Source organism: Papaver somniferum, chromosome 8 (genome assembly GCF_003573695.1).
Source record: "Papaver somniferum cultivar HN1 chromosome 8, ASM357369v1, whole genome shotgun sequence".
NCBI lineage: Eukaryota > Viridiplantae > Streptophyta > Magnoliopsida > Ranunculales > Papaveraceae > Papaver > Papaver somniferum.
This window is the reverse complement of record NC_039365.1, coordinates 168,322,526-168,394,138: the sequence shown is the minus strand read 5'-3', so window position 1 is coordinate 168,394,138 and position 71,613 is coordinate 168,322,526. Positions and strand designations below refer to the sequence as shown.

The following is a 71,613-nucleotide window of genomic DNA, read 5'->3' as shown; positions in this document are numbered from 1 at the left end:
GAACCTAGGAATTACTTATAGGAACGATGAAATCTACAAAGAAAAATGTTAGATGTTTTTACGAAGAAGGAAAAGATTGTGTGTGTGCTAGTGCCATGGTTTCTTGTATATGATACCTGTGTGTTTGGTTGGCGAGTATTGACATGAATGGAATAGTTTCACATTGTTGGATTTTGGAACAATCTCTTTACATTGCCTGAAATAGAATCGAGGGAAAGATCTTTGGTATAGCCTTATAATGTCTGACTCTGAGAACTCACCGGCATATCCAGCTGCGCCAGGTTCAGATCTGTGAGATCCAACATGCCAATAATTTCATCGTAGTCATTTCTTAAATAAGCTCATGAGAATTCAATTAATTTTTTCTGCTAGCTGTCTTGGTCTCTATTTTAGAAGTTCACTTGCATATTATTCCTAGTATGCTAAATGATATTTCTTGTCCTATTTACATCATGTAAAAACAAGTCTTGTTTTTATATGACCAATACTATGATATCCATGTTTGTTTATAGTAAATTTTTGTCAAGTTGACCAATATATGGTTGTAGCCCATATAGGTGGTTCATGTAATCAATAATGTAAATCAGTGCAAGAGCATGCATAAAATGTAAGTCTGTGTTATAATGTTTAATCCTCCCAGGTCTCTTTCTATACTTATTTCTCAGTGAGGGTGATTCAAGTCGATTTCCAATTGAGGTGGTAATCGGTGTCTTTTGTTTGTTTCTGACCATTGATGGAGGTATAGAACAGGAACCAACTTTGTTTGTTTGTATATGTTACCTTGAGTTGTACTTAATGAACATACCGAGTTTTGGGTAAAAATATTTTTCTGTCGGTGAATAATGTATTCCTAGCACAAAAAAAAAGTATATCACTTATATTATTGCTGCTAGTGGAATTGTTTTTTCAGTCAAAGACAATATAATCACCACTAACTATGTAAATTTATTAACATGTTTTTGTGTTTGTAATTTACTTGTTGCAGGTCTTCCAGAAATGCCTGTAAGGAATATAATTAATATATAACATCAAGCAACTATGAGGGTTTATCAAGAACATTTTGCTTGAAATCTATAGGCTGAAGGTACCTTATAATATGCCCGAAAGTGTTGTTGTCAATGTTAGAGTAAGTTGCTTACTATATAACATGAGTCTTGTTCTTTTTTGTGCTAGCCAGACACTTAAACTTATTATATAACCACTCATGCTATATATTCAACATAATTCACAAAGCTAGCTTAGTGTTTCAAAGTGGATATATATGCCAAGCTAGTGCAACTGGTTTTACTTAAATCTGAGATGATGATGACTATGTTTATATAAATATGACATGCCTTTGCGGATGTACATGATATCATTGAGAAGATTGACTTGGCATCATATGTAATATAACTTTTTTTTAGAAGACAAAAATAGAGATTTTATCGTCATTCAATGACAGGTTATAAAACCTATCTTTTATATAAGTAAATCATCCTTTTAAATCAAGAGGCTCAACAAGAACATATATGAATGTTATTGTTGTCTTCCTTGTTAATTCAATAAACAACATAGATATTTTTACATATCAATTCAAACTTTGAGGTTATAAGTTATACAATCATCCCCTTCCCTTATTAATGTAAATCTCACTCCAAGGGAAAAAGTAAAAAATTGCAACTAGGGTTATTCGGGTAGATTATACCATCCCACACAAGGGATGGTACGGAGGACGCTTAGGAACAAAGAAGTTCTTGAAATACCCCTTTTCCTTGAGATGATTTGTATTGGATGTATGATGCGATGGAAACTACAGTCATAATTCATAACTGAACAGTTTGTTTGTTTCTTCATATTCTGAATCTGGTCCTTCAAATTTGGAGTAAGAGTTTCGTTATCATTTAAAATTGTATTCATATTTATCAAGTGACGATTTTTCCTTTTGATATGAATTTTCAATTTTGAATCTTTCTTTTCTCTTTTTACCCATTTCCAATTAGCCTTTTTATGAGCAGTTGGAGAAAATTTCTTATATGGATGTTTAGAGTTTCGAAAAAAGTTTTCAGATGATTTTAAATATCAAACACAATGACCTTCAATATGACCCTATTAATTACATAATGAGAATCGAGAGGGAATATCTAGGTCATTAGAATTATTAGGTTTGATATTTATTTCTTTAAATTGAATTAATAATTCTTTCAATGTATGTGAATATGAGTTTTTTGCTAATCTTTATGAGATTTTCTCAACTTATGCAGGTTATTTTTAAGTTGATTTTTCTTTTTAAATTTGGAATTAAGATCATTAATACGTTCGTCGCTACTTAAATAAGTGAAGATTATATATTTTTGTTGTTGTTGGTGCCATATTTACAATTAATGTTTTCGAAATCTACTTTCGGAAATAGAGTCCAAAAAAGAGCTATAATTGTTAAGAATCATTATATGAACCAATTGAATTTGATTGATAGTGAAATCCTGAATCCCAGTTTCTCTCCATATTATTATCACCTTGTATACATTTGATACTTAAATGTAAAATTAGGTATTAAATCAAACCTTCACAAGTTCGAGAATCGAACATCTTATTTACCACTTCTACAACACATCAATTTTCTTGGCGCCGCCGACGCGGACTTGTTTTTAGATTAGGTTTTAGATTTTATTTAGGTTTATTTTATTTTTGTTTCTTTTGTTAGATTTCTTACTCTGGGTAAATTTGTTTCTGGTGTGCAGGTTTTGCTTGAAGCTAAAGGTGAAAAGTTCGACTTGGCTATAAAAGTACAAAGAATCCAAGGTTTTTTTTTGTTAGTTTTTTTTTATTTCTTTTTTGGCTTGTATCTATTGTATTTTATTTATTATAGAAAAAAAATACGTGCATACACCAATTGCATCGTCATACTACCGAGTTTAGGAAAACTCGTGGAATAGTAAGTTGAACCTGTACCGTGGGCCTGATGGGAGTCACCAGCTGAAATTCCACAAGCCTCAACCTTGCACCTTTGACCATTATTTGAATATAGGTATATTTTTCTGTGGTAACCTGAGCTTACCTATTTTAGTCAACCTTGCATTTTCACGCGCACAATAGAATGTCAAACTGGTACTATGATAGCCAATATAATGAATATTCGACTGAGCAACATGGAATTATTCTTTTTATGAGTGGTTGGAAACGCCAACCTTTTGAAGGTTATGGTTCCTATTATGGTGATCCCAATTACTACCCACACGCACACCGGTCATACAAGAAATTTTTTTATACCTTTGATACACTCTAGTCGACACGTAAGTCATGTGAGAGGATACATAAGTTATTAGAGTCGACACGTAAGTCAACTGAAATAAATAACTTAATTATGGACGAAAGAACTGCCACCATGAGTGAAACTTCTATACATGATACTATCAGGAAGTCATGTGAGTCGACTCAGAGGCTTTTGTTAGAAGCGCAGAAAGGAATTGCTCGAAATAGTGTTTCCAATAGTACCCTTGAAAATGAAGATAATTATTCACATAATTAAGATGACGAGGTTAGAATTGGTAACACTACTTTTTTAGATGAGGTTCAATCATTTTCATGTTATTATAATGATGATTATGATGAGGATAGTGTTGATGAAGAATATTAAATATTTAGGCAAAGTGATCAAGAATCTGTTACTCCAATTGAGTTTTATAATGATAATGTTATATCTAGTTCAAATCCAAATAATTTTAATGATTATTCACCTATTCATAAGGACGATGATTTGACTAGAGACGTCACCTTTTTAGACGAAATAGTATTTCCTTTTGATTACGAAGCCAATGATGGTTTAGAGAAATAAGTTTATTCTGAGAAGACTGTTTTAGAGTCTAACGATTTAGAAACAATGGTCTTAGAAAAAGAAGATAGACTCGTAGAGATGAGTGAGGAAGTTGACTAGTGTTTCTGATGATCATTTTTAGGAATCTGATGACCTAGAAATTAGAGAAGTTGCGTCTAGTCTTTCCAGAGACACTGAAAACTCTAAGTTTGGGGGTGATTATCATTCTACGTGTGATTTAACTCTTAGAAAGATCTCTCACTTGGGACTTGACATATGTGCCTCAACCATTTTAAAAGATTATCTTCATACACGTTTTCCTGAACCTAGTGATGTCCATAAAGAAGTTCAGTTGTTGAAAACCCATCCTCTGGTTGATGTGGTTTATCTGGGCTATGATACCCAGGTTGACTTTGTTTTCCCACCAAAAAATTTCTTCCAGATGTGTTTACCTAGGTTATGATACCTATGGTTTCAATTATATCTGTCTGCAAAAGAGGCACACACAGGTATGCATGGTCATTGATTTACATTCTTAATTCTCATGTATGTCTCATGTGAATTTGAATTCTATTCAATTTTATCAATCGTGCTTATTACTAAAAGATTTGAATCTTGTGGGGAATAGAGAATCACATCACCTAAAATCAAATCATGCTCATAAGCAAATGACTCTTGCAATACAAGAAAAAGATGAAATCCTAAACACCTAAAATGAAAAACAAAGAGACAAAGAAAAAAAAAAGGTTTGATGGTATGACAGATGAAATCCTAACTCCTAAAAAAAAAGAAAAAAAAATAAAAGGTTTGGGAGTCTGTCAGATCGCCGCACGACCACCACAGCAGGCCAAAGTCAAGCTGAGAAACGATCATCTATAGTCACCACAAGGCCCATATCATAGGCATGTACACCAGTAATCACGCTCTGGTCGTGCGCTCATGGTTCATCAAAACACCATTAATTACGCTCTGGTCGTGCGGTCGCGGTTCATCAAATCAAATCAACCAGACGGGGGTTCTTGTCTCCTGTCTCCTTAGAACTTCTCCCAAGTCCTTAGAACTCAATAAAGGTGTAGCGCCCCCTAAGCTAGCAGCTGACTAATCCAAGAGATTAACAAAATAAAGAGGCACTAAGAATCTAAATCATTTACTCAATCATCATTAAATTAAGAAATCTGCTACAAAACTTAACCCAAAACTAGCCCCGCTCAGAAATATAAATATACAAGAACTCCTCTCAAATGATACATATACAATAGTCATTTGCTTTACAAATATAATATTCAATATAATAAACATAGCTGAAGTTAACCAACTAACGAAATCAACCCTGGAAGATTTCGCTGCGCAACTCTGATCTGACTCGAAACTGAAAGTGGGAATGGGTCAGCACATCATCCCTAAAAGGGATGCCCCGTAGAAATAACATTTAACTTTTAAGTAATCATATCAAGATTTAGAAAATAATAATGTTTTCCCAAACATTAAAAAGTGACCAAGTCACTGAAATAAACAAACATGAATAGGGACAAGATCTTTCTTCAAACAATGTATAATATTCGTGCTAACCACACTCATTAGCTATTGATATCACCAAGACCATGATGACCCACTCTAAGCAATAAAAGCTGAATTCATGTAGGTATAAATGTGAAAGAGCCTATCCTCACTGAAATAAAAAAAAACATGTATATAGAAAAACTCCTTCTTCAAACAATGTATAATATTCGTGCTAACCACACTCAATAGCTATTGATATCACCAAGACCATGATGACCCACTCTAAGCAATAAAAGCTGAATTCATATACGTATAAATGTGAAGGAGCGTATCCTATATACCACACATGGAAATTATCATTTCCCATGACAATTCATATTGACAACAAAACATTACAGGTCCTTTCCAAACCATGGAAAGATTAACAGAATCAACAGAGTAATCATAATGCAAGTTAAATAAAGCATGGAATGCATAAACTAACAATGCATGAGTTTATTAAACAAAGACTTTTGTAAAAGAAAAAACAATGGTTACAAAAGAGTCAGATGTATTCCCACCTCTTTTGATGACAAGCCACGCCTACCTCGAGATCCACGATCCACTGGTTCATCCTTTGAATCGATCGTTGTTAATATAGACTAACTATTAATCATACAAGAACTCTAAGAAACTAGCCAAAATGGCTCATACAAGAATCATACGACTCTATCTAATGGTTCTAAGCCCATTCATGACTTTACACCTTTTCATTCTCTAACTTTAGAATAGTTAAGGTTTACTAATTCAATTAGGATGGTTCTATAGTCTATTAGCTAAGTCCTATGAGTATCTACAACTTGTAGAAGAAACCAAAGCCTAATTCAGACCATAAGGGTCCAAAGTATCAAATTAAGAATACAAGATACTAAGCCCAAGTTCTCTAAACAGGCCCATTAACTAAGGTCCAGTCCACTTGAGTCAACTAACGGTCACTAACAATCATCGTCTGTTCAGAGGGAGTTGACTAACAGTCATCGTAAGTCTACAGTCAAGTCCATGGTCAAAGTCTTAACTCTGTCAAGTCAGATCAACTGGTCAATGACTCAGTGAGTCAAACTAATTCGACTCAGGTAAAAGGGTTAACTCCACTTATTCAGATGCCAGAGTCAGCTAAGAACACAATCAGTCAGATAATCTGACTGGGATGACTAACATGCTTAAAACTCAAGAAATAGAAATATAATCATTAAACATTTCATTTATTCAAAACAACTTCAGTTTTACTACCAACCTGAATCCAGGCTTGCACCAGTTCAATCATTCCCTTTGTAGTTTCATCAAGAATCTACTTACAAATACAACCCTATCCTACACTCACCAAGACTACCTCAACCATAGTCCATTCAGTTTCTTCCCAAAATATCATTTAACTATAACTGCAATTCCATTTTCATTACACTTCACTCTCATTGCAACACCAATACCAGTTCAAACATGTATAATCCAGTCCAATAGTACTACACTAACTTACCACCATTAACATTCTTTTCGATCTTAGCTCAACAAACACAATCCTAGAACCATTATGAGCTCTTCCCTGGATTGCACAATCGAACCAAAACACCGCAACACTATCACCATAACATATATTCAATAAACTCAACTCATGCGATACCTTCATCCAGTCATACACATCCTGCTCTAACATTTCTACTTTCATTCACAATTCCAGACTCCAGTCCCGATTCCACACACATATACCCTGTCCAACTCTAACCTAACCATGTTTTCAAATCAACTCATATGCATACACCACACTATAACTTACATCAATAACAATACCACCACCAACAACATTCACCAATGCAGATTTATGGCTCATATTCTTCACAGACTACACCATGTCCACCCTATCCATTCAACTGCCACCGCAGACCACCAGCACAACCATTCCATCACCACCTCCATGCCATACACTCAATTCCCATACACAGACATCATCTCAGCTTTTCAACTAAAGAATCATGTAGAACCACACTAATTCTCTAACAATCAAATTAACTTCAGTTATATCTCAACACAAACCCTTCAACAAGTCGAATCAAATCAATTTCTCAGCAATTCAAAGTTAAATTCAGAATTCTAATTCAACTTACCATTTTCACTTGAGTCTTGAATCAACACCAATAATAGCTCCAGCACCCTCTTACTAACAGAATCGATACCTAGCCTTCATACCAAAATCCTCATCTCTATCAGTTATTCCCAGAAGAACCTCAAATACTTCCCAAATCAGAACTTCTGTGATTCAAACACAAAATAACATCTTAATTCTTGAAACCAACAAAACCCACCATTAATTCGATCCCCTAAATCGACAACTTCATCTTCTGATTTCTTCTTTGAATTTCTTCCAGAACCTTATTTTCTTCAATTTAACATTAAAATAACTCCATAACATCGATTAGCCAGAACCCTTTCTTCCATAAGTTAATCCTAATCTTTAATTCCTCTTATACATCACTAATTCGTACTTTGATTCAATTCTCTCAGAAACCCTAAGTTCTGTTTCTCTTTCACCTTTTCTGTGAAGCCTGAATTCGATAACTGAATCAACACCATCACTCTCAAACAAGCCTTGATGTTTACCTAACCCTAACGATATCATAACTTAAATTCAACTCTCAAATTTCCCAGAATCGCCAGAGGCGAAGAACATAAGAGAAAGAAGAAACGGAGAGAAGATAGAAGAAGAAAAGAAAGAAGGTGAACTTATCTTCTCGGTTTGGTCTTGGTAAGGCCGACCCAAATTGCTAGATGGACCCTACTAGAAGATAAGGGAAGCCAGGTGTCGATCAATGAAATGACTATTTTACCCTTCATGTTAATCTGATGATTTCTTCTTCGCCCAAATATCCAAACGACACGTTTCGAGTAGCCCATTACGCATAACTTTTCGAGACCCATCCAACGGTACTAGTTTCGTATCTAAATCGTTGTTATATTAATTTCTATTGATTAACGTTCGTGTTAAACTAATCGTGTTATTGTCTGCTAAAACGTCACTCGACCGGTCTAATAGTGTTGACGATCTTGAGGGTCCTTACATTCACCCCACCTTATACATTTTCGTCTTCGAAAATAAAATCATCCTTCTAGTCTTCAAACTCCCCACCTTATAGAATAATTCCATTTCTTGTCTAAGCACAGATAACATAAAACAAAGAACAAATCTATATGGCTTTCTACAACTAAAAATTTGTGGCTCTAGGTTCAGATGACTAGTTTCTATTTTAATGAGTCACTGGTTCTAATTACGAGAGAAAATATTTTATAAGCTTCTAATTAAATTTTGGGATCTATTAGTTCACTAATAGAAGCAAGCCTCCCTTCAATGCCCAGTGATACAAGAATGCAGTTGCCCTGTCCAGGTTCGCGATGCCTGACAATGCCTACCTACGTAACAAGTATCACCCGAACACATCAGAATTACCAACCTCACTATTCCCCAGTGCTGGATTAATTTATTAAGATTAATTCATTTCTAATTTATTATGACTGATTAATCTCTAAATTTAATTGTAACTGATTTAACTTAATATAAGTAAATAACTACTAACAAATTTTCATAGTTGTTTGGTATTAATATTTTATTATTACATTTATTTTTTATTTCTTAAACGAATAAAACTTAAATCTTAGTTAATCATAATGTCAAGTTTAAGTTTATTATCAATATTAAATTTGATTTGATCTAGCTTTATTTCCTTAAACTACATTATTGCTAAGTAATTCCTAAGTTCTATTATTAATGAAAACTAAATTTTTCTAGTACAATACTAACCAAATGATATTTACAATAACTTCAAATTTTATAATAATTAGCATTAGATAGTATTATTATTTGTTTATCTTATCAGAAATTATGGTCTAAGTTATATTATCATTTTCATTATTATTTTATCAATTTTCACATTTGATTACTAGCGTAACTAAAATACGGTCAGGATAGTTATTTAGTAATGATACTTGGTTTAATTTTATTAAGCCATAATCTTGTAAATATAATTTTACATCCACGGAAGGATTGATATAATAAATTTTACATATTCAGATTGAATCTATATACTATATCTTGTTAAATATTTGCGTTGGTAATTTAATATGATTTAAATTTTGCGTCTGCATAAAAATTATAATATATCCTAATGGTCTTTAGATTTTGCTATTATCAATAAGTATCTTTTTCATAGGCAAATTTCTTCTTATTTAAGTCTACTTTTGTACTAAACATTCAAGTACTGTAAATATTTCTTCGTGCGTATAATTTAGCGATTTAGTAAATCATTTATTGGACTAAAGATAATCTAGGTATAAGATAGTTAACAAGTTTGATCTTTATTTTATGCCTTACATGACCTCACGTTCTTAATCTTACCAAATTAGTCTTATATTAACTATATGGTTTAAACATCATTTTAATTTTTTATTAGTTAACTTTGCAAACTTAACCGTACATAAGCACTAATAATTTTTCATAGTTGTTTAATCCTAATCATTATTTTATCGCTATATATTTGTTAATGAGATTTTAATTTAAGTTATGCTCAATATAATAGTAATTTAAATGCTAACAGTTTAAGTTCGTCACACAAAAATTTTCATTTCAAAAGATGATTGAATCTATTTACGAAGAAGGATCCTAACTATATACGAAATTATTTTCTTTTAAATTCTAATATTACACTAAGTATCTGAATACTAATACTACTACTTCATGAATACTGATTTCATTTTAAAGATTTACTGGACTGAAGATAATTTCGACACAAGATAACTAACAAATTGAGTCTTTTTTTATTTTATCTACTATATCCTCGCTTTCTTAAGTCTAATGTCTAATAAGTATTAGGTTAATTGTCTAGTTTAAACAGGAAACATATATCTCTAATTTGTAATTAGTTTTAATTAGAAAACTTAATTGTAAATAAGCTTTATCAATTTCCCATAATTACTTAATCATAATTATTATTTTATCGTTATATATCCTAATTAAAATTTTAGTTAAGTTTAATATGGTACTAATCCACAAACGCTAACGTTATGTTATTAATATTATTATCATTTATAATCACTATGATAATATTTTGTTATTAACTTTGATGGTCGAACTATTACTCTAACTACTCTTACAAATATTATTGAGTCCTAAAAATATTGTTAACATTTATGTAATTATAATTTGTTTACTTTGCATCAGTCAATATGTTCAGTAAATTCCATGTGACTTACAAGTCCTATCAATAATACTAATATCACTATTATTATAGTATTAGATTGTTTACGTGTTCATACTTTTTAGATTAATTATTCTCAAATGCTTATTAGATAAAGTTGTTGGTGTATCCTACAAGTTTTACTTCAATACATAAATAAACAACCAAACAAACAAATCAATCAATCAAATAATTCATTTAATTATTGATGGTTTTTAGTGAATTAAGATTTATCTCACAAACCGAACCCAGTTCTAAACTAATCTAGTTCACTAACTGGCATTGGGTATCTCTATCATTTCTCATGTAAGATCTAATAGTGAGCTTTGATACCAACTTTGTAGCGCCCCCTAAGATAGCAGTTGACTAATCCAAGAGATTAACTAAATAAAGACGCACTAAGAATCTAAATCATTTACTCAATCATCATTTAATTAAGAATTCTGCTACAAAACTTAACCAAAAACTAGCCCCACTCAGAAATATAAATATACAAGAACTCCTCTCAAATGATACATATACAATAGTCATTTGGTTTACAAATATAATATGCAACATAATAAACATAACTGAAGTTAACCAACTAACGAAATCAACCCTCGAAGCTTTCGCTGCGCAACTCTGATCTGACTCTGAAACTGAAAGTGGAAATGGGTGAGCACATAATCCCTAAAAGGGATGCCCCGCAGGAATAACATTTAACTTTTAAGTAATCATGAAAAGATTTAGAAAACAATAATGTTTTCCAAAACATTAAAAAGTAACCAAGTCACTGAAATAAACAAACATGAATATGGACAAGCTCTTTCTTCAAACAATATATAATATCCGTGCTAACCACACTCATTAGCTATTGATATCACCAAGACCATGATGACCCACTCTAAGCAATAAAAGATGAATTCATGTAGGTATAAATGTGAAAGAGCCTATCCTCACTGAAATAAACAAACATGTATATGGACAAACTCCTTCTTCAAACAATGTATAATATTCGTGCTAACCACACTCAATAGCTATTGATATCACCAAGACCATGATGACCCACTCTAAGCAATAAAAGCTGAATTCATATAGGTATAAATGTGAAGGAGCGTATCCTATATACCACACATGGAAATTATCATTTCCCATGACAATTCATATTGACAAAAAAACATTACAGGTCCTTTCCAAACCATGGAAAGATTAACAGAATCAACAGAGTAATCATAATGCAAGTTAAATAAAGCATGGAATGCATAAACTAACAATGCATGAGTTTATTAAACAAAGACTTTTGTAAAAGAAAAAACAATGGTTACAAAAGAGTCAGATGTATTCCCACCTCTTTTGATGACAAGCCACGCCTACCTCGAGATCCACGATCCACTGGTTCATCCTTTGAATCGATCGTTGTTAATATAGACTAACTATTAATCATACAAGAACTCTAAGAAACTAGCCAAAATGGCTCATACAAGAATCATACGAGTCTATCTAATGGTTCTAAGCCCATTCATGACTTTACACCTTTTCATTCTCTAACTTTAGAATAGTTAAGGTTTACTAATTCAATTAGGATGGTTCTATAGTCTATTAGCTAAGTCCTATGAGTATCTACAACTTGTAGAAGAAACCAAAGCCTAATTCAGACCATAGGGGTCCAAAGTATCAAATTAAGAATACAAGATACTAAGCCCAAGTTCTCTAAACAGGCCCATTAACTAAGGTCCAGTCCACCTGAGTCAACTAACGGTCACCAACAGTCATCGTCTGTTCAGAGGGAGTCGACTAACAATCAACGTAAGTCTACAGTCAAGTCCATGGTCAAAGTCTTAACTCTGTCAAGTCAGGTCAACTGGTCAATGACTCAGTGAGTCAATCTAATTCGACTCAGGTAAAAGGGTTAAATCCACTTATTCAGATACCAGAGTCAGCTAAGAACACAATCAGTCAGATAATCTGACTGGGATGACTAACATGCTTAAAACTCAAGAAATAGAAATATAATCATTAAACATTTCATTTATTCAAAACAACTTCAGTTTTACTACCAACCTGAATCCAGGCTTGCACCAGTTCAATCATTCCCTTTGTAGTTTCATCAAGAATCTACTTACAAATACAACCCCATCCTATACTCACCAAGACTACCTCAACCACAGTCCATTCAGTTTCTTCCCACAATATCATTTAACCATAACTGCAATTCCATTTTCATTACACTTCACTCTCATTGCAACACCAATACCAGTTCAAACATATACAATCCAGTCAAACAGTACTACATTAACTTACCACCAATAACATTCTTTTCGATCTTAGCTCAACACAAACAATCCTAGAACCATTATGAGCTCTTCCCTGGATTGCACAATCGAACCAAAACACAGCAACACCATCACCATAACATATATTCAATAAACTCAACTCAAGCAATACCTTCATCCAGTCATACACAGCCTGCTGTAACATTTCTACTTTCATTCACAATTCCAGACTCCAGTCCCGATTCCACACACATATACCCTGTCCAACTCTAACCTAACCATGTTTTCAAATCAACTCATATGCATACACCACACTATAACTTACATCAATAACAATACCACCACCAACAACATTCACCAATGCAGATTTATGGCTCATATTCTTCACAGACTACACCATGTCCACCCTATCCATTCAACTGCCACCGCAGACCACCAGCACAACCATTCCATCACCACCTCCATGCCATACACTCAATTCCCATACACAGACATCATCTCAGCTTTTCAACTAAAGAATCATGTAGAACCACACTAATTCTCTAACAATCAAATTAACTTCAGTTATATCTCAACACAAACCCTTCAACAAGTCGAATCAAATCAATTTCTCAGCAATTCAAAGTTAAATTCAGAATTCTAATTCAACTTTCCATTTTCACTCGAGTCTTGAATCAACACCAATAATAGCTGCAGCACCCTCTTACTAACAGAGTCGATACCTAGCCTTCATACCAAAATCCCAGAAGAACCTTAAATACTTCCCAGCATCTCTATCAGTTATTCCCAGAAGAACCTTAAATACTTCCCAAATCAGAACTTGTGTGATTCAAACACAAAATAACATCTTAATTCTTTAAACCAACAAAACCCACTATTAATTCGATCCCCTAAATCGACAGCTTCATGTTCTGATTTCTTCTATGAATTTCTTCCAGAACCTTATTTTCTTCAATTTAAAATTAAAACAATAAATTATATAATTTCTTGAAACTACTAAGAATTGGAAACTCCACAATATGGGACTAATAAGTTTCATTCACAAAAGAAAACAATAAATTATAATTTTTATTAAAACTTTAAAAAATCATTTTTTATCAACCGTTTTCCAACAATCCCCCACATGAATGAAAACTCAATAAAACATGAAAACACAGATAGATCTTGGTAAATCAACTTCCCAATCTCACGACCCAAATAGACTGATCGTGCAAGTATTGAAATCATGCTAGTCATTTCTACGTCCTCTCCCTCACACAAAAGTGTGTTGACCCCAGGGTCATACTATATATGGATTGCACAAATCATAATAGCATAGAGAGCTTTCATCTTTAGTTCGCACATGGTGAGACTAAAGATATCTTTCACCAAAGTGAAAACGCATGAACTAGTGAACCCTTAGGTCCTAAGTTCTAATAATACCAAAACCATAAAAAACGAAAATCATATAAAAAAACGTAGGAAATACCATTTTAGGCAGAGGTGTCCATTAGGTCTTGAACCTTTGCTTAGTGAGATATTACCGGAATTACTTGATAGAGACAGTGAACTATATCTTGAACTGCTAGCGTTTGATGTAATTCGCGATAACAACCACGGATGATATCTTCAAGGGTGCTGCCAAGCTCGTGCCGTTTTGTCCAATTTGGCCCTGGACATATCCTGTTTCTCAGAATACTCTAGAGAATCAAAGCTCATATTCTCATAGGAAGCGACCCCACTTCCTCATTCAGATAGATGAGTTTCCATAAAGAGTGTTACTGCTACACCCCACTTCAATCTTAAATTGAAACTATAGAACTCATTAAGACTTCTTAAAAGTCATCTTTCACATGCAATCACACTATCACGTCTACACCATAGGGAAGGAACAGAGAATGAAATTCTCTGATAGTGTTTACCTTTACCCACCACAAATTAGTTGTCTCATTCGAAACCTTGATCTTGGGATCTCCAGTCAGCAAGGTTGAGTATACTTCATGGAAAGTTTAATTTATGAGCTTAAGCCCCTTCCCCCTCGATGCATTTCCAACTATCTCTTTGGATAAACCTTTCGCCAAAGGTTGCGCGATATTCTCCTTAGACTTTATCCAATCAATGGAAATAACGCCGATTGAGATTAGTTATTTTTAGTTTTAGCTATTATAGCTTGGCTAGCACAATGTATAGATATAGCTGGCACATGCCCGTGCCAGAGAGGAATGTCTTCTAAAAAGCATCTTAGGCACTCTCCCCCCTCTCGTGCTTTATCTAACTCAATACTTTCAGATTCCATAATGAATTGAGCAATATATGTTTGTTTGGAAATCTTCCAAAAACAAACCCTCATGCTAGAGTGAAAATATATCTACTCGTAGACTTAGACTCATCTGAGTCAATTATCCAGTTTGCATCACAAAGTCCTTCAAGGACAACAAGATGCCTTTCATAAATCAAATAAAAGGTAATATAGTATTTTAGGTACCATAATACTCTACTCAATGCATCTGAATGCTATTTCTATGGACTACAATTATATCTACTTAAGTTACTCACAATATAGGCAATTTCTGGACTCTTACAGTTCATTAAATTCATCAGACATCCTATAACTCTTGAGTATTCAAGATAAGATACTCCATTACCCTTATTTTTCTCGAGTCTACAAGAAGAATCGTATGGAGTACATGCAGGCTCACAATCAGACTGATTGTATCTCATAAGCACAAATTCAACATAATGAGAATGACTAAGACTATAAATGTTTGATTATCTTCTACTCCTCATCCCTAAGATTACATCAAAAGGGTCTAAGTCTTTCAAGTCAACGTTCTCATTCAGTACATGTTTTTAGTGGAATTAATCACATCTATGTTTGTATCAAGTATAAGCACATCATCAACATACAAGCATACAATCACACGGGCATCCTTAACAAGTTACTTGTAAATATACTTGTCATATTTATTAACTTAAATCCACTACACATTATCACATGATCAAATTTTCCATGTCACTGTTTACGTGCTTATTTTATAAACCATACAAATATTTGTTCAACTTACAAACTTTGTCTTCATAACCTTTCACTACAAAGTCCTCAGGTTGGTCTACGTAAATTTCTTTATCTAATTCACGGTTTTAGAAAAGCTGTCTTAACATCCATGTGATGTATCTCTAATTTGTTTATGACAGCAATAACAATTAGCATCTCAACAGAAGTAAATATCGTCACAGGTGAATAAGAATCAAGGAAATATACATCTTCTTTTAGTTTATAGTCTTTAGCTACCAAATTAGTCTAATATTTTTCCACAATTCCATATACCTAACGTTTCCTCTTAAAGACTCATTTACATCTCATGGTCTTACTCCTTGAAGGTAAACTAGCAAGCTCCCAAGTCAGGTTCCGACGGACTGAGTCCATTTCACTAAATGAAGCTTCTTACCAGAGTGGAGTTTCAGTAGATATCAAGGCTTCTTTATAATTCCGGGGCTTAGACTAAGCTAGGCATGTTATGAAGTCAGCTTCATCAGAAGTCTCAAGTCTAATTGTTTTACTTCTCTTAGGCTCAACCTTAACTTCATCTTCCTTTAAGATAAGTTCTGACTATTTGAAAATAAATCTAGGGGATCAACAACACATCTCTAATGAGGTACATGTTTAAGAATAAACATGTTCAAAGAACTCAGCATCCCTAGATTATGTAATAGTATTCACAACAAAGTCATAAAAATCACACCAAAGTATGAAAAATCAGGACACACAACCAAAAATCTATATGTAGAAGTATATTCAGCATACCCTATATGAAGACACAATCAACATTTTTGGTTTCTATCTAGTTCTTTTAGGAAGAGGAATGACAATCTTAGTCAAACACCCCCACACTTTGACGCATTCATAAGAAGGTCATCTACCTTTCCATAAATCATATATATGGAGTTTCATCTGATCCTTAAAAGGTTACTCTATTCAGAATATACTAGTTAAGAACTGCCTCCTCCCACAAGACCGCAGGTAATCCTGAACTAATCAACATGGAATTATTATCTCCTTAAGGATATATTATTATGTTCAAGGCTTCTAATTGGTTTTCAACTTCAAGTTTATACATCTTAAGGCTTCTAAGGCATCATCCTTATCCCTAAGAAAGTATACAAGATAGTACCTCGTACAATCATCACGGAAGTTATAAACCATCTTTTACCATAGTGGTTTTGGGTTGAACTCATGTCAACTAGGCCTAACTGAATTAATTCTAAGGTCTTAGAATTACTCTGAACATTGTGCTAAAAGATTTTATAGCATAATTTCACTTTTGTGTTCAAATCCAAACTAAATTTGGGTACGAACCTATGCTAGGAGTTTATGCATTGACTTATAATTTTACGGTTCCAAGTCTACCATGCAAAACATTCAAAGACACAAAAAGAAAGCACAAGAATCAACTATGTTCACTTCATCAGATTTTCCTTCAAACTTATATAGACCCTAAGTCCTATAACTGTTGCCTAAAAAATCACTGCCTTAGTTATAACAAGTTTTCCACATTTAATTAAGATCTTAATCTTTTACCATCTTCAAGAGAACAAGATACAATTCTTTCATATGCTCGGAACATGAAAACTTCATTCAGTGTGAGAATATTACAGATATGAGCTTATGCTCGACCTTTCCCTTTTATGCAACCTCTGTCGCAGATAGTTACTCATATAGAGTTTCTCGACATCCCTTATCCTCTGATAAGAGGTGAACAGGTCTCTGTTTCAACAAACATACTTAGTGGCTCCAGAGTCCACCCACTAGTCTCTCACATTGGTTATTAAAATTCTTCCGACATCATGTCAATGAACTCGTTCTAATTTGTTTCAACTAAATTAGCATTAACTCTACTTATTAAGGTTTTATGTTGTCTACACTTTACTGCCGTATGGCCAGGAATTTTACAAACATAACAATCACCCTTAATTAAAGTAATGCCGGATTCAGTTTTACGAAACATACCTTTCTTATGAAGACTACGCTTAGAGTTGTGTTTGATGTTGTCGCCTTTGTCAGCTTTGGAAGACTTGTGTTCATCCATGCGCTGGTAGCCATGTTCCTTTTCAATTTCATGTCACAAACTTCGTTTATACTCTGACCACGGACACGGTAATTTCCCAATCACCTAATACACCACATCTCACAAACCTTAGTTCCGAATCGAAATAAAATATGAGTTTTGAAGATAATTCTATATTACAAACTTCGTTTGAACACCATATCAAAAAACTCATGGTTACCCCATAAAAACTACTTTAGTTAACAACAAATTTCTGCCGTCAGAATTTTTCAAACGTTTCTCTGTTTTGTAAAATATCAAAAAAATACTTTTACAATCCAAATTTCCGAAATTTTATGTGGGTAACTATAAAGATGTCTACTGCATTTGGTCAAAAGGGTTATCGAAATTCCTTCTAGTTAGAGATAAATTTGAAACTCTACAGCTGACCAAAAATTCGTTTTTTTTTTTTCACTCACAATTAACATCCATGATTATTACAAATTATAATGTCTTAAGATTGTTGAGTGCAATAATCAAAAACAAGGAAAAATCAAATAAGCAAAAGTTATATTATAAAGTTATTTGATGAAACGGACGAGCTCCCCATATCTCCGCAACAGCAATAAGGCAAAACTTTGGAAAAACAGAGTGAGTCACATGTTCAACACGTTGCCCTTAAGACATTAGCGTCCGGCTACACTCAAGAGTGATGCTATAGCCCTCACAGGACGGATATCTCCAGGATAAAACACTCTAATACACTACTACTAGCATATGAGTAGATGATCAACTTGAGCTTGACAACTCCGAAAAACCATAAAGGAAAATCTCGAACGCTTAAGAAAACAATATAAAATATTTTTTCTTTCGGGGGTCCCTCTAAATATAAGCAACCCTTTCCCATAGATTTTACAAAAGTAATGAATTTATTTATATAATTGACAAATAACTTAAAAAAAAACTCCCCGATGTGGGACTAAAAGGTTTATATAATTTCTTAAACTACTAAAATTGGAAACTCCACAATGTGGGACTAATAAATTTCATTCACAAAAAAAAACAATAAATTATAATTTTTATTAAAACTTTAAAAAATCATTTTTTATTAACCGTTTTCCAACATGGTGTATCGGAGGACACTTCCCGGTTTTCAGAGGAGGTGCCCGGTCTGCAATACGCGTAGCACGAGTTTTGCTGGAAACTGTGAATATAAACCATTCAAACGTGCGATGGTTTGTCTCCGGTGACGATGGTATTGTGTTCTTCCCGGAGAATATAGTGAAAACACTGTCTAAGTATGACCACAAGCTGCGGTATTATACCGGGTCTATATCGGAAAGGTTCGTACAAAACGACAATGACTTATCTTCATACGAAATGTCTTATGGGGGAGGTGGTTTTGCTGTATAGTTATTCCCTTGCAAAAGTTTTAGCTAAGGTTTTGGATTCGTGCCTGGATCGCTATCCTCATCATCTTTATGGAAGTGATGCAAGAATTTACTCCTGTTTAGCCGAGCTCGGCATTGCTCTGACTTATGAATTTGGATTTCATCAGGTATACAAGCATAGCTAGCACAATTACTTGGACTTTTGCAAAAATGCAGAAAACTGACTGTTCAATTTGCAACTATCTTAATAACTCTCCCTCAAGAATTTTTTATCTCACCAAAAAACACAACTGCCTGAAACTTATTTGTTCAGATCAGCTCCTTTGGAGCGGATCTGAGCAGAACAAATAATACCAATCGCTATAACTTATCTTGATCTCTTTTTGTGCTTTGTTAATCTAGATTCAGTAACCTTTTCGATTTTTTTTTCCATCCTGAGTTTTGTGTTTGTTTTCATGATTTTTCTGCTTGGATCTATGCCTGCTAGAGCAACTATGGATGGTGATCTATCACAGAGAACTCAGACCATGTCGCCTTCTTCTTCAGTGCAAATCTGCAAGCAAAACGAAGCAGCAACAACTACAGTGGTTTCTTCGGCATCTCCTCCTTCCAAGTTCTGTAATTTGGGGTTTTTCTCTCCTGTGTTCTTTTATCTAGTTTCTGATTTGAACAACTCATGTTTAGTTTTAGTTCATATTTTAGGTTACAATTTCATGGGGTTACCGTTTGTTATGGATTTTTCATATTTGGGTATTCGAATTGTGTATGTAATGGTGTTCTTCAATTTGGGTTTAGATTTAATCATTGTTTGCTATAAGATCTGTGATATCCATTTCCGGCCGTTACGAGAGCTCTGACGGCCGTTCCGGCGAGTTTTTTACGTTCCTGATGAATGTGATCACTTTTGGTCTTTTAGCATTACCTTAATCATGTATCTCTCTGGAGGAATATCACCCAAACAGGCGACAAGAACACCAACATCAACGACCCCAGCTGCGGCGACAAAGTTAGAAACAAGAACAACACTAACCCTTGAAATGGAAACAAAGACAGACACAATTACATTCAGATCATCTTCTACAATTGGTACCGTAACTTCAGTGCCGAGACAGCCCGATTCATTCCGTTTCAGACACTTAAAGATCGATTCAAATTACCGCTGTTATTGTTATGTGAGACACTTTGCTACTTTTACTGATAGTGGGGTCATTGCTACCTTGATTACTTTAGGTAATCTAAATTTAAAAAACTCCAGTTCATGTCAATTACATGTTTTGATGAACATTGGGTTGGATTCGATCCAATCATTGGCTTGTGCTTTGATACATACCGGTTTATTTTCAAAATTAGTTTGGTCTCTCGTTTACGAGAGAGAAAGTCTTTTGAAGCTGTTTTTACTTTTAGTGATGAAGGGATAGAATTGATAGGCAAGAATTGGTGGAGCTACTACAACTTGTATGATCTTGAAAAATCTCTGTAAGGTTTCCGGAATCGGTTTTAACTTTTAAGAGAACTGTGGCAAAATGAAAAACAAAAAATCTCTGTAAGGTTTCCGGAATCGGTTTTAACTTTTAAGAGAACTGTGGCAAAATGAAAAACAAAAAAATTTGGACCATTTCTCGATTTGTGCGTGTCATCCTTGCGCAGGGGCCATGCTAATCTTCTCTGTATCGTTCCAATTTTATCGGATGTCCCCGAAGGGACAAGCTTATGGTGCGCCTGACAGTATATATACGTACCTACTATCTCTAAAGTGAAAGATGTGGGACTAAATGAGAGACCAATCTCATAAGTCCCTAATTATGGGACATACGTCAAGTTCGAGCCTCCCCTCAGTAATCATAACTTAGATTTCTTTTATATTTAGGAAATTTGCTAGTCCAACTGATCTTCACTCGGACCATCTGAAAAATGTACTAGTTTAAAGTAATCTACAAACAAATCCATATCTACTCAATGCAAGGCCAAAAAGCGGAAATTGTTGGTCCTGCACTGCCAATTCTCTTCGCTACTGGCGAGATCGCGAAGTTGCTAATCCTTGTCTTCTACTTACTGAAATGCAGTCTGGCCGGAAACATTGTGCTTCTGAACATACCTGCTAATATCCAAGTTTTCCCATACAATTAGAGTCTTAATGGATCCCATTTCAAACTTTCAATACCATAGACATACTTCCTTGTGCAGGATTGATTAAAGGAATGAAAGACTAGAAAAGTTAAGAAAAATCATTTCAACAATTAAAAAAATTACACTGCACACTGAAATCAGTAAATCTACAGACATTTTTGACATAAACAATTCGAAGAATTAAAATTAAATCCAAACTCCGTGCAGATAGGTATAAAATCTAAAGATTAATGTTCCTCAAAATCCCTATGAACTTGCTGTGTCATTAAAATGTGTAAAGTTGAGTTTCTAACGCCTGACACGGAATCGTCATCTCCTGGCGTAGAATTTCCAAATTCTGTACTATCACCTTCTGATGTAGGTGTAAAATATCCAATATCTATATCGTAATCAGCACTCAATGTTGTAGAGTTTTTCTTGCTGTATTAAAGTTGCCATTCTGTGGGGTGACGTCTCCGTAACCCATTATTGATGGAGAATTCTCAACCAGTGGAGGTGAATCACCAAATCTACGTTTCTGCTGCATGCTGATCTCCATTGACGGCGGCTTTATTTCGCTCACTGCACGCAGGATTGCATTCAAAATATGTGATCATGCGATTCTCGTCATATTCGTAGAACTTTGTAAGCAGATGGATGATTTTTTCCCAGGTTGTAGAATTTGGCTCGTTCAGGATTTGTTTGTTTTCGCATAAGAAAACAATTACTGCGAATGCTGCACAGAGTCCTGTTATCTGGAAAAGGACCCAAAGCTACTGAGAGTAAGACTATTTGATGAAGCGAAGGGGTCCCTGTCTGAACAAGATCTTTCAGTCTTGAACGAAGCTCGTTTAAGCTTTTTCGTTTTACCTGCCTCTCTTATGCTCAAGATTTTTCTTGAAATATCAGGAGCCAAGGGAGAACCTTTTGGGAAAACCTTTGAACAAAAGAGTATTCATGCAAGTTCGAGGCCACTAGTGCCAAACCAAGATCAATGACAATAGATGCATGCTGACGAGTTTCCAACACTTCACCACCGTACTACAGCGACATCTGCGACATATCAAATCTATAGGAATTGTTGAAAGAGAAGAAGAGACTTACAAAACCAAGTCCATCATTTTGATGGATTTCCCCGACCATCATGTATTTACCGCAATATTCAGCAAGGAGGAGTTCAATGTACGGGAGCTCCTCGAAAGCAGCAACAATTGTACCATTCGAGAAAGCATCGTCAAATTCTTTAGGAGACTTGAAGATTATAAGATTGGACTCATGAAAATCCATCTGTTTTAGCATTCCAAACACAAACGAACCTTCCTGATAACCAACATTGTACCGACCATCCTTAAGTTCATTAACATCAGTGTAGGTTGGATCAGATCGTTGAATCGTTAACATGGATGTCAAATTTGCTGTATAACTTTGTGTGATAATTAGCACAACAAAAAGCCAAATTGCAATTACAAATCTACCCAAAGAGCTTAGCACTCTTTCCTCTGCAAGATGATTGAAAAACAAGCTTTTAGAAACTATTAGAACTATACCTATATACAAAGCCATGTAGCTAGGAAAAGTGAAGTAATATTACTCTGTGCAAAGACAAGTGCTGAGAAGGAGAAAGAGAGCATGGTGCCCCACTGATACAAAGGATGAGGCCCTCCTCTGAACTCCCTATTTACTCTGTGTTCGAGAATCCAAACGACAGCACCAATGATAAAAAAGAAGGTCCCTGTTGTTACCCAGAGCTTCCACTCCAATGGCTTGAGGTATATCCATGTATCCTTGCTCATATCTTTTTTCACTAGCACCACCATTGATACCCCTCCTTCCGCATAGGGCAACGTAAAATCAACCAACTCTGATCGACTGGCTGTAGTCATATCTCCAACTGCGGCATCATAATTCTGTTAAGAATACAAGAATAATTGTAAAGAAAAAAACGATATTAATCGTTAACTAAGATAACTTTACTACAATATTAGGAAAAGATAGGTCTATGTTGGATTCTGCATTACAGTACTAACCTGAGCATTCACTTGGTACACAAGATCATCGTAACTTCCAGCTTTGCCTGTGCTATCCTGAAAAGGAATGAGATCATAGGGAACATCGTATGGCAGCTCATCTAATGCAGCTTTAAACACATCTATGCAGTAACCAGTGACTTTATATCCCGAGTGACTACCAGAATTATTTTCTACCTTGACAAATTCATTAAAACCTTCTTTTACTGAAACTCCTATTCTTAACTTATTCTCATTAGTTGAAACTACCCGACCTTCAATTTCTTGTCATAATCTTCGTTATACTCTGACCACGGATACGGTAATTTCCCAATCACCTAATACACCACATCTCACAAACCTTAGTTCCGAATCGGAAAATAAAATATGAGTTTTGAAGATAACTTCTATATCTTCATCTTCGTTTGAATCACCATATCAAAAACTCATGGTTACCCCCCATAAAAACTACTTTGTTAACACAATTTCTCTCGTCGTATTTTTTCAAAAACGTTTCTCTTTTTTGTAAAATATCAAAAAAAATACTTTTACAATTCCAAATTTCCTTTCCGAAATTTTATGTGGGTAACTATAAGATGTCTACTGCATTTGGTCAAAGGGTTCATCGAAATTCCCTTCTAGTTTAGGAGATAAATTTGAAACTCTACAGCTGACCAAAAATTCTTTTTTTTTATTTTTCACTCCACTTAACATCCATGATTATTACAATTATAATGTCTTAGATTGTTGAGTCAATAATCAAAAACAAGGAAAAATCAAATAAGCAAAAGTTTTAACTATAAAGTTATTTGATGAAACGGACGAGCTCCCCCATATCTCCGCACAACAATAAGGCAAAACTTTGGAAAACAGAGTGAGTCACATGTTCAACACGTTGCCCTTAGACATTAGCGTCCGGCTACACTCAAGAGTGATGCTATAGCCCTCACAGGACGGATATCTCCCAGGATAAAACACTCTAATACATCTACTACTACCATATGAAGTAGATGATCAACTTGAGCTTGACAACTCCGAAAACCATAAGGAAAATATCGAACGCTTAAGAAAACAATATAAAATATTTTTTCTTTCGGGGTCCCTCTAATATAGCAACCCTTTTTCCCATAGATTTTACAAAAAAGTAATGAATTTATATATTAATTGACAAATATAACTTAAAAAGAAAAACTCCCCGATGTGGGACTAAAAGTTTTATATAATTTCTTGAACAACTAAGATTGGAAACTCCACAATGTGGGACTAATAATTTCATTCACAAAAAAAAAAAAACAATATAATTTTTATTAAACTTTAAAAAATCATTTTTTATTAACCGTTTTCCAACATGGTGTATCGGAGGACACTTCCCGGTTTTCAGAGGAGGTGCCCGGCCGTCTGCAATACGCGTCGCACGAGTTTGTGCTGGAAACTGTGAATATAAAACCATTCAAACGTGCGATGGTTTGTCTCCGGTGACGATGGTATTGTGTTCTTCCCGGAGAGAGTGAAAACACTGTCTAAGTATGACCACAAGCTGCGGTATTATACCGGGTCTATATCGGAAAGGTTCGTACAAAACGACAATGACTTATCTTCATACGAATGTCTTATGGGGGAGGTGGTTTTTGCTGTAAGTTATTCCCTTGCAAAAGTTTTAGCTAAGGTTTTGGATTCGTGCCTGGATCGCTATCCTCACATCTTTATGGAAGTGATGCAAGAATTACTCCTGTTTAGCCGAGCTCGGCATTGCTCTGACTTATGAATTTGGATTTCATCAGGTATACAAGCATAGCTAGCACAATTACTTGGACTTTTGCAAAAATGCAGAAAACTGACTGTTCAATTTGCAACTATCTTAATAACTCTCCCTCAAGAATTTTTTATCTCACTCACCAAAAACACAACTGCCTGAAACTTATTTGTTCAGATCAGCTCCTTTGGAGCGGATCTGAGCAGAACAAATAATACCAATCGCTATAACTTCTCTTGATCTCTCTTTTGTGCTTTGTTAATCTAGATTCAGTAACCTTTTCGATTTTTTTTTCCATCCTGAGTTTTGTGTTTGTTTTCATGATTTTTCTGCTTGGATCTATGCCTGCTAGAGCAACTATGGATGGTGATCTATCACAGAGAACTCAGACCATGTCGCCTTCTTCTTCAGTGCAAATCTGCAAGCAAAACGAAGCAGCAACAACTACAGTGGTTTCTTCGGCATCTCCTCCTTCCAAGTTCTGTAATTTGGGGTTTTTCTCTCCTGTGTTCTTTTATCTAGTTTCTGATTTGAACAACTCATGTTTAGTTTTAGTTCATATTTTAGGTTACAATTTCATGGGGTTACCGTTTGTTATGGATTTTTCATATTTGGGTATTCGAATTGTGTATGTAATGGTGTTCTTCAATTTGGGTTTAGATTTAATCATTGTTTGCTATAAGATCTGTGATATCCATTTCCGGCCGTTACGAGAGCTCTGACGGCCGTTCCGGCGAGTTTTTTACGTTCCTGATGAATGTGATCACTTTTGGTCTTTTAGCATTACCTTAATCATGTATCTCTCTGGAGGAATATCACCCAAACAGGCGACAAGAACACCAACATCAACGACCCCAGCTGCGGCGACAAAGTTAGAAACAAGAACAACACTAACCCTTGAAATGGAAACAAAGACAGACACAATTACATTCAGATCATCTTCTACAATTGGTACCGTAACTTCAGTGCCGAGACAGCCCGATTCATTCCGTTTCAGACACTTAAAGATCGATTCAAATTACCGCTGTTATTTAAGACATTTTGGATACTATTGTTATGTGAGACACTTTGCTACTTTTACTGATAGTGGGGTCATTGCTACCTTGATTACTTTAGGTAATCTAAATTTAAAAAACTCCAGTTCATGTCAATTACATGTTTTGATGAACATTGGGTTGGATTCGATCCAATCATTGGCTTGTGCTTTGATACATACCGGTTTTATTTTCAAAATTAGTTTGGTCCTCTCGTTTACGAGAGAGAAAGTCTTTTGAAGCTGTTTTTACTTTTAGTGATGAAGGGATAGAATTGATAGGCAAGAATTGGTGGAGCTACTACAACTTGTATGATCTTGAAAAATCTCTGTAAGGTTTCCGGAATCGGTTTTAACTTTTAAGAGAACTGTGGCAAAATGAAAAACAAAAAATCTCTGTAAGGTTTCCGGAATCGGTTTTAACTTTTAAGAGAACTGTGGCAAAATGAAAAACAAAAAAATTTGGACCATTTCTCGATTTGTGCGTGTCATCCTTGCGCAGGGGCCATGCTAATCTTCTCTGTATCGTTCCAATTTTATCGGATGTCCCCGAAGGGACAAGCTTATGGTGCGCCTGACAGTATATATACGTACCTACTATCTCTAAAGTGAAAGATGTGGGACTAAATGAGAGACCAATCTCATAAGTCCCTAATTATGGGACATACGTCAAAGGTTCGAGCCTCACCCTCAGTAATCATAACTTATATTTCTTTTATATTTAGGAAATTTGCTAGTCACAACTGATCTTCACTCGGACCATCTGAAAAAATGTACTAGTTTAAAGTAATCTACAAACAAATCCATATCTACTCAGATGCAAGGCCAAAAAGCGGAAATTGTTGGTCCTGCACTGCCAATTCTTCGCTACTGGCGAGATCGCGGAAGTTGCTAAGATCCTTGTCTTCTACTTACTGAAATGCAGTCTGGCCGGAAACATTGTGCTTCTGAACATACCTGCTAATATCCAAGTTTTCCCATACAATTAGAGTCTTAATGGATCCCATTTCAAATACTTTCAATACCATAGACATACTTCCTTGTGCAGGATTGATTAAAGGAATGAAGAGACTAGAAAAGTTAAGATAATAATCATTTCAACAATTAAAAAAATTACACTGCACAACTGAAATCAGTAAATCTACAGACATTTTTGACATAAACAATTTCGAAGAATTAAAATTAAATCCAAACTCCGTGCAGATAGGTATAAAATCTAAAGATTAATGTTCCTCAAAATCCCTATGAACTTGCTGTGTCATTAAAATGTGTAAAGTTGAGTTTCTAACGCCTGACACGGAATCGTCATCTCCTGGCGTAGAATTTCCAAATTCTGTACTATCACCTTCTGATGTAGGTGTAAAATATCCAATATCTATATCGTAATCAGCACTCAATGTTGTAGAGTTTCTTCTTGCTGTATTAAAGTTGCCATTCTGTGGGGTGACGTCTCCGTAACCCATTATTGATGGAGAATTCTCAACCAGTGGAGGTGAATCACCAAAATCTACAGTTTCTGCTGCATGCTGATCTCCATTGACGGCGGCTTTATTTCGCTCACTGCACGCAGGATTGCATTCAAAATATGTGATCATGCGATTCTCGTCATATTCGTAGAACTTTGTAAGCAGATGGATGATTTTTTCCCAGGTTGTAGAATTTGGCTCGTTCAGGATTTGTTTGTTTTCGCATAAGAAAACAATTACTGCGAATGCTGCACAGAGTCCTGTTATCTGGAAAAGGACCCAAAAGCTACTGAGAGTAAGACTATTTGATGAAGCGAAGGGGTCCCTGTCTGAACAAGATCTTTCAGTCTTGAACGAAGCTCGTTTAAGCTTTTTCGTTTTACCTGCCTCTCTTATGCTCAAGATTTTTCTTGAAATATCAGGAGCCAAGGGAGAACCTTTTGGGAAAACCTTTGAACAAAAGAGTATTCATGCAAGTTCGAGGCCACTAGTGCCAAACCAAGATCAATGACAATAGATGCATGCTGACGAGTTTCCAACACTTCACCACCGTACTACAGCGACATCTGCGACATATCAAATCTATAGGAATTGTTGAAAAGAGAAGAAGAGACTTACAAAACCAAGTCCATCATTTTGATGGATTTCCCCGACCATCATGTATTTACCGCAATATTCAGCAAGGAGGAGTTCAATGTACGGGAGCTCCTCGAAAGCAGCAACAATTGTACCATTCGAGAAAGCATCGTCAAATTCTTTAGGAGACTTGAAGATTATAAGATTGGACTCATGAAAATCCATCTGTTTTAGCATTCCAAACACAAACGAACCTTCCTGATAACCAACATTGTACCGACCATCCTTAAGTTCATTAACATCAGTGTAGGTTGGATCAGATCGTTGAATCGTTAACATGGATGTCAAATTTGCTGTATAACTTTGTGTGATAATTAGCACAACAAAAAGCCAAATTGCAATTACAAATCTACCCAAAGAGCTTAGCACTCTTTCCTCTGCAAGATGATTGAAAAACAAGCTTTTAGAAACTATTAGAACTATACCTATATACAAAGCCATGTAGCTAGGAAAAGTGAAGTAATATTACTCTGTGCAAAGACAAGTGCTGAGAAGGAGAAAGAGAGCATGGTGCCCCACTGATACAAAGGATGAGGCCCTCCTCTGAACTCCCTATTTACTCTGTGTTCGAGAATCCAAACGACAGCACCAATGATAAAAAAGAAGGTCCCTGTTGTTACCCAGAGCTTCCACTCCAATGGCTTGAGGTATATCCATGTATCCTTGCTCATATCTTTTTTCACTAGCACCACCATTGATACCCCTCCTTCCGCATAGGGCAACGTAAAATCAACCAACTCTGATCGACTGGCTGTAATAGTCATATCTCCAACTGCGGCATCATAATTCTGTTAAGAATACAAGAATAATTGTAAAGAAAAAACGATATTAATCGTTAACTAAGATAACTTTACTACAATATTAGGAAAAGATAGGTCTATGTTGGATTCTGCATTACAGTACTAACCTGAGCATTCACTTGGTACACAAGATCATCGTAACTTCCAGCTTTGCCTGTGCTATCCTGAAAAGGAATGAGATCATAGGGAACATCGTATGGCAGCTCATCTAATGCAGCTTTAAACACATCTATGCAGTAACCAGTGACTTTATATCCCGAGTGACTACCAGAATTATTTTCTACCTTGACAAATTCATTAAAACCTTCTTTTACTGAAACTCCTATTCTTAACTTATTCTCATTAGTTGAAACTACCCGACCTTCAATTTCTTGTCATAATCTTCGTTTATACTCTGACCACGGATACGGTAATTTCCCAATCACCTAATACACCACATCTCACAAACCTTAGTTCCGAATCGGAAAATAAAATATGAGTTTTGAAGATAACTTCTATATCTTCATCTTCGTTTGAATCACCATATCAAAAAACTCATGGTTACCCCATAAAAACTACTTTAGTTAACAACAAATTTCTGCTCGTCAGAGTTTTTCAAAAACGTTTCTCTGTTTTGTAAAATATCAAAAAAATACTTTTACAATTCCAAAATTTCCGAAATTTTATGTGGGTAACTATAAAGATGTCTACTGCATTTGGTCAAAAGGGTTCATCGAAATTCCTTCTAGTTAGGAGATAAATTTGAAACTCTACAGCTGACCAAAAATTCGTTTTTTTTATTTTTCACTCCACAATTAACATCCATGATTATTACAAATTATAATGTCTTAAGATTGTTGAGTGCAATAATCAAAAACAAGGAAAAATCAAATAAGCAAAAGTTATTAACTATAAAGTTATTTGATGAAACGGACGAGCTCCCCATATCTCCGCAACAACAATAAGGCAAAACTTTGGAAAAACAGAGTGAGTCACATGTTCAACACGTTGCCCTTAAGACATTAGCGTCCGGCTACACTCAAGAGTGATGCTATAGCCCTCATAGGACGGATATCTCCAGGATAAAACACTCTAATACATCTACTACTACCATATGAAGTAGATGATCAACTTGAGCTTGACAACTCCGAAAAACCATAAAGGAAAATATCGAACGCTTAAGAAAACAATATAAAATATTTTTTCTTTCGGGGGTCCCTCTAAATATAGAGCAACCCTTTTCCCATAGATTTTACAAAAGTAATGAATTTATTTATATAATTGACAAATATAACTTAAAAAGAAAAACTCTCCGATGTGGGACTAAAAGTTTTATATAATTTCTTGAAACTACTAAGAATTGGAAACTCCACAATGTGGGACTAATAAATTTCATTCACAAAAAAAAAAAAACAATAAATTATAATTTTTATTAAAACTTTAAAAAATCATTTTTTATTAACCGTTTTCCAACATGGTGTATCGGAGGACACTTCCCGGTTTTCAGAGGAGGTGCCCGGTCTGCAATACGCGTAGCACGAGTTTTGCTGGAAACTGTGAATATAAACCATTCAAACGTGCGATGGTTTGTCTCCGGTGACGATGGTATTGTGTTCTTCCCGGAGAATATAGTGAAAACACTGTCTAAGTATGACCACAAGCTGCGGTATTATACCGGGTCTATATCGGAAAGGTTCGTACAAAACGACAATGACTTATCTTCATACGAAATGTCTTATGGGGGAGGTGGTTTTGCTGTAAGTTATTCCCTTGCAAAAGTTTTAGCTAAGGTTTTGGATTCGTGCCTGGATCGCTATCCTCATCATCTTTATGGAAGTGATGCAAGAATTTACTCCTGTTTAGCCGAGCTCGGCATTGCTCTGACTTATGAATTTGGATTTCATCAGGTATACAAGCATAGCTAGCACAATTACTTGGACTTTTGCAAAAATGCAGAAAACTGACTGTTCAATTTGCAACTATCTTAATAACTCTCCCTCAAGAATTTTTTATCTCACCAAAAAACACAACTGCCTGAAACTTATTTGTTCAGATCAGCTCCTTTGGAGCGGATCTGAGCAGAACAAATAATACCAATCGCTATAACTTCTCTTGATCTCTCTTTTGTGCTTTGTTAATCTAGATTCAGTAACCTTTTCGATTTTTTTTTCCATCCTGAGTTTTGTGTTTGTTTTCATGATTTTTCTGCTTGGATCTATGCCTGCTAGAGCAACTATGGATGGTGATCTATCACAGAGAACTCAGACCATGTCGCCTTCTTCTTCAGTGCAAATCTGCAAGCAAAACGAAGCAGCAACAACTACAGTGGTTTCTTCGGCATCTCCTCCTTCCAAGTTCTGTAATTTGGGGTTTTTCTCTCCTGTGTTCTTTTATCTAGTTTCTGATTTGAACAACTCATGTTTAGTTTTAGTTCATATTTTAGGTTACAATTTCATGGGGTTACCGTTTGTTATGGATTTTTCATATTTGGGTATTCGAATTGTGTATGTAATGGTGTTCTTCAATTTGGGTTTAGATTTAATCATTGTTTGCTATAAGATCTGTGATATCCATTTCCGGCCGTTACGAGAGCTCTGACGGCCGTTCCGGCGAGTTTTTTACGTTCCTGATGAATGTGATCACTTTTGGTCTTTTAGCATTACCTTAATCATGTATCTCTCTGGAGGAATATCACCCAAACAGGCGACAAGAACACCAACATCAACGACCCCAGTTGCGGCGACAAAGTTAGAAACAAGAACAACACTAACCCTTGAAATGGAAACAAAGACAGACACAATTACATTCAGATCATCTTCTACAATTGGTACCGTAACTTCAGTGCCGAGACAGCCCGATTCATTCCGTTTCAGACACTTAAAGATCGATTCAAATTACCGCTGTTATTTAAGACATTTTGGATACTATTGTTATGTGAGACACTTTGCTACTTTTACTGATAGTGGGGTCATTGCTACCTTGATTACTTTAGGTAATCTAAATTTAAAAAACTCCAGTTCATGTCAATTACATGTTTTGATGAACATTGGGTTGGATTCGATCCAATCATTGGCTTGTGCTTTGATACATACCGGTTTTATTTTCAAAATTAGTTTGGTCCTCTCGTTTACGAGAGAGAAAGTCTTTTGAAGCTGTTTTTACTTTTAGTGATGAAGGGATAGAATTGATAGGCAAGAATTGGTGGAGCTACTACAACTTGTATGATCTTGAAAAATCTCTGTAAGGTTTCCGGAATCGGTTTTAACTTTTAAGAGAACTGTGGCAAAATGAAAAACAAAAAATCTCTGTAAGGTTTCCGGAATCGGTTTTAACTTTTAAGAGAACTGTGGCAAAATGAAAAACAAAAAAATTTGGACCATTTCTCGATTTGTGCGTGTCATCCTTGCGCAGGGGCCATGCTAATCTTCTCTGTATCGTTCCAATTTTATCGGATGTCCCCGAAGGGACAAGCTTATGGTGCGCCTGACAGTATATATACGTACCTACTATCTCTAAAGTGAAAGATGTGGGACTAAATGAGAGACCAATCTCATAAGTCCCTAATTATGGGACATACGTCAAAGGTTCGAGCCTCACCCTCAGTAATCATAACTTATATTTCTTTTATATTTAGGAAATTTGCTAGTCACAACTGATCTTCACTCGGACCATCTGAAAAAATGTACTAGTTTAAAGTAATCTACAAACAAATCCATATCTACTCAGATGCAAGGCCAAAAAGCGGAAATTGTTGGTCCTGCACTGCCAATTCTTCGCTACTGGCGAGATCGCGGAAGTTGCTAAGATCCTTGTCTTCTACTTACTGAAATGCAGTCTGGCCGGAAACATTGTGCTTCTGAACATACCTGCTAATATCCAAGTTTTCCCATACAATTAGAGTCTTAATGGATCCCATTTCAAATACTTTCAATACCATAGACATACTTCCTTGTGCAGGATTGATTAAAGGAATGAAGAGACTAGAAAAGTTAAGATAATAATCATTTCAACAATTAAAAAAATTACACTGCACAACTGAAATCAGTAAATCTACAGACATTTTTGACATAAACAATTTCGAAGAATTAAAATTAAATCCAAACTCCGTGCAGATAGGTATAAAATCTAAAGATTAATGTTCCTCAAAATCCCTATGAACTTGCTGTGTCATTAAAATGTGTAAAGTTGAGTTTCTAACGCCTGACACGGAATCGTCATCTCCTGGCGTAGAATTTCCAAATTCTGTACTATCACCTTCTGATGTAGGTGTAAAATATCCAATATCTATATCGTAATCAGCACTCAATGTTGTAGAGTTTCTTCTTGCTGTATTAAAGTTGCCATTCTGTGGGGTGACGTCTCCGTAACCCATTATTGATGGAGAATTCTCAACCAGTGGAGGTGAATCACCAAAATCTACAGTTTCTGCTGCATGCTGATCTCCATTGACGGCGGCTTTATTTCGCTCACTGCACGCAGGATTGCATTCAAAATATGTGATCATGCGATTCTCGTCATATTCGTAGAACTTTGTAAGCAGATGGATGATTTTTTCCCAGGTTGTAGAATTTGGCTCGTTCAGGATTTGTTTGTTTTCGCATAAGAAAACAATTACTGCGAATGCTGCACAGAGTCCTGTTATCTGGAAAAGGACCCAAAAGCTACTGAGAGTAAGACTATTTGATGAAGCGAAGGGGTCCCTGTCTGAACAAGATCTTTCAGTCTTGAACGAAGCTCGTTTAAGCTTTTTCGTTTTACCTGCCTCTCTTATGCTCAAGATTTTTCTTGAAATATCAGGAGCCAAGGGAGAACCTTTTGGGAAAACCTTTGAACAAAAGAGTATTCATGCAAGTTCGAGGCCACTAGTGCCAAACCAAGATCAATGACAATAGATGCATGCTGACGAGTTTCCAACACTTCACCACCGTACTACAGCGACATCTGCGACATATCAAATCTATAGGAATTGTTGAAAAGAGAAGAAGAGACTTACAAAACCAAGTCCATCATTTTGATGGATTTCCCCGACCATCATGTATTTACCGCAATATTCAGCAAGGAGGAGTTCAATGTACGGGAGCTCCTCGAAAGCAGCAACAATTGTACCATTCGAGAAAGCATCGTCAAATTCTTTAGGAGACTTGAAGATTATAAGATTGGACTCATGAAAATCCATCTGTTTTAGCATTCCAAACACAAACGAACCTTCCTGATAACCAACATTGTACCGACCATCCTTAAGTTCATTAACATCAGTGTAGGTTGGATCAGATCGTTGAATCGTTAACATGGATGTCAAATTTGCTGTATAACTTTGTGTGATAATTAGCACAACAAAAAGCCAAATTGCAATTACAAATCTACCCAAAGAGCTTAGCACTCTTTCCTCTGCAAGATGATTGAAAAACAAGCTTTTAGAAACTATTAGAACTATACCTATATACAAAGCCATGTAGCTAGGAAAAGTGAAGTAATATTACTCTGTGCAAAGACAAGTGCTGAGAAGGAGAAAGAGAGCATGGTGCCCCACTGATACAAAGGATGAGGCCCTCCTCTGAACTCCCTATTTACTCTGTGTTCGAGAATCCAAACGACAGCACCAATGATAAAAAAGAAGGTCCCTGTTGTTACCCAGAGCTTCCACTCCAATGGCTTGAGGTATATCCATGTATCCTTGCTCATATCTTTTTTCACTAGCACCACCATTGATACCCCTCCTTCCGCATAGGGCAACGTAAAATCAACCAACTCTGATCGACTGGCTGTAATAGTCATATCTCCAACTGCGGCATCATAATTCTGTTAAGAATACAAGAATAATTGTAAAGAAAAAACGATATTAATCGTTAACTAAGATAACTTTACTACAATATTAGGAAAAGATAGGTCTATGTTGGATTCTGCATTACAGTACTAACCTGAGCATTCACTTGGTACACAAGATCATCGTAACTTCCAGCTTTGCCTGTGCTATCCTGAAAAGGAATGAGATCATAGGGAACATCGTATGGCAGCTCATCTAATGCAGCTTTAAACACATCTATGCAGTAACCAGTGACTTTATATCCCGAGTGACTACCAGAATTATTTTCTACCTTGACAAATTCATTAAAACCTTCTTTTACTGAAACTCCTATTCTTAACTTATTCTCATTAGTTGAAACTACCCGACCTTCAATTTCTTGTCATAATCTTCGTTTATACTCTGACCACGGATACGGTAATTTCCCAATCACCTAATACACCACATCTCACAAACCTTAGTTCCGAATCGGAAAATAAAATATGAGTTTTGAAGATAACTTCTATATCTTCATCTTCGTTTGAATCACCATATCAAAAAACTCATGGTTACCCCATAAAAACTACTTTAGTTAACAACAAATTTCTGCTCGTCAGAGTTTTTCAAAAACGTTTCTCTGTTTTGTAAAATATCAAAAAAATACTTTTACAATTCCAAAATTTCCGAAATTTTATGTGGGTAACTATAAAGATGTCTACTGCATTTGGTCAAAAGGGTTCATCGAAATTCCTTCTAGTTAGGAGATAAATTTGAAACTCTACAGCTGACCAAAAATTCGTTTTTTTTATTTTTCACTCCACAATTAACATCCATGATTATTACAAATTATAATGTCTTAAGATTGTTGAGTGCAATAATCAAAAACAAGGAAAAATCAAATAAGCAAAAGTTATTAACTATAAAGTTATTTGATGAAACGGACGAGCTCCCCATATCTCCGCAACAACAATAAGGCAAAACTTTGGAAAAACAGAGTGAGTCACATGTTCAACACGTTGCCCTTAAGACATTAGCGTCCGGCTACACTCAAGAGTGATGCTATAGCCCTCATAGGACGGATATCTCCAGGATAAAACACTCTAATACATCTACTACTACCATATGAAGTAGATGATCAACTTGAGCTTGACAACTCCGAAAAACCATAAAGGAAAATATCGAACGCTTAAGAAAACAATATAAAATATTTTTTCTTTCGGGGGTCCCTCTAAATATAGAGCAACCCTTTTCCCATAGATTTTACAAAAGTAATGAATTTATTTATATAATTGACAAATATAACTTAAAAAGAAAAACTCTCCGATGTGGGACTAAAAGTTTTATATAATTTCTTGAAACTACTAAGAATTGGAAACTCCACAATGTGGGACTAATAAATTTCATTCACAAAAAAAAAAAAACAATAAATTATAATTTTTATTAAAACTTTAAAAAATCATTTTTTATTAACCGTTTTCCAACATGGTGTATCGGAGGACACTTCCCGGTTTTCAGAGGAGGTGCCCGGTCTGCAATACGCGTAGCACGAGTTTTGCTGGAAACTGTGAATATAAACCATTCAAACGTGCGATGGTTTGTCTCCGGTGACGATGGTATTGTGTTCTTCCCGGAGAATATAGTGAAAACACTGTCTAAGTATGACCACAAGCTGCGGTATTATACCGGGTCTATATCGGAAAGGTTCGTACAAAACGACAATGACTTATCTTCATACGAAATGTCTTATGGGGGAGGTGGTTTTGCTGTAAGTTATTCCCTTGCAAAAGTTTTAGCTAAGGTTTTGGATTCGTGCCTGGATCGCTATCCTCATCATCTTTATGGAAGTGATGCAAGAATTTACTCCTGTTTAGCCGAGCTCGGCATTGCTCTGACTTATGAATTTGGATTTCATCAGGTATACAAGCATAGCTAGCACAATTACTTGGACTTTTGCAAAAATGCAGAAAACTGACTGTTCAATTTGCAACTATCTTAATAACTCTCCCTCAAGAATTTTTTATCTCACCAAAAAACACAACTGCCTGAAACTTATTTGTTCAGATCAGCTCCTTTGGAGCGGATCTGAGCAGAACAAATAATACCAATCGCTATAACTTCTCTTGATCTCTCTTTTGTGCTTTGTTAATCTAGATTCAGTAACCTTTTCGATTTTTTTTTCCATCCTGAGTTTTGTGTTTGTTTTCATGATTTTTCTGCTTGGATCTATGCCTGCTAGAGCAACTATGGATGGTGATCTATCACAGAGAACTCAGACCATGTCGCCTTCTTCTTCAGTGCAAATCTGCAAGCAAAACGAAGCAGCAACAACTACAGTGGTTTCTTCGGCATCTCCTCCTTCCAAGTTCTGTAATTTGGGGTTTTTCTCTCCTGTGTTCTTTTATCTAGTTTCTGATTTGAACAACTCATGTTTAGTTTTAGTTCATATTTTAGGTTACAATTTCATGGGGTTACCGTTTGTTATGGATTTTTCATATTTGGGTATTCGAATTGTGTATGTAATGGTGTTCTTCAATTTGGGTTTAGATTTAATCATTGTTTGCTATAAGATCTGTGATATCCATTTCCGGCCGTTACGAGAGCTCTGACGGCCGTTCCGGCGAGTTTTTTACGTTCCTGATGAATGTGATCACTTTTGGTCTTTTAGCATTACCTTAATCATGTATCTCTCTGGAGGAATATCACCCAAACAGGCGACAAGAACACCAACATCAACGACCCCAGTTGCGGCGACAAAGTTAGAAACAAGAACAACACTAACCCTTGAAATGGAAACAAAGACAGACACAATTACATTCAGATCATCTTCTACAATTGGTACCGTAACTTCAGTGCCGAGACAGCCCGATTCATTCCGTTTCAGACACTTAAAGATCGATTCAAATTACCGCTGTTATTTAAGACATTTTGGATACTATTGTTATGTGAGACACTTTGCTACTTTTACTGATAGTGGGGTCATTGCTACCTTGATTACTTTAGGTAATCTAAATTTAAAAAACTCCAGTTCATGTCAATTACATGTTTTGATGAACATTGGGTTGGATTCGATCCAATCATTGGCTTGTGCTTTGATACATACCGGTTTTATTTTCAAAATTAGTTTGGTCCTCTCGTTTACGAGAGAGAAAGTCTTTTGAAGCTGTTTTTACTTTTAGTGATGAAGGGATAGAATTGATAGGCAAGAATTGGTGGAGCTACTACAACTTGTATGATCTTGAAAAATCTCTGTAAGGTTTCCGGAATCGGTTTTAACTTTTAAGAGAACTGTGGCAAAATGAAAAACAAAAAATCTCTGTAAGGTTTCCGGAATCGGTTTTAACTTTTAAGAGAACTGTGGCAAAATGAAAAACAAAAAAATTTGGACCATTTCTCGATTTGTGCGTGTCATCCTTGCGCAGGGGCCATGCTAATCTTCTCTGTATCGTTCCAATTTTATCGGATGTCCCCGAAGGGACAAGCTTATGGTGCGCCTGACAGTATATATACGTACCTACTATCTCTAAAGTGAAAGATGTGGGACTAAATGAGAGACCAATCTCATAAGTCCCTAATTATGGGACATACGTCAAAGGTTCGAGCCTCACCCTCAGTAATCATAACTTATATTTCTTTTATATTTAGGAAATTTGCTAGTCACAACTGATCTTCACTCGGACCATCTGAAAAAATGTACTAGTTTAAAGTAATCTACAAACAAATCCATATCTACTCAGATGCAAGGCCAAAAAGCGGAAATTGTTGGTCCTGCACTGCCAATTCTTCGCTACTGGCGAGATCGCGGAAGTTGCTAAGATCCTTGTCTTCTACTTACTGAAATGCAGTCTGGCCGGAAACATTGTGCTTCTGAACATACCTGCTAATATCCAAGTTTTCCCATACAATTAGAGTCTTAATGGATCCCATTTCAAATACTTTCAATACCATAGACATACTTCCTTGTGCAGGATTGATTAAAGGAATGAAGAGACTAGAAAAGTTAAGATAATAATCATTTCAACAATTAAAAAAATTACACTGCACAACTGAAATCAGTAAATCTACAGACATTTTTGACATAAACAATTTCGAAGAATTAAAATTAAATCCAAACTCCGTGCAGATAGGTATAAAATCTAAAGATTAATGTTCCTCAAAATCCCTATGAACTTGCTGTGTCATTAAAATGTGTAAAGTTGAGTTTCTAACGCCTGACACGGAATCGTCATCTCCTGGCGTAGAATTTCCAAATTCTGTACTATCACCTTCTGATGTAGGTGTAAAATATCCAATATCTATATCGTAATCAGCACTCAATGTTGTAGAGTTTCTTCTTGCTGTATTAAAGTTGCCATTCTGTGGGGTGACGTCTCCGTAACCCATTATTGATGGAGAATTCTCAACCAGTGGAGGTGAATCACCAAAATCTACAGTTTCTGCTGCATGCTGATCTCCATTGACGGCGGCTTTATTTCGCTCACTGCACGCAGGATTGCATTCAAAATATGTGATCATGCGATTCTCGTCATATTCGTAGAACTTTGTAAGCAGATGGATGATTTTTTCCCAGGTTGTAGAATTTGGCTCGTTCAGGATTTGTTTGTTTTCGCATAAGAAAACAATTACTGCGAATGCTGCACAGAGTCCTGTTATCTGGAAAAGGACCCAAAAGCTACTGAGAGTAAGACTATTTGATGAAGCGAAGGGGTCCCTGTCTGAACAAGATCTTTCAGTCTTGAACGAAGCTCGTTTAAGCTTTTTCGTTTTACCTGCCTCTCTTATGCTCAAGATTTTTCTTGAAATATCAGGAGCCAAGGGAGAACCTTTTGGGAAAACCTTTGAACAAAAGAGTATTCATGCAAGTTCGAGGCCACTAGTGCCAAACCAAGATCAATGACAATAGATGCATGCTGACGAGTTTCCAACACTTCACCACCGTACTACAGCGACATCTGCGACATATCAAATCTATAGGAATTGTTGAAAAGAGAAGAAGAGACTTACAAAACCAAGTCCATCATTTTGATGGATTTCCCCGACCATCATGTATTTACCGCAATATTCAGCAAGGAGGAGTTCAATGTACGGGAGCTCCTCGAAAGCAGCAACAATTGTACCATTCGAGAAAGCATCGTCAAATTCTTTAGGAGACTTGAAGATTATAAGATTGGACTCATGAAAATCCATCTGTTTTAGCATTCCAAACACAAACGAACCTTCCTGATAACCAACATTGTACCGACCATCCTTAAGTTCATTAACATCAGTGTAGGTTGGATCAGATCGTTGAATCGTTAACATGGATGTCAAATTTGCTGTATAACTTTGTGTGATAATTAGCACAACAAAAAGCCAAATTGCAATTACAAATCTACCCAAAGAGCTTAGCACTCTTTCCTCTGCAAGATGATTGAAAAACAAGCTTTTAGAAACTATTAGAACTATACCTATATACAAAGCCATGTAGCTAGGAAAAGTGAAGTAATATTACTCTGTGCAAAGACAAGTGCTGAGAAGGAGAAAGAGAGCATGGTGCCCCACTGATACAAAGGATGAGGCCCTCCTCTGAACTCCCTATTTACTCTGTGTTCGAGAATCCAAACGACAGCACCAATGATAAAAAAGAAGGTCCCTGTTGTTACCCAGAGCTTCCACTCCAATGGCTTGAGGTATATCCATGTATCCTTGCTCATATCTTTTTTCACTAGCACCACCATTGATACCCCTCCTTCCGCATAGGGCAACGTAAAATCAACCAACTCTGATCGACTGGCTGTAATAGTCATATCTCCAACTGCGGCATCATAATTCTGTTAAGAATACAAGAATAATTGTAAAGAAAAAACGATATTAATCGTTAACTAAGATAACTTTACTACAATATTAGGAAAAGATAGGTCTATGTTGGATTCTGCATTACAGTACTAACCTGAGCATTCACTTGGTACACAAGATCATCGTAACTTCCAGCTTTGCCTGTGCTATCCTGAAAAGGAATGAGATCATAGGGAACATCGTATGGCAGCTCATCTAATGCAGCTTTAAACACATCTATGCAGTAACCAGTGACTTTATATCCCGAGTGACTACCAGAATTATTTTCTACCTTGACAAATTCATTAAAACCTTCTTTTACTGAAACTCCTATTCTTAACTTATTCTCATTAGTTGAAACTACCCGACCTTCAATTTCTTGTCATAATCTTCGTTTATACTCTGACCACGGATACGGTAATTTCCCAATCACCTAATACACCACATCTCACAAACCTTAGTTCCGAATCGGAAAATAAAATATGAGTTTTGAAGATAACTTCTATATCTTCATCTTCGTTTGAATCACCATATCAAAAAACTCATGGTTACCCCATAAAAACTACTTTAGTTAACAACAAATTTCTGCTCGTCAGAGTTTTTCAAAAACGTTTCTCTGTTTTGTAAAATATCAAAAAAATACTTTTACAATTCCAAAATTTCCGAAATTTTATGTGGGTAACTATAAAGATGTCTACTGCATTTGGTCAAAAGGGTTCATCGAAATTCCTTCTAGTTAGGAGATAAATTTGAAACTCTACAGCTGACCAAAAATTCGTTTTTTTTATTTTTCACTCCACAATTAACATCCATGATTATTACAAATTATAATGTCTTAAGATTGTTGAGTGCAATAATCAAAAACAAGGAAAAATCAAATAAGCAAAAGTTATTAACTATAAAGTTATTTGATGAAACGGACGAGCTCCCCATATCTCCGCAACAACAATAAGGCAAAACTTTGGAAAAACAGAGTGAGTCACATGTTCAACACGTTGCCCTTAAGACATTAGCGTCCGGCTACACTCAAGAGTGATGCTATAGCCCTCACAGGACGGATATCTCCAGGATAAAACACTCTAATACATCTACTACTACCATATGAAGTAGATGATCAACTTGAGCTTGACAACTCCGAAAAACCATAAAGGAAAATATCGAACGCTTAAGAAAACAATATAAAATATTTTTTCTTTCGGGGGTCCCTCTAAATATAGAGCAACCCTTTTCCCATAGATTTTACAAAAGTAATGAATTTATTTATATAATTGACAAATATAACTTAAAAAGAAAAACTCCCCGATGTGGGACTAAAAGTTTTATATAATTTCTTGAAACTACTAAGAATTGGAAACTCCACAATGTGGGACTAATAAATTTCATTCACAAAAAAACAAAACAATAAATTATAATTTTTATTAAAACTTTAAAAAATCATTTTTTATTAACCGTTTTCCAACATGGTGTATCGGAGGACACTTCCCGGTTTTCAGAGGAGGTGCCCGGTCTGCAATACGCGTAGCACGAGTTTTGCTGGAAACTGTGAATATAAACCATTCAAACGTGCGATGGTTTGTCTCCGGTGACGATGGTATTGTGTTCTTCCCGGAGAATATAGTGAAAACACTGTCTAAGTATGACCACAAGCTGCGGTATTATACCGGGTCTATATCGGAAAGGTTCGTACAAAACGACAATGACTTATCTTCATACGAAATGTCTTATGGGGGAGGTGGTTTTGCTGTAAGTTATTCCCTTGCAAAAGTTTTAGCTAAGGTTTTGGATTCGTGCCTGGATCGCTATCCTCATCATCTTTATGGAAGTGATGCAAGAATTTACTCCTGTTTAGCCGAGCTCGGCATTGCTCTGACTTATGAATTTGGATTTCATCAGGTATACAAGCATAGCTAGCACAATTACTTGGACTTTTGCAAAAATGCAGAAAACTGACTGTTCAATTTGCAACTATCTTAATAACTCTCCCTCAAGAATTTTTTTTCTCACCAAAAAACACAACTGCCTGAAACTTATTTGTTCAGATCGGCTCCTTTGGAGCGGATCTGAGCAGAACAAATAATACCAATCGCTATAACTTCTCTTGATCTCTCTTTTGTGCTTTGTTAATCTAGATTCAGTAACCTTTTCGATTTTTTTTTCCATCCTGAGTTTTGTGTTTGTTTTCATGATTTTTCTGCTTGGATCTATGCCTGCTAGAGCAACTATGGATGGTGATCTATCACAGAGAACTCAGACCATGTCGCCTTCTTCTTCAGTGCAAATCTGCAAGCAAAACGAAGCAGCAACAACTACAGTGGTTTCTTCGGCATCTCCTCCTTCTAAGTTCTGTAATTTGGGGTTTTTCTCTCCTGTGTTCTTTTATCTAGTTTCTGATTTGAACAACTCATGTTTAGTTTTAGTTCATATTTTAGGTTACAATTTCATGGGGTTACTGTTTGTTATGGATTTTTCATATTTGGGTATTCGAATTGTGTATGTAATGGTGTTCTTCAATTTGGGTTTAGATTTAATCATTGTTTGCTATAAGATCTGTGATATCCATTTCCGGCCGTTACGAGAGCTCTGACGGCCGTTCCGGCGAGTTTTTTACGTTCCTGATGAATGTGATCACTTTTGGTCTTTTAGCATTACCTTAATCATGTATCTCTCTGGAGGAATATCACCCAAACAGGCGACAAGAACACCAACATCAACGACCCCAGTTGCGGCGACAAAGTTAGAAACAAGAACAACACTAACCCTTGAAATGGAAACAAAGACAGACACAATTACATTCAGATCATCTTCTACAATTGGTACCGTAACTTCAGTGCCGAGACAGCCCGATTCATTCCGTTTCAGACACTTAAAGATCGATTCAAATTACCGCTGTTATTTAAGACATTTTGGATACTATTGTTATGTGAGACACTTTGCTACTTTTACTGATAGTGGGGTCATTGCTACCTTGATTACTTTAGGTAATCTAAATTTAAAAAACTCCAGTTCATGTCAATTACATGTTTTGATGAACATTGGGTTGGATTCGATCCAATCATTGGCTTGTGCTTTGATACATAACGGTTTTATTTTCAAAATTAGTTTGGTCCTCTCGTTTACGAGAGAGAAAGTCTTTTGAAGCTGTTTTTACTTTTAGTGATGAAGGGATAGAATTGATAGGCAAGAATTGGTGGAGCTACTACAACTTGTATGATCTTTTTATGATCTTGAAAAATCTCTGTAAGGTTTCCGGAATCGGTTTTAACTTTTAAGAGAACTGTGGCAAAATGAAAAACAAAAAAATTTGGACCATTTCTCGATTTGTGCGTGTCATCCTTGCGCAGGGGCCATGCTAATCTTCTCTGTATCGTTCCAATTTTATCGGATGTCCCCGAAGGGACAAGCTTATGGTGCGCCTGACAGTATATATACGTACCTACTATCTCTAAAGTGAAAGATGTGGGACTAAATGAGAGACCAATCTCATAAGTCCCTAATTATGGGACATACGTCAAAGGTTCGAGCCTCACCCTCAGTAATCATAACTTATATTTCTTTTATATTTAGGAAATTTGCTAGTCACAACTGATCTTCACTCGGACCATCTGAAAAAATGTACTAGTTTAAAGTAATCTACAAACAAATCCATATCTACTCAGATGCAAGGCCAAAAAGCGGAAATTGTTGGTCCTGCACTGCCAATTCTTCGCTACTGGCGAGATCGCGGAAGTTGCTAAGATCCTTGTCTTCTACTTACTGAAATGCAGTCTGGCCGGAAACATTGTGCTTCTGAACATACCTGCTAATATCCAAGTTTTCCCATACAATTAGAGTCTTAATGGATCCCATTTCAAATACTTTCAATACCATAGACATACTTCCTTGTGCAGGATTGATTAAAGGAATGAAGAGACTAGAAAAGTTAAGATAATAATCATTTCAACAATTAAAAAAATTACACTGCACAACTGAAATCAGTAAATCTACAGACATTTTTGACATAAACAATTTCGAAGAATTAAAATTAAATCCAAACTCCGTGCAGATAGGTATAAAATCTAAAGATTAATGTTCCTCAAAATCCCTATGAACTTGCTGTGTCATTAAAATGTGTAAAGTTGAGTTTCTAACGCCTGACACGGAATCGTCATCTCCTGGCGTAGAATTTCCAAATTCTGTACTATCACCTTCTGATGTAGGTGTAAAATATCCAATATCTATATCGTAATCAGCACTCAATGTTGTAGAGTTTCTTCTTGCTGTATTAAAGTTGCCATTCTGTGGGGTGACGTCTCCGTAACCCATTATTGATGGAGAATTCTCAACCAGTGGAGGTGAATCACCAAAATCTACAGTTTCTGCTGCATGCTGATCTCCATTGACGGCGGCTTTATTTCGCTCACTGCACGCAGGATTGCATTCAAAATATGTGATCATGCGATTCTCGTCATATTCGTAGAACTTTGTAAGCAGATGGATGATTTTTTCCCAGGTTGTAGAATTTGGCTCGTTCAGGATTTGTTTGTTTTCGCATAAGAAAACAATTACTGCGAATGCTGCACAGAGTCCTGTTATCTGGAAAAGGACCCAAAAGCTACTGAGAGTAAGACTATTTGATGAAGCGAAGGGGTCCCTGTCTGAACAAGATCTTTCAGTCTTGAACGAAGCTCGTTTAAGCTTTTTCGTTTTACCTGCCTCTCTTATGCTCAAGATTTTTCTTGAAATATCAGGAGCCAAGGGAGAACCTTTTGGGAAAACCTTTGAACAAAAGAGTATTCATGCAAGTTCGAGGCCACTAGTGCCAAACCAAGATCAATGACAATAGATGCATGCTGACGAGTTTCCAACACTTCACCACCGTACTACAGCGACATCTGCGACATATCAAATCTATAGGAATTGTTGAAAAGAGAAGAAGAGACTTACAAAACCAAGTCCATCATTTTGATGGATTTCCCCGACCATCATGTATTTACCGCAATATTCAGCAAGGAGGAGTTCAATGTACGGGAGCTCCTCGAAAGCAGCAACAATTGTACCATTCGAGAAAGCATCGTCAAATTCTTTAGGAGACTTGAAGATTATAAGATTGGACTCATGAAAATCCATCTGTTTTAGCATTCCAAACACAAACGAACCTTCCTGATAACCAACATTGTACCGACCATCCTTAAGTTCATTAACATCAGTGTAGGTTGGATCAGATCGTTGAATCGTTAACATGGATGTCAAATTTGCTGTATAACTTTGTGTGATAATTAGCACAACAAAAAGCCAAATTGCAATTACAAATCTACCCAAAGAGCTTAGCACTCTTTCCTCTGCAAGATGATTGAAAAACAAGCTTTTAGAAACTATTAGAACTATACCTATATACAAAGCCATGTAGCTAGGAAAAGTGAAGTAATATTACTCTGTGCAAAGACAAGTGCTGAGAAGGAGAAAGAGAGCATGGTGCCCCACTGATACAAAGGATGAGGCCCTCCTCTGAACTCCCTATTTACTCTGTGTTCGAGAATCCAAACGACAGCACCAATGATAAAAAAGAAGGTCCCTGTTGTTACCCAGAGCTTCCACTCCAATGGCTTGAGGTATATCCATGTATCCTTGCTCATATCTTTTTTCACTAGCACCACCATTGATACCCCTCCTTCCGCATAGGGCAACGTAAAATCAACCAACTCTGATCGACTGGCTGTAATAGTCATATCTCCAACTGCGGCATCATAATTCTGTTAAGAATACAAGAATAATTGTAAAGAAAAAACGATATTAATCGTTAACTAAGATAACTTTACTACAATATTAGGAAAAGATAGGTCTATGTTGGATTCTGCATTACAGTACTAACCTGAGCATTCACTTGGTACACAAGATCATCGTAACTTCCAGCTTTGCCTGTGCTATCCTGAAAAGGAATGAGATCATAGGGAACATCGTATGGCAGCTCATCTAATGCAGCTTTAAACACATCTATGCAGTAACCAGTGACTTTATATCCCGAGTGACTACCAGAATTATTTTCTACCTTGACAAATTCATTAAAACCTTCTTTTACTGGAACTCCTATTCTTAACTTATTCTCATTAGTTGAAACTACCCAACCTTTAGGAATGTCCGTAGTATCCCAGGCCATATGATAGGGCGTAATTTCTCTTTATTTGATGTCAAGTATGTGCTTTTAGTAGTCTCAACTAAGCTTATATCCCTTATGATTCCATTTGAAGGTGACCAAATTCCAATTTCTCTAGCCCCATTGCCTACGACATTGAGTATTTGAAAGATTTTGGATTGCAGTTGCCTATCGACGACATGAAATTCCCCGCTCAGGCCTTTAAAATTGATACTGGAAATTCCTTGCAAAATTTCAGGACCTATTTGAGAAACACCTAATCTTGTAACATCACTTGTGTTCAAAGTTGTTTTTTGCTGACTGAACCGAGGACTGGTGCTTAAAAGTTTCTCAACTGCACTTGCCAAGGCCGAAACTGTATCATATGCCCATATACCTAAAATATCCAAATTCCAGTCGATATCTGGGTTCTCTTTCTGAAACTTTCTTTTCCATTGCACTTCAAATGAGCTAAGCTCTTTGGACATAGGAATATATGGCCTTATAGCTATTACTCCTTGCATTGTGTCAATAGCCGAAGAATTGGATGAACTCAAATCAGAGCTTAAGCCTTTGGTAACAATCCATGAGTACCCTTTGCTCATCATACCAATCTTTTTAGCTTTCTCGAAAATACGTAATCCTAGTGGCGAGACCATATGCAGAATGAATACCCTTGTTTGCATTGTCTTTAAGTTATGAAGTTCTTGGACAATTCGATCGTCAGAAGCTGAAACAGGGAATACACTCCTATATGGAACTCTGGTATTGACACTTTGAAGCGCGTCAACTAAATATGGAATGATACCATGTCCATATTCGGTGTCTTCATAAAGAGGTACAACTCTTCTCCATCCAAAAGCCTTCACAACAGCAGCAATGGCATTTACTTGAGCTGAATCTTCTAGTGTTGTACGAATGAAATAAGGATTTTGAGAAAGAGAAATAGAAGGACTTGTTGCACTGAAAGAGATAATTGGAACTTGAGATCGACTTCCAAGAGGAACCATGTGAATAGCTTGTGCTGATGCCATGGGACCTATGATCGCTTGGACTTCAACATTTTTTATCAAATCTATTGCTGTCATACGCATCAAAGCAAAATACAAAACTATTAGGTGCTTGTTATCTATACCGAGTGAACATATACTTTATTAACACCTGCTATGCTGGGAATAGGCAGAACTTATGAGATGTTAAAATAAAAAGTGAGAATACACTGAATTTCAAACTCAGGTGAACTCTTAAAATACAGTTGAAAAATCAACTCATGAACTCATAATTATTATTCTAATTTTTACCGACATGCGTTAAATTTTACTCCCGTTTCAAAAGGACAAGTCTCTTTTGATATTCTGGGTTTAGTAGACAGGCATGCTTCTATTTTAGAACAGTATTAATTATAAATGCGATTTCATCAAATATAATTTTTTTATCCAATATAACAGCAACTGCGGCTGAAACTACAAAATATAGCAACATCGAATTATCTAAAGAGCTAGGGAGAGTGAGTTTACCTGCAGAGGAAGCATCAAGGACATCTCTGTTAGAATCCCTTACATGGAAAACCAACCTTCTCTTATGAGGAGTAGTTGCATAAAAGTCAGAGAGAGCCATGTTCATGGAAGTCAACCACACCTTTGCCATAGACATGTTCAGATCAAGAACCACACCTACTTTAAACTCCTCAACTTCTTGTGCTGTGTTTTGACCCATTACCACTATTTCATGATTTCCTAACAAATGAATAGCAAAGAAGAACAACAATAGGTGATTGGTAATAACACTGAGTTGATGATAATTATGACTCAGTTACATCACACCTCCCCTATCAGCAAGAATCACAATAGTCTAATAATAACTTCACCAATTCACAGATAACAATTTCATCAATTGCAGAAGTATGCACGCTATCTTAAAACATTTATATGGAGGAAAATAAACATTTATAGTCTAATATGAACTTAGACTTTCCCCCTTCTTGTCAATGAGATGTATATTTGACTAGTTATATTTATAAAAGAATAATACTATTTGAAAGAACCTGATTCCAGAACAGGTGTCTAGTACTTTGGACATGTTTATACATGGCTAGGTGAAGTAATGAACACTCAAAAATCTTGATTTGAGTATTTAAGGTGACATCTTCAATCTCATATTACTAGTGATGCCTTAGGTGTGAAGACTCAAAATGCTTGAATGTGGATTTGGGTTGACATCTTCAATCTCACATAATTAGTGATGCCTTAAGTATGAAGAGTCAAAATGCTTGAATGAGGATTTTTGTTGACATCTTCAACTCCTGAACATAAGTGCTGTCTATATCATTGTTATTCTTGATTAACATCCCTAACCATAAAATGTTATATATAGCTGTAAGTATGAGGGGGGCCAGGATTCCAAAATCTAGGGCGGTTTAATAAAGGATGTAAACAATTTTAAAAAACAAGAATGATGGGTGGACAGAGAAAAAACTCCACCGAACCGAGTTTTCCACATTTGTATAATTTTGTGGACTTGACAAAATAAGCCTTTAGAGCACCAATTATTAAACTGCAACTACAACTCAGACGAGTAGTTCTTCCACTTGGAAAGCATTGATATCAGTTCAAGCCACAACATACCTGTTGGTTCGCTGGAGATGGAAGCAGTATCAACTTGAAAATCCCTGGATCCCTACAACTGCTGACTTCAAGCCATAACGCCTGCAATCTGGCTCCTGCAAACATGAAGACAGTTAGCGACCTAATTGACCACCAGTCTAAACAATTGAATCAAGAAGCTCTTTCTATCTATTCCTCTCCACACCATGTCATGGAAATTGCTATCATTTCCATACCTGAAGAGCAAATCGAAGATAAGCCGGTCTGGTCCATCTGGATCTTCACCCGGAGTGCTGAATTTAGCTCAAAGTCTTTCCAATAGCTGCTCAATAAAAGAGCATTAACTTCAAGTAAAAATCCTGATTTTCCTTAGTCGAAATTCTGAAAATACAAACAACCTCCACCAAGAGTTCACATTTTCTTGTGGAGGATCCGGCACGATGGTGTTGGAATTCATTGAACCATCACCCTACGCTCTTTGTCTCCTCTGCCATTGCTAGACTGAATCGGTCCAGCCTCTCTTTGTCAAGTGCCATGTTACTCAAGCTGCCCATTTTGCTTCCAATTTCTCCATGAGAATAACCCAAGACATAAGAAAACCTTCCAGACCTGATAAACCACTGAATTCAGCTGGGGGGCAATGGGGAATCTTTGCATGTCTGTTGTGGAGCAAATATGAAATACCTGCATCAGCTCCTTCTCCATCCAACCTCAGTTGAGCAGACAATCCCTATGTCAACTGATAATCTCAATCCAGCCAATATCTGGACGGACTTTGCGCCCCAAAGAATTCATCAAAATCAACTCTGATTGAGCTTTCAAAGATAATTAAGCTGCCGCTGTTGCTGTTGTCCAAGCTTCAAACCCATTAGAGACTGAAGCCAGAAAGCCTTAATTCTTGGCATTCGGATTGCTAAAGATCGAAATTTCAAGAGAATAATTCTGGAGAGTGATGCCCTAATCGTCATCCAATGTCTTCATCGATGCGGGAAAAAAAGACCACATGGAAAGTAAGGAACACGATGAATTGGATCTTACAGGCTGCCAAATCAATGGAGATACTCCAATTTAATCACATCAAAGGAGGAGCCAACAGAAATGCTCTCACAATCTCGCCAATTTCCAACTCTCCTGTTTCCCTCTCTTTGTAATTTCTTTTTTCTTTTGTTAGCGGCAACCTGATATCTATTTCAGGTATGCCCAGTTTTAGTTCTCTGGGTTCTGGCCTAAGCCAATCTACCATGTTGAATTAGGACATGGACCAGTTTGTTGGACCTCCCGCTCTATCTTGGCGAATGTTAAGCTAGTTGGGGCTGCACTGGGGGATATTTTGGGGCTGAACGAGGACAGAAAAAGGGTGAAATATTAATCTCCAATAACTCATTATCCTACTATTTTTATTAGTGACCGGCATGCCCTAGATTTTAATTAGTGCTGATGAAAAATTAATGATATTAATTAAGAATTAGGTTAGATTAGATAATGTTAAATCGGTGATCATACGAGTCAACTCAGTTTATCCAATTACAAAATGTTCAACTAAATTTACACCTTTTATCACTGGGGTAGGATCCGTTGACATCGTTATAATGACATAATCTTCACATGGCGGCACCATTTTTTCTATAAAATTTAAACGGCGATAAATTTGAAGTTAAGATCTTGGTGACATGTTCCTCGTATAAAACTCTACATTCCTATCAAAAATGAGAGTGTTCCGAAATACGAAACTTCATTATCCACAAATTTTAATTTCAACCGTTAATCTTCACTGGCTGATATTCAAAATCGTAGGTGGTGGTTTTATACATCTTGGAATGCTGCCGTTTTTGGTTGGAATGTAGAGACTTATAAGAATAACATGTCACCAAAAAATTAGCTTCAAATTCATTGTCGGTTGGGAACGGTAGACTTTTTTTTTATCATTTCCTTCTCCAAACTTAAATTTTGTTGCTTCTTAATCCATACTATATGCAATCGAAGATTTTAATCAAGCTTGAGTTTTCATTTCTACAAAATTATGTTGTCTTTTTGATTTTTTTTGTTGTCCATGTCTAACTAAATTCTTTTTTCTCTCTAAATGTGTTTACAGACTCTGTACTCTTTAATGGCATTTCCTAGTTCTTGATCCGATAAGTCGCAGATTCTTACACTAAGGGACGCCACTAAGATCAAAGTTTTGACTAAATTTCCTTCTTTGTGTTTTTCTTTTAAGTCGAGTACTAAGTACCTTTCCTCTTCTGGTGCTTCTATCTTGGTTAAAGCTTTTGCTGCCTTTGATGATAACCTTGTAGAAGATGGTGTGATAACGTGGTTTGCTAGCTATTCTTCTTTGGGCTAGAAAAGTTTTCATATCCAACACAGACGATTCAACTCGGACTCATTGAAAGCAAAAAAAATCGCACATGCGGCAAGCTGATAAGAATGGTCATGCAAACCCTAACTTTCCTAAACTCAATACATGTAACTACAACCAACTATTAAATTCCTTTCTCCATCTCGGATTTTCATTCCTCAAATATCTCCATGCCGGATATTCAAAAATACCAATTTAAAACCCTAAACCAAACTCTGTAATTGCAGATTTTGGAATAACCACAAACCACAGTCATAAAAGATTTATAATTGTTGAAATCAACCTTCAAACCCTAGAAATGGTGGAGGAAAACCAAATTGAGGTTACTGATCTGTCTTAAGTTCAAAAATGCAACTTTAGCCGTGGGTAACACTGAAGAAGCATATACATCCATCATCCGGATGAGAATTCTGATGTTTAGGAATAAAAAGAAGAAGAAATAAGTTTGATAGGAAAGATCTTTTATCAATTTTTAAAATGAGTTTATTTGTTACGGAAAAACACATAAGCTACACTTGGCCTTTTATTCCGCAAGAAGAGCTGCGAGTAATGAAAAATGATAGAAACATCATGGTTTTTAAGTTCAAAGACAGGGATACACTGAAAAAGGTGGTGGATGAGAGACCACATAACATTGATGGTAACATGGTCTTACTCCATGAATATAATCCGGTGCAGATGTACAAGGAATTGGATTGAAATATTCAATGGTTCTCGATTCAATTAAAGAATGTTTTACATAAACATACGAATGTAAAGGTTGTGGAAGAGATGGGGAAACTTATGGGAGAAGTTCAAGTCATTTACCCACCAAATTTTGTTCCTGAACCAGGAGTACCAGTCAAAGTATGTGTGAAGGTTGATGTTAACAATCCATCAAGAAGAGGAGTAATGGTTATTACTGCTTCAGGGATGACAAGATGGATCATGTATTGTATGGAAAAAACTCCACACAATTTTTCCAAACTGTTATATTATAAATTTCTCAAAGGGGTGTTATAAGGAGGCTGCAAAATACTTGGAAGCTCTGCATAAGAAACTACATGTTTTTGGAAATAAGAATAATATACGATTCTGCAGGTCAAAACTGATGCTTCAAAAAAGAGAGGTCAAAACTGATACTACACCTGCTAGTCATACTCCAAACAAGATTACTAAATATGTTCCATTTGTTCATCCAAAATATGGAATATTGGTTGATACTAGGAACATAATAGTTGTGGAGGAAGATGATGAGAGTATAAGACTGGGGAAAAGGCAGAGAGGAAATGGTGCCACAAATCATGCTTATGATAAGGAAAATACTAACCAGTCCAGCAATCAGAAGAGCATCCATGTTACACCAGCAACCCAAAGAGTCAATAACAAAGAGACAAAATCTTGTGACACAAATGGAGATAATAAGGTATTTTACTGGCATTCACATACAAAAAATAAAATAAAATGTATCAACTAAAAACATTTTAAATAGAATCTTTCTAAAAATTTATTTTACTAAAAATGATATGAATGTGCTTTCTTGGAATACTTGTGGTTTATGATAATTAACATACTAAAAATCATTTACAAATGATGATTATGACTCATGATCTTGACATTTTGTTTCTCTCTGAGACTATAAACAAAACAAAGAAAGAATGCAATACCTTAATGATATAAGTACCCAAATTCATTCTTCTGGGATCATGTTGGTTTTTCTGGTGGTCTTTGCTTGTTGTGGAAAGATGGTTTTAATTTAAGGATTATAGATGCTCAATACAATATTATCAACTGCTTGGTTAAATTTGACAGTAGAAATATTTACACTCTCTTAACTTGCATTTATGGTGTTATAAATAATGATGATAGAAAGATGCAATGGGATTACTTAGGAAATATTAGAGTCATCATGATAATCCTTGGATATTCATAGGATTACTCAATCTAAATTGGATACCAATAATGCTATTTTGATTAGTAATAATTTTCATAGTATGAATCACATCGGTATTCTTTTTACATGGATAAACAATATAAATGAAAATGAACTCATTATAGAGAGATTAGATAGAGTTATAAGTTCTATAGACTGGTTTGATAATTTTCCTAATGCATCTTTATATCGTCTTATTGTTGTGGGAAGTGATCACTATTCTATCCTTTTGGTTTCTTCTAAATTATCCAACACCATTAAAAAAAACCTTCATGGTAAATAAAGCCTAGTTTAAAGACTCCACTTGTGCCGATGTAATTAAAAATGGTTGAAATTGTCAATCTCAAGGATCTTATGCTTTTAAGCCCACTAAAGGCTTTTTAGAGACTAAACATATCTTGAAAGATTTGAATAATAGTCATTTTGGTAACATAACTGTTAATATTTCAAATATTGAATCATAATTAGCATGTTTAACTAGAGATAGTACAATAGTAACAATACCAGGATAGAAAAACTTACTAAAGATCTTAAGTACTGGTATGATGTTGAAGAGGATTTTTGGAGACAAAGGGGTAAGGAAAAAGCTAAAAAACTAAACGATAGGAACACATCATATTTCCATCAAAAAGAAAATTTTAAGAAAAAAAAGAACCCAGATAGAATCTTTACAAAATAAATTAGGTATTTGGTTATCTGATAGAGATTTAGTGGCTGGTGAACTTAAGAGATATTGTCTGGAATATGAGTAGAAGTAACCTCCTGATCCTGATTCTTATTTGAAAAATATGCTTGCTTGTATTATTGAGGCTGATAATATGTTTCATGCTGCTTTTCCAACTACTGAAGAGGTTAAAACTGTGGTGTTTGACATGAAACCTTGGACCATTCCAGGTCCAGATGGTTTCCCACCTGGTTTTTAACAATTAATGTGGAAAACTATTGGATCTGATATAGTTAAAATGGTTCCATTTTTTTCACTCTAATCACATGCTAAAACAGATTAATCATAATTTTACTGCTCTTATTCGTAAGAATAATTGTCCTAAGGCTGCTTTAGATTTTAGATCAATCAGTTTATGCAATGTCAGTTATAAGATCATATATCAAAACTATTAGCTACTAGGATAAGATCTGTTTTGCAAAAGATTATTTCTCTTGCTCAAACTGCATTTATAGCTAGTAGACAAATACAAAATAATATTGTAATAGCTCATGAAGTTTTGCATTCCATGAAAAAGACAAAGACTAATTAAGGATGGGGTGGGGGTGGGGTGGGGAGTGTAGAAATAAAATAGATATGTCCAAAGCATTTGGCAGAGTAGAATGGTCTTTCTTCATATAAATACCTCGAGAAACTAGGTTTTTCTGAGACTTGGTGTAAGATGATCGAACAATGCATTTCCACTGTTTCCGCTTCTATTTTTCTAAATGGTGCACCTAGTGAGGTTTACTTACCTCAAAGAGGTTTGAGACAAGGTGATCTTATATCCATATTTGTTTATTTTGATCATGGAATGTTGTTCAAGTTCTTTAAATTAAGATGAACAGGTTGGGCTTCGTCATGGCTTCAAATGTACTAGAACTTTCCCCTTTATTTCAAAATTATTTTTTGCCGATGACTGTTTGATTTTCATAAAAGCTAGAATTAGAGATGCTAGGAATATACTTATTATAATAGATCAATTTAGCAAATACTCCGGACATGCTATAAACTTTGAAAAGTTTGTTATTACTTTCAGTTCTAAAGTGCCAGACAATGTTAAAGCTGATATTGCTAATATCTTGCAAATTAAAAGAACGGCTTTGCAGGAAAAGTACCTTGGAGTTCCACTGCTTTTGCAAATGAGTAAAAGTGACTCTTTTAACCATCTTGTGGAAAAATATAGAGGTACACCTGCTCCATAGAAATCCAAATACATTTCTTAACTAGGTAAAATTATTCTTAATCAAACTGTTATAGGAAGCATGGCCAATCACCATCTTGTTGTTTTCCGAATGCCACAGAGTATTATCTCTGATGTTGACTCCATTGAAAGAGGCTTTTAGTTGGGGAAACAACAAAGTGGTAAAGGCTTGTACATAAAAGGTTGGTCAGATGTGGCCTTACCAAGAGAACTAGGTGGTTTAAATATTAGGAGGGCTGAAATTACAAACCAATATCTTCTTAAAAAACTTTCCTGAAGAATGATTAAAAAACATAATGCTCGTTAGGCTAAAATTCTTGTAGGTAAGTATTTTGATGATAAAAACCTTTTTGATTGATGTTTTTGCAGAAAATTGCTCTTTCATTTGGACTGGTATTTGTAAAGGTCTAGAAATTATTAGGAAAATTTATGTTATGGAAATTAGTATTGGTGAGGGTGTATGGGTATGGAAGCATAAATTGGATACCAAACCTCCCTGGTCCTTCTGGCTCCTTATTATCTTCTTCAAACATGATTTTTGTTAATCAATTAATTAACCAAGATACTAAGAACTGGAATTTTGAAACTCAGCGTACTTTGTTTGACCAACACATTGTACATTAAAATTCCAATGTATGGGTGTAATAAATTGAGATGGAGACCTGCTACTAATGATGCTTTTTATATGAAAACAACATATAGAATTATACTAGATGCACAACTAAGAAATAGTCATACTAAGAATAATCTGAATATAAACTGGATATCATTTTGAAAGTATAAGCTACCACATAAGATATAACATTCTACGTGGAAATGTCTTCATAACTGTATGCCTTTGAAGGAAAGGATAGCTAGGTTCTCTAGGCATCAAGATACAATTTGTGTACTGTATGGTGTTAGTGCTGAATCTTTACATCATCTGTTTGTTGATTGTATTGTGGCACGAAGAATCTGGGAAGATAATAACAATCAAATTCATGCAAATTTTGGCACTCAACACTTTTATGACTGGTTATGTGGTGCATTCAGTATACTCTAGGTAGAAAGTAAAAAAATAGAAATAATAGGTTGTTCTATTTGGCACATATGGAAATCCAGGTGCCCTAAACTTTTTGATAATATGCATGTCAACAAAGATTCCATTATACGGACTATTAAAACTGAATCAAGTGATATGACATTCTCAAATGTTAGATTTTCAAATACTCCTAGTACCAGTACTGTAATAGTACCAAGATGGAAGTGCTCTGAGCATTTAATAGATAAGATAAATTTTGATGCATCTCATATTATGGATACTAAATGTTCTGGAATTGGACTAATATGTAGAACAAATAAAGGTGAGAGCAACAGAATGCGAGGAAGTCCATCAAGGGCTCTAGACCTAGAACAAGCTGAAGCAAAGGCACTGTTGGAAGCTGCAATACGGGAAAAAGAGATGGGGAAAAGAAGAATTCATTTGGAAAGGGACTGTGTTAACGTAATAAATTCTTTGAGTGGAAATAACTTGGCTCTCAGATTGACTACTTTTAATCTGATCTGTGGTGCACTTGTTATTCTATAAGATTTTGATTTCTGGTGTTTCTCTCATGTTCATAGAGATGCAAACCACATTGCAGACTCAATTGCAAAATATACAAGGACTGAAATAAGTTGAAAAAACGGTGGTCTAACAACCACACCCAATATTTCGTTTAGGAAATCTGTATGGATTAACTCCAATGTAATTCCAAGAGAATCAACTAGACAGTCAGACCCAATCAAGGAAAATATATCCAAGAGTTATATCTCAATTTCTCAAATCAATATGCAATCGAACAGATCGAAATCTGTGAGCCGGATTGATAAGAGAAATAACTTGGATGGTACCGAAGACCAATTATCCAAGCGTCAATCAATTTCAATCAACAACCAAAGGTTGGATTTACCAATTGATTGAAATACGCACAACCTGTGATATTTCAATAATATAGAAAAAATAGTACGGAAAAGAAATAACACAGACACCAGAAATTTTGTTAACGAGGAAACCGCAAATGCAGAAAAACCCCGGGACCTAGTCCATATTTGAACACCATACTGTATTAAGCCGCAACAGACACTAGCCTACTACAAGTTAACTTCGGACTGGAATGTAATTGAGCCCTAACGAATCTCACACTGATTAAGGTACAGTCGCTTTCTTTACGCCTCTGAATCCCAGCAGGACTCTACGCACTTGATTCCCTTAGTTGATCTCATCCACAATAAGAGTTTCTACGACCCAAAGTCGAAGACTTGATAAACAAATATGTCTCACACAGAAAAATCTATTGAATAAATAAATCTGTCTCCCACAGAAATACTTACGAGTTTTTGTTCCGTCTTTTGATAAATCAAGGTGAACAGGAACCAATTGATACGCCAGACTTATATTCCCGAAGAACAACCTAGTAATATCAATCACCGCACAATAATCTCAGCCGTATGGTAGCGGAACAAGATATTGTGGAATCACAAAGAATGAGACGAAGAGCTTTGTGATTACTTTTTATCTTACCATCGGAGATTAAATCTCGAGAAAATCTTAGAGAAGATAGTAATCAATACTATAGAACAAAGTAAGATCATAACACGCAACTACAGAGAAAATAGTTGGATCTGCCTTCAGAATCCCAATGAAGTCTTTAATTCGTTAACCTGTAATGGTTTTAAGAAAAACCTAGGTTAAAGGAGAATCGACTCAAGTCGCAACTATTATCACACATGAGGTGTGGGGATTAGGTTTCCCAGTTGGTAGAGTTCTCCCTTATATAATCTTCAAATAAGGTTTTGCAATCAATGCTACCTTGGTAACAAAGCATTCAATATCCACCGTTAGATGAAAACCTGATTTGAGTCAAGCTAATATCTTTCAACCGTTAGATCTAACTTATATTGTTATATACAAATGATATGTGACTTCATTTAGATATGAGTAACCGTACCTAAACGTGTACACATGGTTGGCTCAACAATTGTTAACCGAAGTTAGCCATATGACACTTTCATATCAACCTTGTTCATCTTAATCACAACTAGTTCAAATGACTCAAATGAAACTAGTTCTAGAGTTATTCAATAGTTTATATTCTCATAAAAGTATACAAGACACAATTGAAGAAAAATCAATTTTGATTCACTCGAATCAATTCATAAACATTATAGCCACGGTTTGCAAAAGATTGCATTCCTTATTGTATGAACAAACGGGTACGCATACCTAAGTAGAACTTAACCCACTCAAGCAACCTTGTAACCTTATTGCATTCCTTAGTAACCTTGTTCATGAACAAACCGATTTTAGAACTTAACCCACTCAAATATGCAAACAGGTACGCATACCTAAGTAGTCGGACTTGGTATGGGTTCGCCAGTATGAACGGGTACGCATACTGTCGCACATGACCAAACTCAGTTGAATTCCAGGACTTGAACTTCTAAGCCGGTATGCATATGGGTATGCATACTAAGTTCCCGGACTTCAACTATCAAACCAGTATGCATACGGGTATGCATACTATGGTTCCCGGACTTCAAATAACTTGCAATAGTTAGCATACAAATACGCATATTGTGCTAAATCCAAACAATGGTTAATCGTTTAAACTCTATGTTAATCATTGAAACATTCTTGGAAGACGAGAATAGCTGTCTCACACAAACTATTAGCTTCAAAGCAATTTTCAAGTGATCAATAGATCAATACGAAACATTCCGAGTCTACATCAAATGAATGTCTCACACAAATCATGTAAGATATTGCCAGGTGATTTTCACATGATCATCTTTTGACTTTCGTCAAGAATAAAGATGAACTTGGTTAAAGCGAAAGCTTACCAACACATATTTAGATAAATATGTAAGCGAGTTAAACTCAGCCCGAAATATCAAATGTGTATAATTTAAAGTCCATATAGCTATACGACTTTTGTCTCAATAGGAGATAGAATTGAAATAGACTTCTGAGTGATAGATGAGTTCAAGTCTCCACATATCTTTTTTTGATGAAGTTCCACAAGCTCCCCTTAGTAGTTCTTCGTCGTCAATCGATGAACTCCGTGAAGTTTAAAGCTCAACTACACATTCTATCCTAATCCGAGACATAGCTATAAGTAGACTAGAAATCAAGACTTATAGTTTTGTCAACTATACTTGACAAACAAGCTTGAGATAGCAACGCTTGCTAGTTCGACCGAGCAGTGCTCTAACATAAGTAATTCTAATTTGGTAGAAAACATTCCTGATTGAGTTTTTAATATAATCCAACAGGATAAAAAATGTTTGTAATTTGATTTATTCAATCTATTTACTTTATTATTAAAAAAAAGATTAGATGATCTTAATTTAATTTATATTTTAAAAATTAAATTTATTTTGTTTAAAGGAAAAGTAGACGAAGACGGATGATCTTTTTTGATTTTTTTTTTGTTGAAAACCTTTGAAGAATATGAAGGAACATATACTCACAATAGCCAACTGCTTTTGATTGGTGAAAAGATGAAATTCGATGAAGTTAGGGTTTAAGATTGGATTTCTGGAACTGTTTATGGATGGGATTTGTGATTTTTCCAGACGTAAATCAACTATTACTGGTAAGGAAAATAGAAATTTCGAGCCGCAAAATAAGTTTACGATTGGGAATTTTGAACTCCCTAGCGGTAAATATCAAATTACGTCTAGGACATAACCATTGCAGCTGGCAATTTTTAATTACGGTTGGAAAATACCTAGCTTTAAACCCAACTTTTTTTTGTAGGAACCAGAACTACATACGGATAGGAAAATCCTAACGAGAATCCTAACTGTAGACAAGTACTTACGGTTGGGAACTGAAAATTTTCCATTCGTAAACCTATTTTACGATTCGAAATTGTTATTTTTTCGGCCATAAGTATCAAATTACGGCTTAGATATAAACTTTACGGCAGAGACCATTTTTTGTTTTTTTAACGGTTGGGGAATACCTAGCCGTAAATCCAACCTCTATTTTTCTTTTGTGGAAATCAGAATTACATAGGCCAGGAAAATCCTAACCTAGACAAATACTTACGGCTCACATTGCTATTTTTCCATCCATAATAGCCGATTTACGGTTAGGAAAATAATAGCTACCTCCCGACTACAAAGAGTTCCAAAAATTTAATCTTAAACTTTGACTTTATCGAATCTCACATTTTAACCAATTAGAAGCAAAAATAAACGATGGGTATTAACGATATGTTTCAACTCTTTCATTCAATAATTCTTGATTTTCAGTTTCGACATCTTTATTTGAAGATGGTTAAGTTGAATGCACTTGATTATGATGGTTAATCGTCGTTGAAGAAGAAAAATGAAAGAGAAGGGCGATGGAAAAGATGAAAATAGGAAAAAGAAAAGATAGATTACAAAAATAGACCATTTTTAGCTTTTACATACATTATTAGGTCCCTCCCCCGCTATATTTTGGAAATTATAATCCATTATAGTCCCAGCCAATCCACCTTCTTTGCAGCATCAACGACAGGTTTCATAGCAAACAATATGGAAGTTCATATAAAAAGGATTCTCTTGGGTATAAACAGATGAAGCCACGCAAAAACATCAGAATCAACCACTATGATAATCTTATATGGTAACGAAAAATCGTCAAAATAATGCAATACGAAAAATTAAAGTCAATGGGATGAGAAACAAAACAAGTGACATATATCCTATTGTTTTTTTTTCCTTAATTGAAACATATCTTTATGTTTTCTAACACTCTAGTTACATTATATGTATGATAATCTCGATTGTGGTTATTGGTCCAAATACTATATCTGTATTTGTAGTGACAGAACTAGAAATCTTACTTGGGAGTTGGGAGAGGCTTGACAATAAGCTAGTTGGGATTGGCCAGATTTTTTTATCGGGCTTAAGCCTAAGTTGGTCATGGTTATGTGAAAAACTTAAAATAAGTGATAAGAAAAATGTATTTCCGGACTTTTTATCCTACCTTAAGACAAGGTAAGTTAGGCTTTACATTTATCCATTCTATCTGTACAACATGTTAATTTTGGATTCCTGTCTAGTGTCTATATAAGTTTCACTAACTCTCTTACGAATAGCTCATCCAAAGATTGGGGGTAAAAATATGACTAGTGCGCATGTGTAAGCCCACACCTGTGAAATATCAGTCACTTAACGGTTATTTTACTTCTCTATTCGAGATAGGTCCCTTAATTTTTATCGTAATGAGATAGGTCCTTAATTTTCCTCTACAACTTTAAAGGTACGGGACGAACTTTTAAAAGTAGGCACTTTTTTCTAAAGTACATGGCATAAATGATTATTTAGAATAATTGAACATCCACAATCCATCCGATACATGCATATAAAAGTTCCACAAGTTCAAAAACAATCAATATTTTACGTATAAAAAGGCACAATAACATATCATCAAGATGATATAAAAGGTGCAAAGTATTTATCAGGTAAATAGATAACATTCAGCGACTTACGATAATCTTGTAATCTCTTTAGCAAATACTATATACGGAAATTTCATCAGGGTTATAAAATTCTCTATATAATAATAGAGCTTTTTAAAGCGTTCTCATTCACCGGAGCTCCACGTTTACTGGAGCTCCAAGTTAATTCTCGCTTCTGGTTGATTCTGGCCCCATTAATTTTATTTTATTTTGTAAAGTCATTAAATTTAATCCACTAAAATTCAAGAAGAATATATTTTTATTCCAATAATAAAAGAGCTAAATCTTAAATATTTTTCTACTTAAAATAGCTAGATTTTAAAAATCTCATAACATGTCAAAAATATATCCATGGATAAGTTAATCACAAAAAACACTATTTCATCATGATAATCAACAAGCTAAATAATAAAATCCACGATCTCATCATGATAATTCGAATTATGCATAGATCCCACAATAAATCAAGTGATCATCACATAATAAATAAATAGCGTTAAATGTCCTATGTCCAGTGTCCTTTTGCAGTCTAAATAAAAAAGAATTTTCCTAATTACAACCACAAACTATTGATTAAACTCCAAAATTGATAAATCGAAAAAAAAAATACTGATTAGCCCGATCATGGGTACTAACCTTTTGCCCGACGGTGAATCTGTTTTGCGCGTATCTTTGTTAGTGGTCCTGCACAGCAGTTGAAAATTTTGTTAGCATTTTAGATAAGTTATTGAGAGCAAAGATTATAATCAAAAAGAAGCTAATACAAAACATACGATCTAATAATAAAAAAACACCAAAACAATCAATAATCCTCCTAATTTGATTATTATTTTTCTTAACTTTGTTTTTTTCCATAAATAAAAATAAATATCTAGAGACACTACTTGCGGCAATACGAGGTTTCATATATTTCATACCATAAGAGAAAAAAATTTGAGGACAATTCTTTTTGCAGTTAGTAAATGTTGTTATCTAAATATATAGCGATTTTCAAAAACTAGAAAAGATTTATGGATCACAAATATTCAGTGTACCAGAAAAGATCTTTTAAATTAAATACTATTGGTAAAAAAAGAAAAGAATACAATTGGTAACTGTTGCCAAAAATATTGAAAATATAGAAATTCTAAATATATTTAGATATTGATTAATATCATTTCCAAAAAAAGAAAAAAAGAATTTACAAATTTCCAAAACAAAAATATTTTATTTATGGATTTAGTAGCTCTATATAAATCATCCGAGAAAAACCAAAACCCTATTGTTTTCTATTGCTTTTCTCTTATAGTGTTTTACTGGTTTTTTCTTTTTCTTGCGATGCCTGTCTGATCCCGTTTGTTGTTTGTTTTGCAGGTATATTCGAAACTGCAGTTGCCACAGCGTGTCAGCGTCTGTTATTGGTTCTTTTGCTCCAGCTGGTACGAATTAAATTTGTATGAAACAATTAAATCACGTTCTTTTGGTATATATTCCTGGTATTTTTCGGTGATTTTGGTTTTGCAGTTGGTGATACCTCTCCTTTGTAAATGATGAGGCGGTGGAATATATTTGGTTCAGTTTTGTTGTTGATGTGCGAACTAAATAACCAGAATATACAAGACCTCACTTCAAGGGTGAGGAGATGGATTTAATTTTTTCTTTTCTTTTCTTTCTAGGTTGTTTTTTTCTTTTTTGTTTTCGAGCGCTCTCATTAACTGGAGTTCCTGGTTGATTCCGTCCCAACAATTTTTTTTTTTAATTTTGGTATTATTTGAAAATTCATCCATAAAATATATTTTTAGCCCCTAATATATATTTTATCTAATCACATACAACAAAAATAATTACCAAATATATCCGTATCTTATGAAATCTTTTACATATTTTTGAAAATATATCGAGAAAATCTCCTAGAATATATTAAATTTTTCTTAATCTTAATGATTCCGTAAAATAAAAGATTCCATTCGAGAATTTGGCTATTTTTTGGATAAAAATTATTCCAACACGTAAATACAGTTATCCAAATATATAAAACTATAACATATTTTTAGTACCTTACCTTATTTTATTGATATTGATTATTTCATATAGAAAAAAAATAACACCAACTCCATTTTATTCGACGTGAAATGATAGTGTGGCTATGATCCAAAAATTTAAAAATGACACATATTTAGATATTGGTTAATATTATTTCCAAAGAAAAATATTTTTCCATGGAATGCGTGGGTTGGTGCCTCTTTATCATACGGGCAAAAATTAGTTTCCGTTGTTTCCATGTTGCCTCTAGCTTCTAGGTTTTTTTCGGGTTCTTTTTTTCTCTTACAATTTATGGTTTTTATTTTTCTAATCTACTATTCGTTGATGTAGAGACCATCGATGATGCACCTGTCGTGGCCGTAGTTGGACATGATCAAGCAATATGAAGGTGTAAACTGTAAGCTCTTTTTTCTCTCTTCCAGTTTATTCGTTGATGTGAATACCCTCGATCATGCACCTTTTTTGGCCGTTATAGTTGGGTATAGTCAAGCAATATAAAGGTATAAAGTATAAACTCATATTTTATTTTCAATTTTTTTAATTTTGATTTTATTCGTGATGAAGACGATTAAACATCATTGTATGTTTCTTTTTCTTCCTTTTTTTTTACTGGTTAGAGAGAAAGATAACTAATATCAGCGAAGTTTTTATTTTATTTTTACCGTTTAGTATCAAAAAGGAGACAACCCTTTTTTTCCCTATCTATGCCTTAATTTTTCCCCACAAAGAAATCAATTTCTGAAGATTTTTTGTTATAATGGTTTGTTATCTTAAAGGTTTAAGAAAAATTGTTGCTATCTCGATACCGTATTAACCAACTGATCATTTGATTCCTGACAAATCGTTGTTGAATTGGGAATTTTTAGTTCCATCAATGGTTATTTTTGAAATTACATTAACTCGAGCTACGATCCTTTCTGGTTGTCAAAGATAGGTTACTTGAACTTATTTGAGGAGAATTCTAAGGAGTTCTTTTGTTGCTAATATAAATTTGGTGCATATATATTGCAAAAAAAAAATTCAATTAGCAAGGTCCTCTTATATAGACAATGATTTGCTATAATTTTTACTATATGCTGATTATTACATTACGTTTTTTTTTATTTGAGTCGAAAACGTGTGGAAAACTCGCCCTTGAATTAAAAAAAATGTAGTTTTTCGGGACTGATATAATTTTTCATTCCTGCATGTGGCAGAATCATATGTACATTCCAACAGAATCATTGTCGCTTTTTCTTGAATACAATGTTATTCCGTAGTTCATAGTCACGTGTATTCTATTTTAGATTGTGCATGCAATTTGTATACTCATTGTTCGTCGACATGGCGCGGGAAAGTACTTGGTTCTTAAATAAAAAGGCCAACATGTCATCAAATGTGTATACCAAGAAACCTGCCTCATTAAAAGGAGATGAGTCATTGCCAGATGATGTTGATCCAATGTGTATACCAAGAGATATATCTCCTTAACAAACAAGAGCTTTATCCTTTAAGTGAAGAGGAAGAGGAAGAGCACATAAATCATTGTATTCCTCAACATCCCCACTTTAAAAAAGAACGATGTTGATGGTTGGCATATCAGTTAGATCGAAACAACATAGTAATCCAAGCTTTAACACCAAGATCATTTCTTTTTTTGTATATTAACCTCAACAGTACTGAAGTATATTAACCTCAACAGTACTGAGAATTGCATTTGCATTGGTATTTGGCAGTCAGAGAAGGAAAAACCCAATCAACCTGCAGACACTGTTCAACCACCAAATTGGGTGTTCACCCGCATGCTACTTTGAGCAAGAAATCCCCAAATGCGTACTAATCATTTGCATCGATGACTTTTCGCAATGAATTAATTTCTGGTGCAATGTATCAAGTGTACCAACTATCAGTATACCAATTATTCTCGAAGTTATTTGAAAGGCCAACTAAAACTTTCCATACTTGACCATATATAATTAAAATTAAAAATCATGGGAATCCAGAATATTAAATCTACACAAAATTCCCCCATTTATTTATTTTGGTTGTTTTTGTTTTAGTATTATGGTTTGAGAATTTAACCTTAGCTGATATTACAGGCTAAACTTATATATCATTTGCTGAGAAGAGAATCTACATTAAAGACGTTTTCCTCTTATAGGTTAGGTATGAATTCTTTGATGTAGTTACAGACCTGATTTTTCTTGCCGAACAACACAGGGTTGGCCCAGATACAACCTATGCAAGAAATTTTACCTTTGCGTATCCTATATTTTAAGATCTTTCTTTTCCAAAAAAAAAAAGAAAAAAAGAAACCCAAAGTTCATTTTCAACCGGTTTAGCAAGCGGAGCAGTATTGCACCTACAGAAGTCAAAGTGCGCAGACTGTGGGAAACAGCAAACAAGACTGTTAAACAAGAAAGGGTATTTCCATTTCAACACCAATTTTCTCCACATAAACGGAAGTGGTTACTGTTATCTTTTTGACATTTATGGTTCATTGAAAATAGATAACCAGTAAACAATAAACAGGGAGAACAGATACATGTAGTTATCTTAAAAAAATAATATGAACAACTAAGAAAAGCTTAAGGAACAAAATAAAATAAAATGATGGTGACAACCTTTTGTTCAATCTTCGATCAATGAGAAATATAGGTTGGTCCTTGGAAATATAAGACTACACTTCACCCATCCAACATGCATCATGTGATTACCAAAGACGATAAAAATATCTTATTCCATAAATTCAGTTTTATTGAATTAGAAGATATTCCCGTGCAGTCGTGCACTATATATGTACTTTCTCATAATTATTTCTATGTTAAATCCTTTTCTCCATGTGTTAAATTTGTACATAACTTTACGTACGATGACTTTCATGTAAAAATATTTTTAGGTTTAGGAGAGAAAAAGAAACTAAAGAAAGGACCATTAAGCTATCTAAGAAAATAACTGCACCATATCCATCTTACTAGAATTAGTAACATAATCATATGTCATAATTGAGATGGAGAAATTTATAAAATCAATAGTCCTAACGAGATATTTCAAGAGATTATTTTATTGATAAAGTAAAATGCATATGATGGTTAGGTGGACCCGAAGAGGCGCAAGAATATGTAAAAAATAAATACGAGCTCAAGACACTTAAAAAATATAAAAATTTGTAGTTTGACCGGAGAGGCATACCTTTTAATCAATTTATGAAGTCTAAAATAAGTATTATAGGTTATAAAGATGTTTCATTGAAAATCCATGATGTATCGCGATCTCGATGACATTTATACTGATGAAGTAAAAGCATATAATGATTGGTTGGACCAAAAGAGACAAAAGAAAATCAAAATTTTAAAGAAAAACCTGAGCGCCAGTTTAATCTGTATATAATATTAGAATGCAAATCCAAAATTTTATTGCATATTGCAAGCCATAATAAGTTTTAATTTGTTTAATCTGTTGATCTTTATTATTGTTCTTTTTCTATTGTATTGATATTTTATTAGTTTATTGAATGTATTTATTACTTTGTGGCAAAAAATTTATTTATTATATTTTTTTTTGTAAATTTTCTTAGTGAAATAAAAATTAATCCAATGTTTATTAAGAGAAAGATAAATCCGTGCGTAACACGGGTGAGAAACTAGTAGTAAAAAAAATATACTATAGATATAAGCCAATTTTTCTATAAGAAATACTGTACTACTTTGAATGAAATCACCCATTTTCAGAGTTTTCTTGTTCACCATTGGTGATTTAAACGGCCATATCATCAAGGTTAGTATCGATCCCAATGGCATATATCATCAAAGTCACTAACTTGCAGTCGTTCTTCATGTAATTTAAGATGCAAAGAACTAAGGCAATCTAATGGGAATGCTCAAAACATTGGATTTGGGCCCCTCAAAAATTTGGGCCTAGGGCGGTCGACCATCTAGCCCTAGGCCTAAGACGGCCCTAGTAAATTACTCGACAAAGTTAAACAGTAAACGATAGCTAATTAACTTGCTGCCGGGTGTATCGCAAAGGAAGATGACATAAGAACCTACCCCCAATAATTGATATGTATATGACAATGCAACTTCTTATGCGTCGGTAACAAAAGAAAATTAGCAAAACCTAAATGTATACCTACTGGTGCTACATGCACTAACCTGATATGCGTGAAGCATGCCTGCCACCAAAGTAACAAAGACTCGAAGACAAATATTTCATCTACATGGGTATCTTTTCTTTCATTGAACGGCCATCGTGTTGCATAACAAAAAGCAATCAGAAGCTACGTAATGTTATTCGAGCTTAGAGAACTAACAACAGCTAGCTCACTCCAATTTACCGAATTACGCCACGAAATCAAAACTCAGGTAATCTTTTTTCTGCGCTAGCTATCACCCAAATTAATAGAGCTTAGGCTTACGTTTCTTATGTCATCTTCCTTTTCGTTAATTATTACTCTCTCTGTTTCTAAAAAATAGGCCGGTTTGTGTGCAAATTTACACACAAACAAGCCTATTATTTAGAAACGGAGGGAGTAGGTTGTTAGATATTAGCGGTACTAGAGTGCCTTAACCATAATATAATATAATGGAGAGAGTTGGTTCCTAATGTCTTTCTATTTAAGAGAGGAGAAGGAAAGACAAATTAAAATCTAAGCTTCTAGGTATTGGATGTTGAGCTCTTCTGAATAGCAATATTTGGGTCAACAAGTGTTGGCTAGGAGTTGTCAGTAATGAATTCTTCAACAGATCCTAATGATCATCACTGTATACAGATTTCTAATAATGCAACAATCAATAATATTAATAGTACTAGTAATGGCAAAACTGAAGATGTTACTGGTGAGATAGATGTTTCTTTGAAGCAGTCGCGTTTAGTTTCTGTCGACGTATTCAGAGGACTCTCGGTGGCGCTTATGGTATTTGTAGATCATGTTGGTGGTATCCAACCTGCAATTAATCATTCGCCATGGAATGGTGTTACTCTAGCTGATTTTGTTATGCCATTCTTCTTGTTCATCGTTGGAGTTGCTCTGTCGTTCGCTTATAAGAGGTTGAAGTGCAGAGTTGATGCAACTAAGAAGGCTGTACTTCAGGCACTCAAGCTTTTTATCTTCGGCATTGTGCTTCAAGGCGGTTATTTCCATGGCATCAACAACCTAACTTATGGTGTTGATATACAACAAATTAGATTGATGGGTACGCTACAGAGGATTGCAATAGCATATTTATTAACAGCTGTATGTGAGATTTGGCTCAAGAGGGAGGGCGTTGTGAAATTAGGACGAACTATGCTTAAGAAGTATAAGTTCCAATGGATATTTGTTCTGGTGCTTATTGTGACATATACTTCACTGTTGTATGGGCTACGTGTTGCCAATTGGAAGTACCAAATGCCTAGTGAAAGCTCCTCTTTCTCTTCAAACATAACATCGGTAAATTGTGGAGTTCGTGGAGATACTGGACCTGCCTGTAATGCTGTTGGAATGATTGACCGTAAATTTTTTGGAATTCAACATTTATATAAGAGGCCGACCTACGCTCGGGCGAAAGAATGTAGCATCAACTCACCAGGTAACGGCCCACTTCCATCGAATGCACCTAGTTGGTGTCAAGCCCCATTTGATCCAGAAGGAGTTTTAAGTTCTGTGATGGCAGTTGTTACTTGCATGATTGGCCTGCATTTTGGTCATATAGTATTACACTTTAAGGATCACAAGGATAGGATAATATCTTGGACGACGCCTGCTGCTGGTCTAGTTGTTATGGGATTCGTTTTGGACTTCTGCGGGATGCACATAAACAAATCCCTCTACTCTTTAAGCTACACATGTGTTACAGTTGGTGCTGCAGGCATTCTTTTTGTCGGAATTTATGTGATGGTTGATGTATTTGGTTTCAGAAAACCAACCTGGATTTTTGAATGGATGGGAAAGCATGCTCTGGTGATATATATTCTTGCAGCATGCAATGTTTTGCCTATCCTCTTACAGGGTTTCTATTGGAAGGAGCCTGAAAACAACTTTCTGAGATTAATTGGTATTGGCCAATCTTAATCTGTTCACAGAGTAAGTAGGGTGCATTATGGACCTTTAAAAACGGGTGCAAATGTAAGATGCTGACCTTCTTGCCAAGCATGGCGCTGAGGAGGATTCTAAATCTACAGGAAGGCGGCCATTGGCGCCAAGCTTTGACAGTTCTTCTGAGGGTTTCTTTCAGGCCTCCGTTCCTTGTAATATTTTTTGTTTGTTTCTTATTAATAATTCGGCTCTAATTAATGTTAGAGATGAAATGCTCTTTACTCGGAAACTAAATTTACAAGGTATAATGCTCTACTCCTTCCCTAAAAGAAAGATTTACTTGGAAGGGAAGCTCAGTTGAGCAGGAACTCTAAACTGAGACTTGTTGAACTTCCAATCATTCCTTCCTACTGCCAAGATCACCGAAGTTGCTCTGATCTTTCTCTTCTAATTTATTGAGACTGTTCCAATGCAATACCACATTGCAGAAACCAAAAAAAAAAAACCGAAAAAACCCAAAAAAATTTGGACCATTTCTCGATTTGTGCGTGTCATCCTTGCGCAGGGGCCATGCTAATCTTCTCTGTATCGTTCCAATTTTATCGGATGTCCCCAAAGGGACAAGCTAATGGTGCACCTCACAGTATATGTATGAACCTTGTGTCTGTAAACTGGAACATGTGGGACTAAACTGAAGCGCAATCTCTTAAGTCGCCACGTATGAGACGTCAAGGTTCGACATTCGGTAATCACAACTTATATGGAGATCAAAATTGGGTCACAGTTGACCCATTCCAAATCGCACTATCCATCAAGTCATCTGAAACCCCTAATCAAATCCAACATTTCAAAACGATACAGGAACCGAAAGGCGGCTACCCAAGAAAAAACAAAAAAATCACGGAGGTCGGTAAAAGGAACCCTAAGCAGAAATTGGTTCTTCATTAGTGTCGAGATCGCAGAAGTTGCTAGGATCATTCTCTTCTAGTCTATGAAAATGCAGTCTTGCCGGTAACACTGTGCTTCAGAACGTACCTGCTGATATCCAGGTTTTCCCTTACAGTTCGAGTCTCGGCGGCTCCCATTCCAATGCCTTCAACCACATAAACACATTTCCTCGTGTCCTGGCTAATCTCCTTGCAGGTACTTCCAAATCAGACTTTACTTTGGCAAGAAACTCTGTATAGAAAGTAATTGCTTGTAGATTGAACCCATTGACACAAGACTCTCCACGATAAATGCAACACTTTAGCCTGTGAACGAGGATCGAACCTATCAGACTAGCTCAATTTTTTTCTTAACATCAAGTCATCAAGAGCGACCCAGCAAGGATTATGCTGCGAGGTCTCTGATTGGTGGCTGATGAAAGTGAGCACAAGTTATATACACTTCAAAAATATAGCCACATACCATATAGACATTAACAAGAACTTATCATCTTATACATTTACAAGCATTAGTAAAGAAAATTTGCAGGAATTGTAATAAAGGCAAAGGCACGGTGATGTAGCTGCCCATTGTGGTACTTCCATTCAAATTTCTTTAATCCCCTAAATACTGCAGGGACTTGATCCAACAACATACTTCTATTTCTTTCTTTTTGTTAATTGGGAAACTAATCAGCACAATGCAAATCTTATAGGGCA

At 35.4% G+C, this 71,613-nt stretch overlaps 6 protein-coding genes and 7 non-coding genes across 13 annotated transcripts; 1 reads left to right on the top strand and 12 right to left on the bottom strand.

Moving 5' to 3' along the window:
* Positions 1 to 4,608: 4,608 nt before the first annotated feature.
* Positions 4,609 to 4,740, bottom strand: LOC113307386. The gene has a single exon (XR_003339157.1). It is a non-coding gene; the product is annotated as a small nucleolar RNA U3 (small nucleolar RNA).
* Positions 4,741 to 20,816: 16,076 nt separating this feature from the next.
* On the bottom strand, positions 20,817 to 20,919 carry LOC113307029. The gene has a single exon (XR_003338997.1). It is a non-coding gene; the product is annotated as a U6 spliceosomal RNA (small nuclear RNA).
* A 1,185-nt stretch (positions 20,920 to 22,104) lies between these two features.
* On the bottom strand, positions 22,105 to 23,185 carry LOC113301169 (glutamate receptor 2.9-like). Its single transcript, XM_026549933.1, has 3 exons — positions 22,913 to 23,185; positions 22,476 to 22,820; positions 22,105 to 22,374 (listed from the first exon to the last, which is right to left on the bottom strand). Exons 1-3 carry the CDS (start codon positions 23,136 to 23,138, stop codon positions 22,352 to 22,354), a joined length of 594 nt encoding a protein of 197 aa, XP_026405718.1. The 5' UTR covers positions 23,139 to 23,185; the 3' UTR covers positions 22,105 to 22,351.
* Positions 23,186 to 26,569: 3,384 nt separating this feature from the next.
* Positions 26,570 to 26,672, bottom strand: LOC113307027. Its single transcript, XR_003338995.1, has one exon. It is a non-coding gene; the product is annotated as a U6 spliceosomal RNA (small nuclear RNA).
* Positions 26,673 to 27,182: 510 nt separating this feature from the next.
* On the bottom strand, positions 27,183 to 33,366 carry LOC113306419 (glutamate receptor 2.9-like). Its single transcript, XM_026555359.1, has 6 exons — positions 33,200 to 33,366; positions 32,861 to 32,974; positions 31,658 to 31,766; positions 29,123 to 29,347; positions 28,685 to 29,003; positions 27,183 to 28,592 (listed from the first exon to the last, which is right to left on the bottom strand). Exons 1-6 carry the CDS (start codon positions 33,364 to 33,366, stop codon positions 28,162 to 28,164), a joined length of 1,365 nt encoding a protein of 454 aa, XP_026411144.1. The 3' UTR covers positions 27,183 to 28,161.
* LOC113307026 lies at positions 32,360 to 32,462 on the bottom strand. Its single transcript, XR_003338994.1, has one exon. It is a non-coding gene; the product is annotated as a U6 spliceosomal RNA (small nuclear RNA).
* On the bottom strand, positions 32,973 to 39,156 carry LOC113306417 (glutamate receptor 2.9-like). The gene is made up of 6 exons (XM_026555358.1): positions 38,990 to 39,156; positions 38,651 to 38,764; positions 37,448 to 37,556; positions 34,913 to 35,137; positions 34,475 to 34,793; positions 32,973 to 34,382 (listed from the first exon to the last, which is right to left on the bottom strand). The coding sequence occupies exons 1-6, from the start codon at positions 39,154 to 39,156 to the stop codon at positions 33,952 to 33,954; spliced, it is 1,365 nt and encodes a 454-aa protein (XP_026411143.1). The 3' UTR covers positions 32,973 to 33,951.
* On the bottom strand, positions 38,150 to 38,252 carry LOC113307025. The gene has a single exon (XR_003338993.1). It is a non-coding gene; the product is annotated as a U6 spliceosomal RNA (small nuclear RNA).
* LOC113306416 (glutamate receptor 2.9-like) lies at positions 38,763 to 45,021 on the bottom strand. Its single transcript, XM_026555357.1, has 6 exons — positions 44,723 to 45,021; positions 44,384 to 44,497; positions 43,237 to 43,345; positions 40,703 to 40,927; positions 40,265 to 40,583; positions 38,763 to 40,172 (listed from the first exon to the last, which is right to left on the bottom strand). The coding sequence occupies exons 1-6, from the start codon at positions 45,019 to 45,021 to the stop codon at positions 39,742 to 39,744; spliced, it is 1,497 nt and encodes a 498-aa protein (XP_026411142.1). The 3' UTR covers positions 38,763 to 39,741.
* Positions 43,883 to 43,985, bottom strand: LOC113307024. Its single transcript, XR_003338992.1, has one exon. It is a non-coding gene; the product is annotated as a U6 spliceosomal RNA (small nuclear RNA).
* LOC113303899 (glutamate receptor 2.9-like) lies at positions 44,496 to 50,475 on the bottom strand. The gene is made up of 6 exons (XM_026552983.1): positions 49,536 to 50,475; positions 49,321 to 49,415; positions 48,214 to 48,432; positions 46,436 to 47,777; positions 45,998 to 46,316; positions 44,496 to 45,905 (listed from the first exon to the last, which is right to left on the bottom strand). Exons 4-6 carry the CDS (start codon positions 46,718 to 46,720, stop codon positions 45,475 to 45,477), a joined length of 1,035 nt encoding a protein of 344 aa, XP_026408768.1. The 5' UTR covers positions 46,721 to 47,777; positions 48,214 to 48,432; positions 49,321 to 49,415; positions 49,536 to 50,475; the 3' UTR covers positions 44,496 to 45,474.
* An 18,160-nt stretch (positions 50,476 to 68,635) lies between these two features.
* On the top strand, positions 68,636 to 70,202 carry LOC113302153 (heparan-alpha-glucosaminide N-acetyltransferase-like). Its single transcript, XM_026551008.1, has one exon. The coding sequence runs from the start codon at positions 68,681 to 68,683 to the stop codon at positions 70,001 to 70,003; it is 1,323 nt and encodes a 440-aa protein (XP_026406793.1). The 5' UTR covers positions 68,636 to 68,680; the 3' UTR covers positions 70,004 to 70,202.
* A 284-nt stretch (positions 70,203 to 70,486) lies between these two features.
* Positions 70,487 to 70,589, bottom strand: LOC113307030. Its single transcript, XR_003338998.1, has one exon. It is a non-coding gene; the product is annotated as a U6 spliceosomal RNA (small nuclear RNA).
* Positions 70,590 to 71,613: the final 1,024 nt, after the last annotated feature.

Excerpts from the sequence above, each read along its gene's own strand:
- LOC113301169 (XM_026549933.1), bottom strand. The coding sequence starts at position 23,138 with ATGGTGGTGCTAGTGAAAAAAGATATGAGCAAGGATACATGGATATAC. Across the intron at positions 22,821-22,912 it reads AGCACTTGTCTTTGCACAGA|AGGAAAGAGTGCTAAGCTCT; the intron begins GTAATATTACTT and ends ATCATCTTGCAG. Across the intron at positions 22,375-22,475 it reads CCTCCTTGCTGAATATTGCG|ATGTCGCTGTAGTACGGTGG; the intron begins GTAAATACATGA and ends GATATGTCGCAG.
- LOC113306419 (XM_026555359.1), bottom strand. The coding sequence starts at position 33,366 with ATGGGTTACGGAGACGTCACCCCACAGAATGGCAACTTTAATACAGCA. Across the intron at positions 32,975-33,199 it reads CCAGGAGATGACGATTCCGT|TCTCTTCATTCCTTTAATCA; the intron begins GTCAGGCGTTAG and ends TAACTTTTCTAG. Across the intron at positions 28,593-28,684 it reads AGCACTTGTCTTTGCACAGA|AGGAAAGAGTGCTAAGCTCT; the intron begins GTAATATTACTT and ends ATCATCTTGCAG.
- LOC113306417 (XM_026555358.1), bottom strand. The coding sequence starts at position 39,156 with ATGGGTTACGGAGACGTCACCCCACAGAATGGCAACTTTAATACAGCA. Across the intron at positions 38,765-38,989 it reads CCAGGAGATGACGATTCCGT|TCTCTTCATTCCTTTAATCA; the intron begins GTCAGGCGTTAG and ends TAACTTTTCTAG. Across the intron at positions 34,383-34,474 it reads AGCACTTGTCTTTGCACAGA|AGGAAAGAGTGCTAAGCTCT; the intron begins GTAATATTACTT and ends ATCATCTTGCAG.
- LOC113306416 (XM_026555357.1), bottom strand. The coding sequence starts at position 45,021 with ATGATCACATATTTTGAATGCAATCCTGCGTGCAGTGAGCGAAATAAA. Across the intron at positions 44,498-44,722 it reads CCAGGAGATGACGATTCCGT|TCTCTTCATTCCTTTAATCA; the intron begins GTCAGGCGTTAG and ends TAACTTTTCTAG. Across the intron at positions 40,928-43,236 it reads CAGAGAGATACATGATTAAG|TTAAGAATAGGAGTTTCAGT; the intron begins GTAATGCTAAAA and ends AATGAGAATAAG.
- LOC113303899 (XM_026552983.1), bottom strand. The coding sequence starts at position 46,720 with ATGGCCTGGGATACTACGGACATTCCTAAAGGTTGGGTAGTTTCAACT. Across the intron at positions 46,317-46,435 it reads TGTACCAAGTGAATGCTCAG|AATTATGATGCCGCAGTTGG; the intron begins GTTAGTACTGTA and ends TATTCTTAACAG. Across the intron at positions 45,906-45,997 it reads AGCACTTGTCTTTGCACAGA|AGGAAAGAGTGCTAAGCTCT; the intron begins GTAATATTACTT and ends ATCATCTTGCAG.
- LOC113302153 (XM_026551008.1), top strand. The coding sequence starts at position 68,681 with ATGAATTCTTCAACAGATCCTAATGATCATCACTGTATACAGATTTCT.